This window comes from Sapajus apella, unplaced genomic scaffold, assembly GCF_009761245.1.
Source record: "Sapajus apella isolate SASKATOON/1434 unplaced genomic scaffold, GSC_monkey_1.0 scaffold174, whole genome shotgun sequence".
In the NCBI taxonomy this organism is placed as follows: domain Eukaryota; kingdom Metazoa; phylum Chordata; class Mammalia; order Primates; family Cebidae; genus Sapajus; species Sapajus apella.
In genome coordinates this window covers 759,539-827,834 of record NW_022437114.1, presented here as the reverse complement: position 1 = coordinate 827,834, position 68,296 = coordinate 759,539, and the positions used below count along the sequence as shown (strand labels likewise).

Sequence of the window (68,296 nt, the reverse complement as noted above, 5' to 3'; positions counted from 1 at the left end):
TGCTTGCTTGTTTTTAAGACAGAGTCTCACTCTGTAGCCCAGGCTGAAGTGGCGCAATCTCAGCTCACTGCAACCTCTGCCTTCCAAGCTCAAGCAATTCTGCTTCAGCCTCCTGAGCATCTGGGATTACAGGCGCCCATCACCACGCCCGGCTAATTTTTGTATTTTTCAGTAGAGATGGGGTTTCGCCATATTGCCCAGGCTGGTCTTGAACTCCTAGGCTTAAGCAATCCACCTGCCTCAGCCTCTGAAAGTGCTGGGATTACAGGCGGGAGCCACCGTGCCTGGCCACCAAATCACAGCTTATTTCTTTGCAAGACAGCTTAGCTCTGTTCTCCCGTCTCCTTCCAAATCACAACTCGTCCCCATCCAGCACACTTCAGGAAGATGTTTTCATGAATAACGGGGGTTCCCTCCCTTAGAGGAACCCTGGTTCTGGTCATCTGGACTTTACTCGTGTCTCCAGACTCTTGCTTTCTCTCTTCAGCACAGGGGTTGCTAGATGTGTGGGGATCAAGTGCAAAGGACATGGTTTCTGAAACAGGAAATCTAACCAATTTGATTGTGCAGGAGAAATAGAAGCCTGTAGGTGTCTAATCTGAAAAAACAGATATATTTATATACCAAGGCAGATTGCAGGTCAAAGTGTCATCAATTTGATGTTGCTCAAAGCTCGGGAATTTTCTGACGTGGCTTCCGGTGACACGAAGTGGCAGCAACACAGCCTATGTGCAGGAGGCTTCTCACCTCCCCTAGGAAGATTTGAGATATTCAGAGCAACCCATAAATAGCCTCTTCCACCCAGCAATGGCATGAGTGGTGGAAAGGAGCATGAAGGCACCAAGCCTTGAAGAAAGAGGCTGGGAGCAAGGACCATCTTAAAAAAGGGGCTGACCTTCCTTGCCAGAGGCTAGGAATGCTGTCTGGAGAGCTGTGGGGAACTCTGAGGACATCCAGATGCCTTCTGGGGAAGGGGTGTCTCCCCACCTCCACATCCCACCCACACTCCCCACCTTAGCTGCTCTCCGCCAACCCTCCAGCCCCTGCTGCAGTGCATGGTGGTGTTATTTTCCGACAAGGCAACAACCTCCTAACATGGTTTTCCTGACTCCACTCTCTCCCCAACCCATCCTCACTTCAGATGGCAGGAATTTTTCTAAAGCACAAATCTGATCCTGCTTAAAATTCACAAATGAGGGCCAGGTGAGGTGGCTCACGCCTGTAATCCCAGCCCTTTGGGAGGCAAGGGCGGGCGGATGATGAGTTCAAGAAATCAAGACCATCCTGGCTAACATGGTGAAACCCCGTCTGTACTAAAAATACAAAAATTAGCTGGGCATGGTGGTACATGCCTGTAGTCCTAGCTACTTGGGAGGCTAAGGGAGGAGAATAGCTTAAACCTGGGAGATGGAGGTTACAGTGAGCCAAGATTGCACCATTGCACTGCAGTCTGGGTGACAGAGGGAGACTCTGTCTCAAAAAAAAAAAAATTAACAAGTAAGGCAAAGCCCACAGATGCTGAGACAGGATGCAAGGTCCTTCTTGGCCCACCTGCCAACTGTTCTTGCCTCCCTCTGCCTGGAAATGCCCATCTTGCATGTGGCAGTGGCCTCTGCATCCCTGTGGCTCTTCCACCTGGGCCATCCTGGAGCCAAAGTCACTGTCAAAAAAGAGCGGCCTGAAAGAGGCCCCTCCGGAATGGATGCTTTTTGAATATCATCTGTTATTCAAGTTCTCCACGCTGGTTTCAGCCTCCCCTAATCTGAGACCCTTTTCTCCAACGTTGCCCTGTCATTTTATTACTAGTCTCCATCCACCAGAAACGTACCTTGGCACCTGCCTTCTGGAGCCTTCTGGAGCCTTGTCTCATGCTGGGCAGAGACCTTCCTGATCGCCCACCCTGGCTGCACCTTGCCGTCACCTAGGGAAACTAGAAAGTGGTTCTGATCTCCTCCGTCTGGGGAGGGGCATTTGGAAACTCTCTGGGGTGATTCCAGGGTGTAGACAGGGTGAAAACCCCTGGTGGAAGAGCAGGGTGTTCTCGGGTGTCACTAGCTGGTAGGTTCCTTCAGCCCACAGCATGCAGTTTGCAGTCTACGCTTGCAGAAATAACACCTGCCTGGATGGTTTTGTATTTCTAGAGGACAGAAGGTGGGGGGATTCACATGGTTGGATGGAATGCATGAGACCCTTGCTACGTCTTTTTTCCTGCACTTCCTCCCTCTATCCTTTCAGCCCTGTGGGATCGTGGTACGGAAGGGGTCGGCCTCAGAGGACGGCCTTGGAGAAAGGCCTGGGAGATGCCGTGTGTGACCCAAAAGAGGTGAGAGGGACATTTTACCTAAGACTTGCTTCATTGTTAAGTTTTTTTTAAAGGTGTTGATCTGTGCAGTGTAAACGCTTGCAAGCTCCCATCAGAGGTCACATGCAGTTTGTCTTGTCCTCATTGTTTATGGTTCTAGAAGGCTCTCTCCCCCTGGGGGAAAGGGCCCTGGGACAGAGATCACAGAGATCACAGGGTTCTTAGGGGGCACTCTGCTGGTGGCCTCTTTCCCTGTGCTGATGGGGCCTTCCTCTCAGGGGACCCTTAGGCCTTAATGCCATGCCCCTGAGGTCTGGCCCAGAGCCCCTCAAAGAGCCCGAGAGGAGCACTGACCAAAGTAGCATCAGGCTGAATTTTCCTTTTCAGGGGAGGCACATTCCAGTCACTGTCCCTTCAAAGGCCATCAGGCCGGCTGAGGACATAGCAGACGGCCCCGGCAGTACTCACTGGGGCAGAGCTCCAGCCCAGGCATCTCTTCCCTGAGCTGTGGCTGCCCCCATGAGGGCAAAGACTGCGCAGGCTCTTCCAGTGCAGGAGAGAGCGGTCTGGGAGCTGGGATGCCACGTGGAGGGAGGTGGAGGGAGCCGTAGGGCACAGGGGAAGTTTCTGGGCACAAGGAAGCCTGGGGGTAGGGGACTCAGGAGGGAAGCCGCGACCAGGCTACTGTGCCCAGGGGAAGTCCGTGGGGCCCTTTCCAGGGGCACAAGGAGGGTCAAGAGAGGGGCCAAGTCAGCTGTGTGGGAAGTTTCTTATTTTTCTTGTTTACTGTTCATTTTTTCTTTTTTTTTTACCTTTATTATAAAAAACATCAAACTTTTATAAAAGTAAACAGAATAATACACTGACCCCTAACCCAGGTTCCCCTCAGTTCAACAATTCTGGACATGGGGCCAGGGTCACTTTGTCTATTACCTCTGCACACTTGCCACCCCTGTATCAATCTATAGCAAACTGTATCTATCATAGCACTGCATTTGTACATCTTTGGATGTTTATATAAAAGAAAAAAGAAACTTTTTAAACATAATCATAACACGATTATGACACCTTAGGAAATTAGTGCTATCTCCTTTACATTCTCAGAAATCTAGTGTAATGGGTTACATTGTGCCACCCCCGCCACCCGCAACCAGAAAGCTAAGCTGCAGTCCCACCCCAGGACCTTGGTGAATGTGACCTTATTTGGAGAAAGGGTCAGTACAGAGGTAATCAAGTTTAAATGAGGTCATTAGGGTGGGCCCGATGCAATATGACTAGTGTCCTTATCAAAAAGGGAAATTTAGACAGAGACAGACACGCACAGAGGGAAGACGACCCGAAGTGACACAAGGAGAACGCCACATGAGAAGCGGATGCTGCCACGTGCCAGGGAACATCCGCGGTCACTGGAAGCTGGGGGAGGCAAGGAGGGACATTCCCGAGCGCCTTCTGAGGAAGCGTGGCCCTGCCAACAGCTGGTATCTAACTTCCAGCCCCCAGAACAGGGAAAGAATAAATTTCTGTTATTCTAAGCCACTCAGTTTATGGTACTTTGCCGTAGCTAACTAACCTGGTCAGTATTCAAATTTCCAATTATCTCACAAATGTCCCTTTTTTTGGAATCATGATTCAAACAAGGACCCCCGCTGCAACTGGTTGATGTGTCTTAAGACTGTTTTAATCTCCTTCCTTTCTTTTCTTTTTTTTTTGATATGGGGTCTCACTCTGTCACCCAGACTGGAGTGCAATGATGTGATCTCGGCTCACTGCAACCTCCACCTCCCAGGTTCAAGTGATTCTCGTGCCTCAGCCTCCCCAGTGGCTGAGATAGCAGGCGCTGTTTTGCATGTTGCCCAGGCTGGTCTTGAACTCCTGAGCTCAAGTGATCTTCCCATCTCGGCCTCACAAGTGCTGGGATTACAGGCATGAGCCACCGCACCAGTCTCCTTCATTTCTTTCCACATATTTGTTGAAGAAAACCATATCGTTCATCCCCTAGAGTTTATCCTGGTGTGGTTTTGCCACTTGCACCACAATGACATCATCTAACACTTCACGATTCAGGGTGCGTAGGTCTGTGGGCCCACAGCATGGGCCTCGGGGAGTGTGCTAGCAATGCAGAATGTCTCAAGCCCCACCCCAGACCTGCTAGACTAGACTCTTCACCCAGCAAGCCCGCCAGGGACACGTGCACACACACAAGCCTGAGAGTCACAAGGCCCCACATTCCTTCTCCTTTGCATTTCCTGAAATCAGTAGTTGGACCTATAGGTGCTTGATTGCATTCAGGTCTGATTTTTTTCGGCAAGATTCTGTCTAGGTGACAATCATTCTTTCATCAGGAGGCATATCATGGCTGCCTGTCTCTCTTTTATAATGAGAGTGGCTCATGCCTATAATCCCAGCACTTTGGGAGGACGAAGTGGGTGGATCACCTGAGGTGAGGAGTTCAAGACCAGCCTGGCCAACATGGTGAAACCCCATCTCTACTAAAAATACAAAAAAGTAGCTGGGTGTGGTGGCACATGCCTGTAATCCCAGCTGCTCGGGAGGCTGAGGCAGGAGAATCACTTGAACCTGGGAGGCAGAGGTTGCAGTGAGCTGAGATCGTACCACTGGACTTCAGCCTAGGCAACAGAGGGAGCCTCCATCTCAAAAAAAAAAAAAAAAAAAAATTATCTGAGACTGGGTAATTTATAAAGAAAAGTGTTTTAAACTGGCCCACAATTCTGTACAAGAAGCATGCTGCCAATATCTGCTTGGCTTCTGGGGAGGTCTCAGGATCCTTCCAGTCATGGTGGAAGAAGGGGAGCAGGCACACAGCAAAAGCAGGAGTGAGAGAGAGAGAATGTGGGAGGAGGTTCTGCACACTTCTAAACAACCAGATTGCACCCACCAGGCCCCACCTCCAACATTGGGAGTTACATTGCAATGTGAGATTTGGGCAGGGACAAACATTCAACCTATATTAACTGGATACTGTCCTTGCATTCTGGAGCTACTAAATGTCCTCATCTTGCTCCTCTTCTGCCCCAGACCTGGAATCAGCCATTTCTCTGCCAACCCCTGGTTTCTTTCCATGGGGAATGGTGTTTAAAGAACACAATTTGAAAAGAAGGGTGCTTACCTTTGGCCTTGTTTTCAAGCCTGTCATTGAACAGCCAGGATAAAATACATATGACATCTTAGCACAAAATACACGAGTTCAGTCAGGTGCAGTGGCTCATGCCTGTAATCCCAGCACTTTGGGAGTCCAAGTCAGGTGGATCACCTGAGGTCAGGAGTTCGAGACCAGCCTGGCCAATGTGTGAAACTTCATCTCTACTAAAAATACAAAAATTGGGCTGGGCATGGTGGTTCACACCTGTAATCTCAGCACTTTGGGAGGCCGAGGTGGGTGGATCACGAGGTCAGGAGTTCAAGACCAGCCTGGCCAACATGTGAAACCTCATCTCTACTAAAAATACAGAAATTAGCTGGGTGTGGTGGCAGGTGCATGTAATCCCAGCTACTGGGGAGGCTGAGGCAGGAGAATTGCTTGAACTTGGGAGGTAGAGGTTGTAGTGATCCGAGATCATGCCACTGCACTCCAGCCTGGGCAACACAGCAAGACCCTGTCTCAAACATAGAAAATTAGCCAGGTGTGGTGACACACCTGTAATCCCAGCTGCTCGGCAGACAGGAAAATCTCTTGAACCCGGGAGGTGGAGGCTGCAGTGAGCTGAGATCGCGCCACTGCACTCCAGCCTGGGTGACAGAGTGAGACCCTGTCTCAAAACAAAACAAAACAAAACAAAAATACGTGAGTTCACACTTCCTATCACATTCACTGCCCTGGGATTTCTAATTTAACCTTTTGTGTCTCACATGGTGTATCTCCTTTGTCTCACGCCACAAACCTAGGTTCACAGTGACACTGGGAGTGCTGGAGTGGGAACAGCCCAGATCTGCTCATTTGCCTTCCCCGGCTTGGTGAGCTCAGACCTGTGAGCTGTCATAGCGGGTGACAGGGAAGCTGCGCAACAGAAACTCCAGGGCTTCCTGGAGTGCGTGAGGAGGAAGCTCTGCACACTGGCTGGGGCTCTGCAGGGGGCCTCAGGGCTGACAGAGCCAGCTGACTTGAGGTGAAGCAATGTGAAGTGTCACCAAGGGGAATGACAGGAGGGAGTCCCACCTTGGGACTGAGTAGGAGACCACGTGAGGGGTGAAGAAGGGCTTGACGGGTGAGACATCTCTGGCCTATGAAAGAGATTGAGGTTGGGGCCCTTCACACTGGAGAGGGGCCATAACTACTTCCATTTGTGGGGGCCACCAGAATATTTTTTTTTTAGTTTTTTTCGAGACAAAGTTTTGCTCTTATTGCCCAGGCTGGAGTGCAATAGTACAATCTCGGCTCACTGCAACCTCCACGTCCTGGGTTCAAGCGATTCTCCTGCCTCAGCTTCCCAAGTAGCTGGGACTATAGGTGCCTTCTACCACGTCTGGCTAATTTTTGTATTTTTAGTAGGGACATGGTTTCGCCAGGTTGGCCAGGCTGGTCTCAAACTGCTAACCTCAGGAGATCTGCCTGCCTCAGCCTCCCAAAGTGCCAGGATTACAGGCATGAGCCACCATGCCAGGCAGAATATTTTTAAAAATGTAAATCTCAAATTATAGGATGTTTTAAGTGTTTCTGCTTAACACATTAAAGCTGTTATGAGAAAAAAAAAATACTGCAATGTAGTTACACTCACCCAGATCACTAGATCTATAAACAAGTGTATATATTAATCTGGAGTTTCTGTGAGGAGCGAGAACAGTAGCGAAACACGAATTTTGGCTGAAGGAGAAATGCCCTCTTCCTTTAGCTTTGTCAGTGAATCTTTTTGATTGTATGTTCAAATTTTTTTGTTTCATTTTTGTTTTCAGTTTTTAAAATAAACTTTATTTTTTAGAGCAATTTGAGTTTCACAGCAAAATTGAGCAGAAAGTACAGAGTTCCCATGCACCCCCTGCCCCCATACACACCCAGCCTCCACCCCCCCGACTATTACCATCTCCACCAGCGAGGTGCATTTAGCACAATCAGTGAACCTGCCTGGACCCATCATCACCACCCAGCGTCCCTCATCCCCATGAGGGCTCATTCTTGGTATTGTGCATTCTATGAGCTTGGCAAATGTATAATGACACATAATCGCCATTATAGTATCACATAGAATATTGTCACTGCCCTCAAAATTCCCCCATGATCTATCTATTCATCCATTATCCCCACCATCCACCTCCAGCCTCTGGCAACCACTAATCCTTTTCCTGTCTCCATAGTTTTGCCTTTTCCAGAATGTCATAGAGTTGGAATCATCTAGTACGTGGCCTTTTCAGATTCACTTAGTAACAGGCTTTGACGCTTCCTCCATGACTTTTCATGGTTGAGGAGCTCTTTTCTTTTTAGCACCCCAGTTTATCCATTCACCTACTGAAGGACATCTTAGTTGCTTCCAAGTTTTGGCATTAGAAATAAAGCTGTTGTAAACATGTATGTATAGGTTTTTGTGTGAACATAAATTTTCAATTCATTTGGGTAAATATCAAAGAGTGTGACTGCCAGATTGTATGGTAAGGGTGTGTTTAGTTTTGTAAGAAACTACCAAACTGTCTTCTGAAGTGCCATTCTGCATTCCCACAGCAGTGAATGAGAGTTCCTGTTGCTCCACATCCTCACCAGCATTTGGTGTTGTCAGTGTTCTGGCTTTGGGCCATTCTCATAGGTGTGTGGTAATATCTCATTGTTGTCTTAATTTGCATTTCTTATGCATTTTGCCATCTGTATATCTTCTTTGTTGATGTGTCTTTTCAGATCTTTTGCCCATTTTTAAATGTGGTTATTTGGTTTCTTTTTTCTTTTTCTTTTTTGTTTTGTTTTGTTTTGTCTGAGAAAGGGCCTCATTCTGTCACCCAGGCTGGAGTGCAGTGGTTCACTATGGCTCACTGCAACCTCGACCTCTCAGCCTCAAGCAATCCTCTCACCTCCGCCTTCTGAGTAGCTGGAACTACAGGTGTGCACTACCATGCCCAGCTAATTTTTGTATTTTTTGTAGAGACAAGGTCTTGTCATGTTACTCAGGCTGGTCTTGAACTCATGGCTCAAGCAATCCTCCCACGTCGGCCTCCCAAAGTCCTGGGATTACAGGTGTGAGCTACAGCACCTATCTGTTTTCTTATGTTGCCTCAAGCATTCTTTGTATATTTTTGATAAATGTTCTTTATCAGCTAGGTCTTTTGCAAATATTTCCTCTCATTCTTCGGCCTGTGTTTTTCTTCTCTGGATATCCCCCTCTTTCAAGGAGAATGTTGAAGGCCTGAGCTGAGACCCACCACGTGCAGTATGGATCAGGCCCCCACTGTCCTGTGCCCCATGGTCCCCAAGGAGAGAGTCATGGCCTGAGAAGGAAAGAGGTGGACCTCGTTGGGAGGGAGGCCGGGGCCAGAACCTGTGTGGAGGCTCCTCCCCTGGTAGAGAAGTTGCAGAGGGGAAAGTCGGACCCCCTGAGGGAAAGCTAAGTGTGAGGAAGGGGAGTTTAGGGGTGTAGGAAGCTGAGGCCATTGGCAAAAGCTTGTCTGGGAAAGGGAGGCCTGTTGGGAAGAGGAGGTCATGTGAAGCCGTTGTCCCTGAGGGAGGGGTGACACTGCTGGCAAGTCCTGTGAGGTCCAAGTCCCGAGGACCTTCCTTTGCCAGGACAGGCAGACGCTGGAGCCAGCCCGGCCCAGGGTACAGAGGCAACACAGCTCCGTGTGGTCACTAGGGGTCCCTCTTGAGCTACTCCTACAGCCCAGCCCTCAAAGGAACACCAAGTGGGACACACATGCAGTTCCTGGCACTTTGGACAGTTAGCCCCTAAGAGGGCCGGCGGTCAAATGGAAATGTCAGGTTTCACTATGCTCACCTATTCCACACATCCTGGAAAATCAAGACCTTTCAAACCTACAATCCAACTTTAAGCCCTTCTTAGGGCCCAGCGTGGGGAAGTCACATTCCAAGGAGAAATTTCACTTAAATGTTTCATGACTTGGCCGGGTACAGTGGCTCACACCTGTAATCCTGCACTTAGGGAGGCTGAGGCAGGTGGATCACTAGGTCAGGAGTTCAAGACCAGCCTGACCAAGATGGTGAAACCCCATCTCTACTAAAACTACAAAAATTAGCTGGGCATGGTGACAGGTGCCTGTAATCCCAGCTACTTGGGAGGCTGAGGCAGGAGAATCGCTTGAACCCAGCCAGCAGAAGTTGCAGTGAGCCAAGATCGCACCATTGTACTCCAGCCTGGGTGACGAAGTGAGACTCCATCTCAAAAAAAAAAAAAAAAAAAAAAAAATTCCTGACTAAGGAAAGGAGCCGTTTTAAAGATATGTCCATGAGATTGTTTGCATTTGATTTCCCTTTTCAAAACCCACACCACCAAAAATAATCAAGGAGTTAAACATAAGACCAGGCAGGAGCCCAACCTACAAATGTCTCTTTGGGCCTGAGTTGTTGCCAATTTCACAAAAATTCATCAACTGTCAAAACAGAACTGCAGCTCTATCTGCACCGCCCCAGGAAGAACAGGAGCTGTCACTGTGTCCTGACTATAAGATCTCAAAGTGAAAATTTTAGCCAGACCTCTCAGCTGCACAACTATCTGCAAATAAACCAAATAAGGAACCTAAGCTTTAGCCGTCCTGGCTCGAGACCACCTTTTTGGCTCATTAAAGCCAAGAGGCCAGGCGTAGTGGCTCATGCCTGTAATCCCAGCACTTTGGGAGGCCAAGGCAGGTGGATCATGAGATCAGAAGATTGAGACCATCCTGGCTAACACAGTGAAACCCCGTCTCTACTAAAAATACAAAAAAATTATCTGGCCGTGGTGGCACATGCCCGTAGTCCCAGCTACTCAGGAGGCTGAGGCAGGAGAATCGCTTGAACCAGGAGGCAGAGGTTGCAGTGAGCCAACATTAAGCCAAGATCGCGCCACTGGGCAACGGAGTAAGACTCCGTCTCAAAAAAAAAAAAAAAAAAGCCAAGAGATCCTCACTGGAGGTCACCCTGGGCACCGCTGGTCAGGTGGAGGGGCGTAGGGAGAAGAGAAGACGAAAAAAGTCAGGGCAGAGGTCAACGTTGAACGGCATTCTGAGTCACCAACCTGCATGTCACGAGGAGGCCTGTGGCGCCATGGGAAGGAAGCAGGCTGACACACACAGGCACGGGGTCTGCCCTGTGACAACCGGGCAGGGAACGCCTTCTGCCTTAAGGACTCCTGGCCTCGAGGTGGACACAGGTGCCCCTAACAGCACCCGGAAGCCCCTGATCCCAAATACTTCCTCCATATCTGGAATTCCACAATAAAAGATTCTGTCTCCTGGAGTACACATAATTAAAAAAAAAAAAAAACTGGAATCAGCCTAAATGTGGATAAATGAGGGCCTGTTTAAATATCCTATAGTACTCACTTACAAAGGAACACTACACACCCGTGAAAAAAAAGAAGGAGGAAGCCAGGTGCAGTGGCTTCCCAGCACTTTGGGAGGCTGAGATGGGTGGATCACTTGAGGTCAGGAGACCAGCCTGGCGACCATGGCAAAACCCCATCTCTACTAAAAATACAAAAATTAGCCAGGCACAGTGGCACGAGCCTGTGGTCCCAGCTACTCAGGAGGCTGAGGCAGGAGAATCGCTTCAACCTGAGAGGCAGAGGTTGCAGGGAGCTGAGATTACACCACTGCTCTCCAGGTTGGGTGACAGAGCGAGACTCTGGCTCAAAAACAATAGAATAAAATAAAATAAAAAAGAGGGAGTAAACTCTTACCAATGGGTCTCTGAAAAACACTGTTCCATGAAAAGAAATCAAGGTGCAGAACTCTGGGCATAAGAAGGAGGGGGAGGATGTGTCTACATATCTGCTTGTGTATGCAAAACTTCTCTCTGGAAGAATCCACAAGGAACTTAAATACTTGTCTCTACAGAGCATAACTGGGAGTGTGGTCAGGCCATGGGAGGAGGGGTCTTGCATCACATGCCCTTTTGTGCCTTGTGAATTTTAAATCCCATGAATGCATTATCTTTTAACATAGATTTAAATTTTGAGGCCGGGCGCGGTGGCTCAAGCCTGTAATCCCAGCACTTTGGGAGGCCGAGGCGGGTGGATCACAAGGTCAAGAGATCGAGACCATCCTGGTCAACATGGTGAAACCCCGTCTCTACTAAAAATACAAAAAACATTAGCTGGGCATGGTGGCACGTGCCTGTAATCCCAGCTACTCAGGAGGCTGAGGCAGGAGAATTGCCTGAACCCAGGAGGCGGAGGTTGCGGTGAGCCGAGATCGCGCCATTGCACTCCAGCCTGGGTAACGAGAGTGAAACTCCGTCTCAAAAAAAAAAAAAAAAAAAGATTTAAATTTTGAAAGGAAAGGAATGGAAAAGTTCTCTATGTAGAGACATGGAAAGATGTACAGAATTTGTGATTCAATAAAAAGTGAGTTGAACAACAGTGTGTCTAGTGCACTTTAATGTTCTAAAAAAACAGAGAGAGAGAATAGGATATTCACATGTATACTTGTAAATACATAGAAAAAGACTTGAAGGCTATACTAGGAAACAGAGGACCCTCCTGGGGAAGATGGAAAAACACAGATCTTTCACTTTTTTAACCTCTTCTCTCAGGTTTTTTGTTTTTTTTAAAGAACCGTTTATTTCTGTTCTAATAACAGTAATACAGAAATGGTGAGGGGAAAGGGAAAGGCCTGGTGGCTGTCACATGGAGATGGTACTGGTTCCTGCTGTCCCAGCCATCCCTGAGGGGCAGTGCAATGGTGGGTAAACTAACCCAAGATGGGGCGGCTGTGCCAACCTCCAGGGCTGCTATAAAACTCACATAAAGAGACCAGTGTGAGCAGCTCCAGCATGAAGCCTAGTGCTGAGGTCTCGTGGGCAAGGGCAGCAGCAGGGAGGCTGTGGTGTGGGAAGTGCTCGTAACTTCACTGCCGTGGGATATGCACAGCGGCACAGGTGATAGAATTGCAGAGAACTAAATACACACACGCGCGCACGCGCGCACACACACGCATACCATAGGTGTGCAGAGCTAGGAAAACCTGCAGAAGATAGGTGGATTGCATTAATGTCAATATCCTGGCTGTATGTCACACTGCAGTTTTATGAGATGTCACTGTCAGGGGAAACCGGGTGAAGAGTACCTGGAATTCCTCTGTATTATTTCTTTTTTTTTTTTTTGAGACGGAGTTTCACTCTCGTTACCCAGGCTGGAGTGCAATGGCGCGATCTCGGCTCACCGCAACCTCCGCCTCCTAGGTTCAGGCAATTCTCCTGCCTCAGCCTCCTGAGTAGCTGGGATTACAGGCACGCGCCACCATGCCCAGCTAATGTTTTGCATTTTTAGTAGAGACGGGGTTTCACCATGTTGACCAGGATGGTCTCGATCTCTTGACCTCGTGATCCACCCGCCTCGGCCTCCCAAAGTGCTGGGATTACAGGCTTGAGCCACCGCGCCCGGCCTTGTATTATTTCTTATAACTACATGTGAAGCTACAATCATCTCAATAAAGATTTCAGTTTTTAAAAACACAGAGGCAGCCAGGCATGGTGGCTCATGCGTGTAATCCCAGCATTTTGGGAGGCCGAGGTGGGTGGATCACTTGAGGTCAGGAGTTCGAGACCAGGCTGGCCAACATGGTGAAACCCTGTCTCTACTAAAAATACAAAAATTAGCCAGGCGTGCACCTGTAATCCCAGCTACTTGGGAGGCTGAGGTAGGAGAATTGCTTGAACCTGGGAGGCGGAGGTTGCAGTGGGCCAAGATCACCCAACTGCACTCCAGCCTGGGTGACAGAGCAAAACTCTGGCTTTAAAAAAAAAAAAAAAAAAGGCAACCGTGGTGGCTCACACCTGTAATCCCAGCACTTTGGGAGGCTGAGGAGGCTGGATCATAAGGTCAGAAGTTTGAAAGCAGTCTGGTCAACATAGTAAAACCCTGTCTCTAGAGAAATTACAAAAATTAGCCTGGCGTGGTGGCACATGCCTGTAGTCCCAGCTACTTGAGAGGCTGAGGTAGGGGAATCACTTGAACCTGTGAGGCAGAGGTTGCTTTGAGCCAAGATTGTGCCACTGCACTCCAGCCTGGCAACAGAGCAAAACTCCATCTCAAAAAAAAAAAAAAAAAAAAACAGAAGCAACTTGCAGCCTCATGAACTTCACCACGATCAAATGAGGCGTTTCAAGAGTTGAGGCCACAGCAGAGATGTGTATAAGGAGACAAGCCCCCGAAAGAGGATGAGGGAGACTCAGGCTCCACGTGTGTCCTTGGGTGCTGCTTCCTGGGCCCCCCAAGGGGAACCATCACAGGGCCCTCCCTGCCACACCAGGGGAACTGGGCCTGAGAAGGAGGACTTCATCTGGGGAGGTGAGTCCTGTAGGACAGGAGCACACAGGGGAAGTGCACCAGCCAAGGAGGTCTCTCTTTCCCACCTTGGAGTGTGGCAGAAATATCAGGGTCTCCCATCTGTGAGGCAGGCCTGGCTCAAGGCCCAGTGTGCCTTTGGGCAGGGGGCTTTGGCTCCGAGTCGGCCTCCTGGCCTACGCAGTGGGGCCTGCCGGGAGGGTTAGCAACACAGGCTGGATGTGCTGGTGCTGTCTGATGTGTGGTGGATGCTCAGGAAACATGGTTTCCTTCCCCTCGGCACCAAGGGGAGAATGAAATTGATGAGCACAGTCCTGTAGTCTGCTGAGGATCATCCCTACTATCTCTCCCCAGAGCCCCTTCCCTTTAGGGAGGAAACACCCAGAAAGATAAAACTATGTCTGCTTCGAAACATCTGTCGCACCCAGACCAGAGCTGCTTCACTGGAGCAGCAGTGCTTTCACTTATAAGGAAGATTTCCAGCCCGCTCAGCAACCGGCCAAGCTCGGGGCTGGAAACAGCAGTGACCCGGCCTCTGCCACCTCTAGGCAGGCCTCTGTTCCCTCTTGTAACCTAGAGTTGAGAACTCCCAGAATGAGAGAGGACGTGAAATGAGACAGTATAGATGAAAGGGCCTTGCACACAGCAATTTGCTTGCTATTATAGTATTACTATCAATCCATTTGGTTCCAGGACACAACTCCCCACCACTGTCACCCGTGGGCACAGACTCATGTCCCAGTGGATGGAAGATTAAATGGTCACAGTAACACTTACATAGCAGGGCTCAGCTTCAAGTGCTGGGCTGAACTGATCCTCACAACCATGTGCAGAAGCTACTAGTGTGTTCCCCACTTTCAGGTGGAGAAAATGAGGCACAGAGAGATCAAGCCACTGCGAGAGTTCAAACTTCCCACACAGCCCCAGTCAGCTGGCACCGAGCAGCAGCCACCTTCCTGCGTGGAACATGTGCACCAGTGAGCCAGAGTCCCCACCACTTCCTACTGCCACCTGACATGGAAGCTGAGATACTGTTTTCATTTTTAAAGGCCCTTATGCTATTGCTCCATTGTGTGTGGTGGAGGCGCCATTCTTGGTGCCCATGAATCTATCCAAATTCACACTGTCTGGTTTAAGGAGACTCACATGGACACACAGGCCAGGGGGCATCTTTCATGAAGACTCAAACAGGCCTGGCATTCCTGAGTCGTGCAGTGTGGCAGCTTAGTCTAGTGCCAAGTGTGTACTTCTGGGGCCTCAACAGGACCACTGGGAAGGCAGAGGCCAGTATCAACATGATGTAATGGAGGACAGCCCTCTGACAGTGCACACTCACCTAAATTCCTTTTTTTTTTTTTTTTGAAGAGTCATTTCTCTGTGCTCAGCAGTGCCCTCTCCCCTTTCAAAAATCAGAAAAGCTGGCCGGGTGCTATGGCTCACACCTGTAATTCCAGCACTTTAGGAGGCCAAGGCAGGCAGATCACTTGAGGTCAGGAGTTCAAGACCAGCCTGGCCAACATGGCGAAACCTCATCTTTACTAAAAAATACAAAAATTAGCCGGGCATGGTGAACTGAGCCTGTAATCCCAGCTACTCAGGAGGCTGAGGCAGGAGACTTGCTTGAACCCAGGAGGCAGAGGTTGCAGTGAGCCAAAATTGTGCCATTGCACTCCAGCCTGAGCGACAGAGTAAGACTCCATTAAAAAAAAAAAAAAATCAGAAAAGCTCAAGTCTTTGGTCCCCAAGTCATAGACGAAGAGAAGAAAAACAGAGAAGAGAAGCTGGGCAGGCACAGTGGCTCACACCTGTAATCCCCGCACTTTGGGAGGCAGAGGTGGGCAGATCTTTCGAGCCCAGGAGTTGGAGAACAGCCTGGCCAGCATAGCAAAACCCTGTCTCTACAAAAAAATACAAAAATTGCCAGTGTGGTGGCTCACACCTGTGGTCCCAGCTACTTGGGAGGTTGAGGTAGGAGGATCACTTGAGCCTGGGAGGTGGAGGTAACAGTGAGCTGAGATCATGCCACCGCACTGCAGCCTGGGCAACAGAGTGAGACCCTGTCTCAAAAACAAACAAACAAACAAAAAAGGCCAGGCACAGTGGCTCATGTCTGGAATCCTGAGGTGGGTGGATCATCTGAGATTGGGAGTTCGAGACCAGCCTGGCCAACATGGTGAAACGCCCATCTCTATTAAAAATACAAAAATTAGCCAGGCATGGTGGCACACACCTATAATCCTAGCTACTCAGAAGGCTAAGGCAGGAGAATCACTTGAGTCCAGGAGGTGGAGGTTGTGGTGAGCCAAGATCATGCCACTGAACTGCAGCCTGGGTAACAGGGCAAAACTCCATCTCAAAGAAAAGAAAAGAAAATGAACCCACATCTGAATGGTCTGAGACCACAGATAAAAGGAAGCGCTAAGGAGCAGAGGCAGCGGCCCTGCTTGCAGAGTCTTACGTCTGTTGTCCCATTACTCCTGACAAGGTAGTTGCTATGAGTCTTCCCATTCCACAGATGGAAAAGCTGAGGCACACAGAGGGTAAGTCACCTGCCAAAGGTCATTGAGCCAGGAGATTAGCCAGGGAGAGCTCTGCTCACCGAGTTGGGACTGAGGAGTGGCAAGGGAGAGACTAGTGTTTAAGGAGACCCACTGCGTGCCTGCTGCCAGGCTAAGTGCCCTCTGCACTAGCTACTCTCATCCTCAAGCAATATTAAGAGCCTGGCATCCTGCAGCCAATTAGAGATGATGAAGCAGGGGCTCCAGGACTGGAAGCTTCGGCTCACACAGGAGTGAGTGCAGGTCTAAGGCTGGAGCCCGTCTGCCTGGCTGCCGGACCTAAGCCCTAGAGAGAGAAGACATCACCGTGCTGGTACTATCCTCAGCCCTCTCCGTGCCCTGATGCCCAGCAGGGGTGGTGGCCTTGGCCCTGGGCAGACATTCTAGAAAGCCAGCAGTTTGCTAGGGCCCCCACTCAAAACACAAGGGCTGTGCTTGAGATTCCGGGTGAGAACGAGGCTCTGCTGCTTCTCCCAACCCCCACAACCATGGTGGGCAGAGTGGAACTGGTGTTTCTCAGGCCCCTGTGAGCGCCCAGCTCTTGCCATACCAACAGGCGACAGGTGTTGCTGTCCCAGCTGCTTCTCCCCGCCTGGTCAGCCCTCCAGCAAGCTTTGTCAGGCCTATGTGGTGATTTAAACATCTGAATCAACATGTAAATATCAAACAATTGCACTTTTTTAAATCCAGATTTCAGATTTCTCTAGGAAAGAAGTAGATCTGCCAGCCCTAGGCCCATACTCTCACAGAGCCCCAGTGGGCAGGGCTGAGCAGCAGCCTCCTCTTATGTGAAACATGTGAGCACCAATTTGCTCCAGTCTCCACCACCTGAGGCCGAACTACTGGTTTTTTTTGTTTTTGTCTTTGTTGTTTTTTTGGGTTTTTTTTTTTTGGAGAAAGAGTCTTGCTCTGTCACCCAGGCTGGAGGAGTGCAGTGGAGCGATCTCGGCTCACTGCAATCTCCACGTCCCAGGTTCAAGCAATTCTCTTGCCTCAGCCTCCCAAGTAGCTGGGATTACAGGTACGTGCCACCAGGTCCAGCTAATTTTTTGTATTTTAGAAAAGACAGGGTTTCACAGTGTGGCCCAGGCTGATCTTGAACTTCTGAGCTCAGTCCTCCCAAAGTACTAGGATTACAGGTGTGAGCCACTGCTCCCAGCCCTAATGTTTTCATTTTTAAGGGCCTTTATGCTGCTGGTCTGCTCATGGTGGAGACATAGTTCTTGGTACCCACATCTCCATCAAAAACTGGAAGATAGAAAACAAATGGAAGAGCCACGAGTTTTACTCTGTGGACATGCAGAATGTTCACACATGGTCCACCTGCAGACACCTGTCCTGTTCAACGTGTGCAGCGCCCCTGGGCCAGAGCCACCTCTCAAGGCGGTAATGGCTGTGCACTGCTCCTCCCCAAGGGGCACTGTTCTGCCAGGTCTGCAAAATGGCACCTCCACCATCCACCACCACCACCACCACCCCCGCCCTGGCACAGCAGAGGCCCCAGGAGGCTTGGCATCTTTGATCTCAGCTTTCAGGGCCCTCAGCCCTGCTCCCCATGCCAGGCACACAGGGCTGCCTGGTTTGAGGGTGCCCTTCCGTGGGCTCCACGCTTGTGGTGTGCATCTGCCCCAAGGCAGGCCGAGCCTGGGGCTGGGTCCTCTCTACCAAGCCCCCGAGCACTTCCCGAAAGGGCTGCAGATAATGCAGCGACGATGGCCGTGGGCGATAAGGGTAATGATGATGCCGACAACGGCACTGTCCAGAAAGAAGCTTCCCGAAAGTGGTCTGAGATGCATCTTCTGATCTGTGAACCTCCACAAATAAGAATACCCTAGTTTCAGTTGGGCCTCACATAATCGCTGCCAGAAACCATTAAAAATATAGTTTTTAATCTATCCCCCTTGCCCTGTTCATTTATTTATTTCTGGAAATCTAATCTTAGAAAGTCATTATTTAAAAAAAAAAAAAAAAAAAACATAAAAGGAGGGGAAGAAAAAAGAAAAAGTCATGTTTATGAAAATAAAATGTCCATCGGGTAAGGACACACCCAAATGATCACGGTGGGAATGCGGTTTTGTGGGGAACTGTTTTGTTTGCTCATTTTGGTTTTGTTGTGTTTAAAACTTTCTACAACGTTGTCACTTCTCAGAATAAACAGATACAGGATGACAGCAGTGGCTCACACCTGTTATCCCAACACTTTGAGAAGTCAAGGCAGGAGGATCACTTGAGTCCAGGAGTTCAAGACCAGCCTGGGCAGCCTAGGAGATCCCATCTCTACAAAAAACTTAGCTGGACATGGTGGCACACACCTGTAGTCCCAGCTACTGGGGCAGAGGGGTGGGGGCTGAGATGGGGGGATTGCTTGAGCTTGACGCTACATGAGCTGTGATCGTGCCACTGCACTCCAGCCTGGGCAATAGAGTGAGATTCTAACTCAGAAAATAAAAAAATAAATGCGAGCCGGGCATGGTGGCTCATGCCTGTAATCCCAGCACTTTGGGAGGCCAAGGCGAGTGAATTGCCTGAGGTCAAGAGTTTGAGACCAGCCTGGCCAACATAGTGAAACCCAGTCTCTACTAAAAATACAAAAAAAAAAAAAAAATTAGTTGGGCATGGTGGAGGCACCTGTAGTCCCAGCTACTAGGGTGGCTGAGGCAGGTGACTCACTTGAACTTGGGAGGTGGAGGTTTTGGTGAGCCAAGATCATGCCATTGCACTCCAGCCTGGACAACAAGAGCAAAACTCCGTCTCAATAAATAAAATGCAACTTTAAAACTTGAAATGTCCTGAGGATTCCAGGCCACCCATGTCCCTCCAGGCGAACCTGGTGGTTAATAGTAAAGACAGGCTTCCTAGGCTCCTGTCCCAGCTCCTGCAGTCTCCTGCCACCAGTGTCTGTGGCAAGCTCCCTAATCTCTTTTTGACTCAGTTTCCTTTTTTTTCTTTTTTTTAGACAGCGTCTCACTCTATCACCCAGGCTGGAATGCAGTGGTACAATCTTGGCTCACTATAAACTCTGCCTCCTGGGTTCAGGCAATTCTCTTGCCTTAGCCTCCTGAGTAGCTGGGATTACAGGTGTCCACCACCACATCCAGCTAATTTTTTTTTTTTTTTTTTTTGTATTTTTAGTAGAGATGGGGTTTCACCATGTTGGCCAGGCAGATCTCGAACTCCCAACCTCAGATGATCTGCCCGCTTCAGCCTCCCAAAGTGCTGGGATCACAGATGTGAGCCACCACACCTGGCCAGTTTCCTTATTTTTAAAATGGGCATCTTAACAGTTCCAACCATGTCGGGCCATTGCACGGGTCAAATGAATTAGTTTGTGCAGAAGTGCTTAGAACAGCACCCAGCTCACAAGTCCTTCTGAAGGCCCAGTCGCTCTCCTCCGCCTGCTGGCCCCTGCCAGGCTTAAGCCCCTTCCTCCCCAAGCCCCTCACCTCCGTGTTTCCCCAGGCCTGTCTTAGAGCCACCCAATTTCTCAGCCAGTCCTCAACTTTACGACCTTTATCCTGGGAACACTGATGTGAAGCTCCGATCTGAAGTTAAACTTAATTCATTTTATGCAGAAGAAAACCTCAATTCATTTTATGTTTATGCTAACATATTTCTCAGTAGATCACAGCCATTGTGTCTTCATGTACCTTCCAGTGCATGAGTTAAAAAAATACAAAAGTTTTTCTACATAGTCAAAACACGTTGTCTTCGCAGACAAAATAATTCATCAATTCCATGTAATAGTTGGTTCACAGGCAAATTTAGAGGCAACATTTAACATTTGTAATGTTCTTTTTTTTTTTTTTTTTTGAGACAGTGTCTCATTCTGTCACACAGACTGGACTGCAGTGGCGTGATCTCGGCTCACCACAACCTCCGCCTCCTAGGCTCAAGCGATTCTCCTGCCTCAGCCTCCTCAGTAGCTGGGATTACAGGCACACATCACTACTGCCCAGCTAATTTTTGTATTTATTTATTTATTTATTTTTGAGACAGAGTTTCACTCTTGTTGCCCAGGCTGGAGTGCAATGGCCCAATCTCAGCTCACCGCAACCTCCCTCTCCCAGGTTCAAGTGATTTTCCTGCCTCAGCTTCCCAAGTAGCTGGGACTACAGGCATGCACCAACACGCACAAATAATTTTGTATTTTTAGTAGAGACAAGATTTCTCCATGTTGGTCAGGCAGGTCTTGAACTCCCAACCTCAGATGATCCACCCGTCTCGGCCTTCCAAAGTGCTGGGATTACAGGCGTGAGCCACCACGCCCAGCCTAATTTTTGTATTTTTATATTTTTAGTAGAGACAAGGTTTCACCACGTTGATTAGTCTGGTCACTCCTGATCTCAGAAGATCCACCCACCTCGGCCTCCCAAAGTGCTGAGCCACCATTACAGGTATCAGCCACGGTGCCCAGAATTTTTTTTTTTTTTTTTTTTTTTGAGACAGTTTCACTCTTGTCACCCAGGGTGGAGTGTAGTGGCACGATCTCAGCTCAGTATAACTTCCACCTCCCAGGTTCAAGCAATTCTCCTGCCTCAGCCTCCTGAGTAGGTGGAGGCGCCTGCCACCACTCCCAGCTAATTTTTTTTTTTTTTTGAGGGGCAGTCTCGCTCTTGTTGCCCTGGCTGGTATGCATGAGATCTCTGCTCACTGCAGCCTCTGCTTGCTGAGTTCGAGCGATTCTCCAGCCTTGGCCTCCCAAGTAAGTGGGATTACAGGCACAAACCACTATGCCTGGTTGATTTTTGTATTTTCAGTAGAGACGGGGTTTTGCCATGCTGCCCAGGTTGATCTCAAACTCTTAAGCTGAAGCAATATGCCTGCACCTTGGCCTCCCAAAATGCTGGGATTGTGGATGAGTACGGTGCCGGCCAAAAGTTAAAAATTAAATAAAAGAATGAGACAGGGAAACATAACCAATACGGGCAATCTCCAAAATAACAGATGAAGCCTGGTGCTGCTGGCTGAATGGCTGTGCGCGCTGGTCCTGTGTATGGAAGAATCCACACAGCCGCAGATCTCAGCCCACGGGTGTGCAGAACCCTGGGGACGCCTGCAAAACGGCCTCAGGGGCCAGGGGAACATCTCATTAAAGGGATAAGAAAAAGCCATCATCAGGGTGGAGAACGATTTAGGTGGCCCTGGGGAACTGCCACAAGCTCTGTGTCCCTCACAGCTTCACCACAAGGACGGGAGTCCTGGGTTTCTGAGGCCTCCTAATTTCAAAAATTCCCTTCCCCACTTTTGTTGATACCCTCAGCCAGCTGGGGGTCCCAAAGTGGGCTTGAAAAATGTTTGGGCAAGAGTCTCGTCCTCTCCTACCCTCTGCCCAAGAGGGACAGGGCTGCTATCCGGGACCCAGACCCTGGAACCCAACCCCGCTGGCTGAGCAGTCTGGGCTTGGCTTGGGCCGGCAGAGCTCCTGGGTACTCCAGCGCCACCTTGGCCATGCTGCCTGAGAGCGTCTTGCTGAGCAGACGGCCTGGAGTCCTAGACCCTTGTGGGAAGCCGAGCCTGTGCCAGCCCAGATGCCCCAATCTTCCTCCCAGTGTGGGGCCTAATCACTCGTGGTTAGCAGGAGGTCTGCAGAGGGAGATGAGATTGGCCCTCCAATCCTGCCTCTGGGAAGGCTGGCTGGTACCAAGTTCTGGAGGAAGGGCCTGGAGCTTCCAAAAAAGTTTGGGAAGCAGGAAGGAAGAGGGGCACCCCTTGCCCTGCCAATTCAGACCACTCTCACAAGTTGGGGCCAGAATAACCAAGCGGCTTCCTCTGGCGCCTACTCTGAAGGGTTGGCAGTGCTGCCCAGCGCTGTGATGAAGAGGATTCCGAGGCACTGTCCATGCTTGAAGGAAGGACCTCCTTGGAGATGTCGCCAAGTTCGCCACAGTGGAGGACCAGCAGTGTGCAGACCAGATGTCTGCCTCCCTGGAGGCAGGGACTTCCCTTCCACCAAGTTCTATGCATGACCCCAAGTAGAGAGGGGTGGGAGGTGTTATCAGGAGGATGACTGGTAGTCTTGCTTTCATTACGGTCCTGCTGCCAGTCCTGGTGCACCCACTTTTAGCCAGGCACTTCACAGATGCTGCCCGTAGTAGTCCTAAAGGGTAAGAGAATCAGCAAGGCCTCAAATCTTGCTGACCTCTGAACATATGCTAACTGGGGGCTGGGCATCATGATCCCATTTTACAGCTGGGGCAACTGAGACTCCAAGCACCTGCCAAGGACCCGCACCAGTAGGAGTGGGCCCTAAACCTGGGCACTCTCTCGCAGGCACCCTCACAGCCAGAGCCTGGTCTCCCACTGCCACTCCTGAGCCCCCACCCCGGGCCTGAGCTCCCCTGCTAATGGGGGGCAGGGGGCACACCATCAGTCAGCAGAGCCAGGGGTGCCACTGGGGGAGGACATGCCACCTCCACAAGGCAGTGGACGGGGCCTCCCTGCATCCGTTACTTGCCCCCCACCCAGACTCTGCCCACCGCACAGCAGTGATAGATAGTTTGTGAAATACCCTGAGCTTGCGGTTGACCAGAATTCTGAAATAATTCCATTGAGACCGGAATTCATGCAATGTTCTGTATCCTGATGTGGTAAAGCAGGCCGCCCGCGGGGGCGCAAGGGGATGTGAAGGCCCGGGGATGGTGAGGCAGTCTCCAGGCCCTGCAGCAGGGGCTTCTGCCACCCCCCCTCGCCCACGGGCTCCGGAAGGCCCATCTGACAGGAGCAGGGCCCTGATAAGCACCACCTGACCAGGAGGCCCCCGGCAGAGAGATTAATGCACAAATTGTCAACAACCTCCCCATGCTGCACCCCCCAGAAGAGCAGGGCAGCGTGGAGGGGGAGGGCACTGGGAAAGGAAGGACAGAGGAGACCTCACCCGGAGAGAGGCAAGAGGACAGCTCGGCCTGGCCCTGCCCTACGGCCTCAGGCTGACTGCTCCACCTGCGCCAGCCGGGCTCTGGGCACCTAGGGTGGGAAGAGACCAAGGTGTAAAGCCAGGCCAGCATCGTGGGCCAGTGTGATGCCCGAGCAGGCCCTGGCTGTGCAGGAGAGTGGGTGGGAGCTGCTGCCTGCTGAACCCCCTCAGCCTGGAAGCTCCCCGAAGCTGGGGCTGATGCCAAACCTCCTGGCCCAGGACCCTGCGCTCCAGTCCCTGACTCTGCCAGCTCCCAGGTGGCTGCTCTGGAAGAAGACATTGATTTCTCCTTGGTGGGCACCCCTCTCAGTATTGCAGAGTGTCCCTGTGTTTCTGCAGGCAGGCAGGGACTCCAGGCCTGCTTGAGCCTAGGAGGTTGAGGCTGTAGTGAGCCAAGATCACACCACTGCACTCCAGCCTGGGTGACAGAGTGAGACCCTATCAGTTGGCAGAGCATGGTGGGACTACAGGAGGAGGCTGGGGGTGGCTCTGGGGTCATCGTACTCAGGACCACACATGGTCAACAGGCTCAGGCTGATGAAGTCCCCTCTCCTCGTGGGACAACCAGAAGCTCAGGGGCAGCCTGGTGGGTTTTCTATAAAGCAACATACAGCCATTGGAAGGGCTGCCCGCCTAGGCTCTGCCATTAGGAACCTCCTATTTCTTACGTGGAGGAAACTTTTCTCTAAAGCAGTGAAGGTACCAAAGACACAAACTGAGGGCCACTGGCATACTGAGCTTGCTGCATGGGTTACCAGGTTTTCATTTTCTTTAAGTCCATTCTTTCAGGTTGTATCTCCAGCTTTGCTTTGGAAGCTCTGGCCATTCTGAGTTCACATTCCCTCAAAGCCCCATGCCTGGAGCTGAGCAGCGGCTGCCCTGAAACAGGCCCACCCACTTCCCACCCCTGCTCCTCTCTGCAGTGAACAGAACAGTGAGGATCCAGAGTGTGAACCCCACGGACTGGGAGGAGTATGTGCCACGCAGGACAGCACTGGGGTTCACGCTCCTGCAGGGGCCCCGGCCTGGGGTCCGTCTCCATCATTCTCCCACCTCTGCTGGGGCACTCAGCTGCTGCAGTTGCTCATCATGGACTATTTTCATGCAAGTCCATCTTTCTCATTGGGTTGCCAAAGACAGGGGACACAGGCTTAGGGGCCATGGGACTTAGTGACTAGGAGTGGGGGTGGACGTACATGAGGCTGCACAGACCTGAGTGCTCAGTGCTCAGATGAATCCTCTGAGCCTTTTCAAGAGCAAGAGATCTGGAAAATTCGATTTTTTTTTTTTCTTTTTTAGTGGTTTTGCTCTGTTGCCCAGGCTACAGTGCAGTGGTGCGATCATAGCTCACTGTCACCTCGACCCCCAGGCTCAAGCGATCGCACCTTGGCCTCCCGAATAGCTGGAACTATAGGCACACACCACCATGCCTGGCTAATTTTTAAGATTTTTTTGTAGAGATGAGGTCTCCCTCTGTTGGCCAGGCTGGTCTTGAACTCCTGGGTTCAAGCAATCCTCCCACCTCAGACTCCCAAAGTGCTGGGATTATAGGCATAAGCCACTGTGCAAGATGGAAAATTGTATTTTTTAAGTAATATCTCCCAGGTTTTAAATGTTGAAAATGAATTCACCTTTTAGTAATAATAACAATATTCTATAAGGAAAATAAAATGCATCTGCCAGCTAGGAGGTACAGCCTCCAATTAGGAGCAAGGAGGTTTCACCAGATCCCACTCTATCTGGTCAGCTGGTGTCAAGAGGGAATAAAAGTCTACGGCCATACCACCCTGAACACGCCTGATCTCGTCAGATCTCAGAAGCTAAGCAGGGTGGGGCCTGGTTAGTACTTGGATGGGAGACCACCTGGGAATACTGCGTGCTGTAGGCTTTGTTAAAAAAAAAAAAAAAAAAAAAAAAAAGGGGGGGGTGGGAAATAAAACTATCCACTGTAAAATGTTCTGATCATCTTTTCCAGCCCAGCCCAGGACTGCTTCTGAGCACCTAGCTAAGTAAGATTCTAGCCAGCCCCCGGGTAACTAGGCATGGTGCAGTGGACAGAGACAGATAATTAAAGCAATGAAATAGCATGACATCCTCCTGTACATGAATGGAGAGTTTCCTGAGGAATTCACAAGAAATTGCTAGTACCATTTTCCTCTGGGAGGGAGGCCAGTAGGAAGCTGGAGCTTCTGCTTGCCTCTCTACACCCTTCTCATCTGTCTGGATCCTTACTATGAGCATGTGTTACTCTTACAATTTTTGTTTTTGTTTTTGTTTTTGAGATAGGGTCTCACTCTGTCAACCAGGCTGGAGTGCAGTGGTGTAATCTCGGCTCACTGCAGCCTCAACCTCCTAGGCTCAAGCCATCCTCCCACTTCAGCCTCCTGAGTAGCTGGGACTAATCTTTACATTTTTAGTAGAGATGGAGTGTCATCATATTGGGCAGGCTGGTCTTGAACTCCTGAGCTTGAGCAATCTGCCCACCTCAGCCCCCCAAAGTGCTAGGATTACAGGCATCAGCCATCATGCCTGGCCTCTTACAATTTTTTTAACCTCTTTTAGTTGTTACAAACGGGTCTTGCTATATTACCCAAGCTTGCCTCAGTCTCCTGGGCTAGGCCTATCCTCCCACCTCAGCCTCCCAAGTAGCTGGGACTATAGGCCCACACCATTTTTACAATTTTTAAAACACAGAAATATTTTTTAAATGAATCTGGATATAAACAGATGTGGCAATACCTTCACAACATTGTAACCCCAATGCACAGAGAGCCCAACAAGGCAGTAACCACAACTATGAGAGGGAGAAGGAAAGTAGCACTTAAGTTTTCCCAGGGGTAACGCTGGGGGTGGGTGTTAGAGAATGAATAGTAGTTTTTCCAGGCAGACCAGAAGGAATGTTTCAAAGACGCAGGACACCAGTAGTTGTGGGGATCACCAGGAAAGGTTTTGTGGCGTTTGTGGAGGGGTTAAGCCTTGAAGGAGGGGAGAATAGGACAGAGACGGGGTTAGGGCGGGAAGTGTAGCACAGGCACAGACACGGAGCACAACTCCAGGGACAGTGGCATCTGGCTGCAGCTCCATGAAGGCCATCTCCCCAATGGCAGGGAGGGGTGAGGACCTGGGTTCAAGTCCAGGTTCTGCCACTTACTTGGCGTGAAGCCTTGAATTTGCCCTATCCATGCCCCGTTTGCTCCTCTCTTAAAGGGGGGATGTGTATCAGGGTGTAGTGGTGCACGCCTGTAATCCCAGCTAATCAGGAGGCCCAGGCAGGAGGATGGCTGGAGCCCAGGAGTTTGAGGCCACCCTGAGCAACATAGCCAAACCACATTTCTAAATAAATAAACAGCATGGAACTTGTGTCCTACTGAAAGAGTGTGCCAGAAGCCCCTGAAAGCCACGGCTAAGGAACTGTGCACACGCTGTGAGGAGCTGGCACAGGTCCTCACTGCCCCAAGCAGGGTCAGCCCAGGAGAGGGGCTGCCCCACCCCTTGCTGCCACACAGGCCGGGAAAAGCCATGGCTCTCCAATGGGCATCCATGCTCCGGGCTAAGCAAAGGCTCTGCAAAGCTGGGGCCAGACAGCCCCTCAGTGTCTGCTGTCTCCTCTGGCCCTGAATCACAGGCCGCCTCAGGATGGCTCTGGTGACAGAGGGTAGGCTCTGAGCAGGAACCTCAGCCTGGGAATGTCCCCGGGTCCCCACAGGATCTGACACGGAGCCGCCACTGGAAATAAGCCCAGGGATCCCAGGCCGGCGCTGCGGGGACGGGCCCAGGGCAGAAGTGCTCCAGGTCAGCGGGGGGCTCTGGCCGCTGCGGAGGCCGAGGACACATGGGGTGACAGCCCGTTCCGGAGCCGGTCATCAGGCGCCAAGCCCCTCTGGGCTCCTTGCCGCCGCAGGGCCTTTCTCTGCCCTTCCCGAGGCTCAGTTTCCTGAACTGGAAGCTGACGGCGCGGGGCAGCCGGGAGGAGCCAGGGCGTGAGGTCGTGGGCTCCCGTCACCCCCGGCTCGGAACAGCAGCGCCGCAACAACCGCTGGCGTTCATCGAGCCTCTCGGCAGCACTGCGGGGCGATCTCGGGGAGAATTCCACGCCACAGCCGAGGAAACTGAGGCAAGCAGAGTGACACACAGCGGGGAGTAGTGGGCGGGCGCCCAGGCTGCCACCGCGCTGAGGACCTGCCCCTCTGCCTGCCTGGAGGCGCGCGTGGCCTAGGCGGGGGCGCCCTCTGGCGGCCGCGGGCTCCGATTCCCGCCGGCTTCGCAGGCGTAGGCCAGGACAGCCACGCTCTCGCCAGGGCCCAGCGCCCCACTTTGCCAAGGAGAAAACAAGGCTGTCCCTGGAACGGCAACTTTGTTCAGAGCCATGGAACATGTCCACGGGAGAACTGGAGGAGGAGGCCAGACTTGCTGCTGGGCAGCTGGCACGTGAACATGGGGTGTGACTCCAGCATTTAAATGGCGTGCCTGCTGGTATGGTCCCATGACCCCCAAACGTGAGTCCCCGAGCGTGGGGTTATCCTCTTTCATGGATGAGACCCTGAGGCTCAGAGACCTGTCCGACTCTAAAGCCGCCCATTGGGACTGACCCCAGACAGCACCTTAACAGCCACTGGGTTCCACTGGGGCCAGTGGAGTGCAGCATGAGGCAAAAGGGACTGTTTCTCCTCTGAAATGTGAGCTGAACCAGATCAGCGTTTTGCCAGCGCTCAAGTCCACCTTGCAGCACGTGCAGGATGCACTATCGCCTGTGTTCATATTCACATCCTAAGGCCAGGCCTGCACAGTGCTGATGGTGGGCACTGCCTGATGCTGTCAGCTTATTTGAGGATCACACCAACAATCACAGTCTGGTTAGAAATTAATATGACCCTGTTTTATGAATGGAAAATGGAGGCTAAGAACAGCTGAGCACATTTCCACAGTCACACAGCCAGACGGCGTCAAATCGAGCAACCCAATCTGGGCCACCAGTTTCTGGCATCTGCAAGGCGGAGATGCCAGCTTACCCAGTTGCGCTCTGCCCTCAACCCACTTTTTTTAGAAATGGGGTTCACTATGTTGCCTGGACTGGTCTTGGTCTTGAACTCCTGGGCTCAAGCCGAGTATGGAAATTAAGCACAAGCCACCACCCAGGCCTACATTCTTTTTTAAAATTTATCCTTATATGAAACTTTGTATCTCTGACATAAGTGGAAAATCACTTTCACATGGCTAAATACAGGCAGCTGTAAAAATCAAATACAACATATGGCCGGTGAGGTGGCTCACACCTGTAATCCCAGCATTTTGGGAGGCTGAGGAGACAGGACCACTTGCGCCCAGGAGTTTGAGACCAGCCTGGGCAACACAGTGAGACTTCATCTCTTAAAAAAAGAAAAAAAAATCAATCAAATACAATTTACATGAAATAAAGTGATCCAGTTCTGGCTAGAGAGAGAATGGTCAGCAGAGAGCCTGGCATTCTAGACAAGGGTCCATCTTCATTGAAGAGGTTTCCGTGGTACAAATGAGTGAACTGGTGGGGCACTGCCTGGTTTTCTCCTGAATCCCACCCCACTGCAGCACAGATTTCACTCCCCAGGAGCAGCAGCACCCCCTCCCAACCCCCAACCTCTCCACTGCAACATGAAGCATGCAAGAAAGACGAAGGTGTGTGTGTCACTCACTGGGGAGTGCTCATGAGACTCAGGGAAGACAGAGGCATGGATGTCCGTAATTGGGGTGCAGGTGGTGAGGCACAGGGGGAAGACAGTGGTGTGGGTGTCCATCCCTGCTGTGAGGTAGAGGGCAGACCCCAGGTAGATCTAGGGTCACAGGTTAGCCTGGACATATGAGTGGTGACTTAGATGACAACTGAAACCAGTGCCACGGTCTGAATGTTTCTGTCCCCCCAAAATGTACTTGTTGATGTCCTCATTCCATAGTGATGGTATCAGGAGGTGGGGCCTTTTGTGGGGTTATCTAGGTCATGAAGGAGGAGTGCTCATGATTGGGCTCCAGGACCTGATAGCAGAGCCCTCGCTCAGCGCGCCAACTTCTGCCTGCGAGTACAGTGAGGACACCGGCAGGCAGCATCCCGGAAGAGAGCCCTCCACAGAGCCACCCACTGCTGGCACCCTCATCTTGGAGTTTCCACCCTTCTGAACTGTGAGAAAGGAATGTGTGTTGTTCTGAGTACCCCGATTGTTGTTATTTTGTTATCACAACCTGAACAGACCAAGACAGCCAGCAGAAGTATGTGCTCCTGATCCACATGGATCCAGGTACATGAAAACCCACCACACGTTCCCCAGGGTGAACACGCACCTGTCCCCATGCGTCTCACACAAGATGCACTGGCGGTGGGGAAGGCGAGGGAAGTTGGGGCTGAGAAGCAGGAAGACGCAGCAAGCCCAGACAGTGCCCTGATCTGATGAAAAAGATAAAAATAGAACGAACTGGAATCAAATGCCCCACACAGGGCCTGGCCTGTTCTGACCCCCAGATCCCCACACCCAGCTGTGGAGCCTGAAACAGCTGCTGTGTTATCTGTGCCTCTGTCAGCCGGTGTGTTGCCTCTGTGCCTGATCCATGGACGTCTGACTACGGGTCTCTGTAAACATAGGGGCAGTGTCCGCAGTCCCTCAGGGCAGCCCCAACAGATGAGCCTTCCAGACTGGCTCTGTCAAGACCTGAAATTCCCAAGTCCTAAAAAGGCTCCAAATCCTCCTCCCACCCCACGTAGACAACACACAAATAAATCATAACTGCTGAGTCCTAAGCATTTCATGTGTGCCTGGATGTTTACACACACATTTGTCATCCTCACAACATAAGTAATATTTAGTCCATTCTTTGAATGGGAAAACAGGCAGAAAGAACTTAAGTGACTTGCCTCAAAGTCACCCAGCTGGCACAAGCAGGGTTCAGGTCCAGATAGGTGGGATCCCACCTCCCGCCCTCTTCTGACCGCCCCAGGCTGCCTCCCACCACACACACACACACACACGCGTGCGTGCGTGCGCATGTGTACATGACATGCACAAAGGACAGCCTCGGGTCAGCCTCCATCTCTGACAAATCCCCCCACCCCATCCTCTGGCTCCCAGCATGTGGCCCAGTGGCCCGGCCTCAGGCTGCACCTCTCTGCTGGTGGAGAAGGAAGCCCTGGGCCCTCCGGCAGAGCTGCAGGTGCTGGCAGTGAGGCCGTGTCTTCATCTATGTCCATCCAACACGCACTCCCTGTGTGACTGGACCCACTCCCTCTACTCCAGGCCTTTGTGCCATACACAAGCTCCAGCCCAGGGCCCTAGCCTGATGGAGAGAAGTGGTCGGGAAAGTGAGCAGGCCTCAGGGCTTCATGACAGGCCCCAAGGGCAGAGGGGAGAGTGACAAGACCTAGGGCTGAGACTTAGGAAAGTGACAGGTGGCCAGCGTAGTGGCTCACGCCTGTAATTCCAGCACTTTGAGAGGCTGAGGTGGGCAGATCGCTTGAGCCCAGAAGTTCAAGACCAGCCTGGGCAACATAGCCCACCCCATTTCTACAATTTAAAAAATATGTACATATTTAATTTTTTCTCTTTTTTAGACAGTCTTGCTCTGTCACCCAGGCTAGAATACAGTGGTGTGATCTTGGCTCACTGCAACCTATGCCTCCCTGGTTCAAGTGATTCTCCTGCCTTAGCCTCCTGAGTAGCTGGGACTACAGGCACGTGCCACCACACCTAATTTTTATATTTTTAGTAGAGATGGGATTTCATCATGCTAGCCAGGATGGTCTCGATCTCTTGACCTCGTGATCCACCCACCTCAGCCTCCCAAAGTGCTGAGTTTACAGGCATAAGCCACCACGCCTGGCCTATATTTAAATTTTTTTTTTTTTTTTGAGACGGAGTTTCACTCTTGTTACCCAGGCTGGAGTGCAATGGCGCGATCTCGGCTCACCGCAACCTCCGCCTCCTGGGTTCAGGCAATTCTCCTGCCCCAGCCTCCTGAGTCGCTGGGATTACAGGCACGCACCACCATGCCCAGCTAATTTTTTGTATTTTTAGTAGAGACGGGTTTTCACCATGTTGACCAGGATGGTCTCGATCTCTTGACCTCGTGATCCACCTGTCTCGGCCTCCCACAGTGCTGGGATTACAGGCTTGAGCCACCGCGCCCGGCCTATTTAAATTTTTTTAAAGAAAAGAGACAGGTGTTGGGAGGCCGAGGCGGGTGGATCACGAGGTCAAGAGATCGAGACCATCCTGGTCAACATGGTGAAACCCCGTCTCTACTAAAAAATACAAAAAATCAGCCGGGCATGGTGGCGCTTGCCTGTAATCCCATCTACTCAGGAGGCTGGGGCAGGAGAATTGCCTGAACCCGGGAGGCGGAGGGTGCGGTGAGCCGAGATCGCGCCACTGCACTCCAGCCTGGGTAACAAGAGTGAAACTCCGTCTCAAAAAAGAAAAAAAAGAGACAGGTGCTCTCCAGAGCATCAGTGTGTGGCAGCACACAGCGGCAGGGTGCACTCACCATGTGAGCACACCATGCAAAGTGTTTCTGCACACATGTGTGCCCTGGAGCAGCCTGTGTGCCTCTGCGTGGCTCTGGGTGTCTGTGCATGGGTGCATGAAGGGAAGAGTCCGTGGGAAAGGACGTGTAGCGCAGAGGGTAAGAACACAGGCTCTGAGACCGGCATGCCGAGCTCACAGGCTGTGCAAGTTCCTTCAGTGACAAGAGTGGCAGCCAGAGCAGCACCTGGCAGAGCAGGTGCGAGCAGGCTCCTTATCAATTCCACTCCGCAGGCATCTCCATGGGCTGCACGAGGTCCCTGTGGCGGGGACTCTGCCCACTCCCTACTCTATCCCCAGGGCAAGGGGCATGGCAAGTGCACATATCTGGCATGCATGGATCTGCCTAGCGCCAGGTGTGCATGTGTTCACTCATGTGTGCATGTCTGTGAGCCTCAGTGACAGTCACAGGTGTGAGAGTGGCAGGTACACACCTGAGCATTGGAAGGGCTGCATGTGCGTGACATGCATATGACATGCACAAGGACACACACATATATATACACAGACACACACGTGCACACACAGAGACACATGGACATACACACACACAACAGAGGTCACAGCCCAAAATAACACCTTCCTGGAGCTAACACCTCTCCTTCTCCCTCACCCCAGGTGTGTACGGATTCCCCCAGCCCAAGCCTCCCTTCCCAGACCACCCCTCTCTAGCCTTGTCAGGTTCAGAAGGGTCTCCTCCTTGGATCAGCCTCCATCTCTGACAAATGCACCACCCATTCTTTGACCCTGCTCCCCCAGGGCTCCCAGCACATAGCCCAGTGGCTGTGTGCCTTCTGCGCACCCCCCATAAGAGTAAACATAAGACAGAGACAGAGAAGGCCCCACGCTGCTAGAACAGGGCAGAGCGGTCAGGAAGGATCCACGTTGCATCACACACCCCCAACATTCACTGAGGCAACCAGGAGACCTGCCGTGGGGACCTCGGGCCTGTCTTGTCCCAGCACTGTACAGGAAAGGATCCCTGGGGCCCTCGAGATACTTTCAGAGGGTCCATAATTATGTGATGGTGATATTGACATATGTGACTTTTTAGTTATTATCTAAGAAAATGTACCAACATTTGAAAGATCCTGCATAATTTATTGAATCAATTTTCCACCTTTTTCATATAACTAGTGCTTGATTTAAAAAGATCCATTCAAAGTATCTTCCTCCACTGAGGCTGCTTCTGGAACTCTCCTTGCACTAACTGGCCCCAGAATCCCAACACATCAATGCTAGAAGGCCTTCTGACATCTGTCATTGTGCAGGAAGACTTGAGGCCCAGAGAGGGCAGGGCCTTGCCCAAGCTCACACAGGTGCTAGCTGCAGAGAGGGACTGGTCCCAGGTCTGTCTGTCTCGGTGAGGGCTGGCTCCTCCCTCCCTCCACGTCTACAGCTCCAACCCCATGTGTGCTGAGACTTTGATCTGCAGTCTGAACCAATGAATAAATGGCCATTTATAAAGCACTTTGCAAACAGCTAAGCTCAGTTCAAACGAAAGGGTTATACTGGTCACCTGCTATCTGTCAAAGGAAAAGACTCCTGCTCCTTGAGCCAGTGCTGCGCCAGGGGCTTTCCCAGGTGGCACACCTCTGAGCTCCTTCCAGTCCTCGTAGCGTTATGGTCCCCATTCTCCAGGTGAGCAATGTGAGGCTCAGAGAAGAAAAACAGCAATCCCTGAGCCTTGAGTGGGTCAGACACCATCAGGAGCCTGGCATAGGTATGAGTGCTCCCTGATGCAAAGGCTGGGGTACATGAGTGCCGGGGCCATGCAGGCACCAGGACCCAGGCCTGGGGGAGAGGAAGCTGGAAGCTGAGGAGCTGGAGCACTCTAGAGGGAGGTGTGAAAGAGACCTAACTTGAAGGCAGGAGGTCCTGCAGTCACCAAAGGCCTGGATGGGGGGGCGAAGTAGCCCGGAGAAAAGAAGCTGCAGGATTTGTGGCTGCCCAGCCCAAGCCCTGCTATACCACCCTGCCCAGCTCTCAGCTGTCCTGGGTCTCAGCTCAGGAGTCTCCTCCAAGGGATGCCCTCCTGACCTCCAGACACATCCATTTATCACATCACCCATTTTATTTCCTTCATTGCATTTATCACTATCATACTGCCAGTGCCCAAAACAGTGCCCACTACAAAGTGGATTTTTTTTTTTTTTTTGGTGTGTGTATGTAGTTTGTTTTAAACCATTCAGATTGCATTTATTTGTAAAAATAGGCATGCAGCCACCCCTCTGGTCTTCCAGTCCCTGTCCCTCCCAGGGCAGGGCCTTTCCAGAACACTCCTGTTTACCCTTTGAGTTGTTGACTTTCAGAAATTACAATGAGCACCCATTTTTCTGTTACTAGCTTTCCTAGTCACCTATGAAAAGGGCAAAAACCTCAACAATACATAAACCACACAGAAGACGGCAAATTCACAAGGAAAAATGACCAACTTTGTCCATTACTTAAAAATGGCAAATGGGCCAGGGGTGGTGGCTCATGCCTATAATCTCAGCACTTCAGGAGGCCGAGGCAGGCAGACCATTTGAGCCCAGGAATTCCACACCAGCCTCAGCAACATGGTGAAACCCCATCTCTACGAAATATACAAAAATTGTTTTTGTTTTCAAGATAGGGTCTCACTCTGTCACCCAGGCTGGAGTGCAGTGGTGTGATCATAACACTGCAGCCTTAACCTCCCGGGTTAAATGATCCTCCCCCCTCAGCCTCACAAAGTGTTGGGGGGACATTTATAAAGTACACTACACTCAGTTGAGGATATTTGTTAAATGAATTGATGCACTGCCTCTGTTTAAACTCTACTGAAAGAGAGCACCCAGTCTGGGGAGGCAAACAATCCATTCCACTTCAGAGAGTAAGGCCCAGTGGTGCAAGGCAGGGAACTCTCAGCCCACCTGGAGAATAGGGAAGGCTGCCCAGGAGGCGAAGCTTCAATGGGTCTTTGCTGATCTCCTCCTCAGTGCTAACAAAGGCACAATTTCTCAGGACTCTCCCATGAGATCTCTCCCTTAAGCCCTCAATCCCACCCAATCCTGCTCTACAGGGATCTATTCATGGGCCCCTTCTCTCCTGGATCTTCAACCTTTGTGTCTGTTACTTCCTTCCTTCCCATCAGCATTTGAACAGGCTCCTGTCCTTCCCACAGTTACAGACTGACTGTCTGCATCCCCCTAGAATTCCTACGTTGAAACCTTAACCCCAGTATGAAGCATTAAGGGGTGGCACGTTTGAGAGGTGATTAGGCCATGAGGGTAGAGTCCTCATGAATGGACATTAGTGCCCTTATAAGATGAGAGTTCCCTCATCTCTGCCACCATGTGAGGACACGAGAAGGTCCCATCTTTGAACTAAGCAACAGGGTCTCTCAACACCAAATCTGCCGATGCCTTGATCTTGGACTTCCCAGCCTCCAGAACTGTAAGAAGCAAATTTCTATTTATAGCTACCCAGTCTATGATATTTTGTTATAGCAGCCCTAACAGACTGAGACACTCATCTGAAAACAAATCTTTCTGGATTCTATCTCATGAGTGGAGGTCAAAAAAGAGTCTGGACGCCTCCCTCCCCACCATCCCCCTCAGGCAAATCCTTCAGATGCAGCGATGGCCCCTCCTGATGGCCCTCCCTTCTGGCCTGCCTTTCCTGACGCCCAGTAATTCTGCTGTCTGCTCCCTTCTGTGATCCCTGCATTTGGCCCTGAGCCTGTCATATTACATGTGGAACCAAGGGCCTGACGGAAGCTGAGGCCTTAAAGGGCTCAGCTGGGGACACCATAAAGGGCTTGGCCATGGTAGGTGACAGGCTGCCTCATTCAGCTTTTGCTTCAGCTCTAGCCCAGTCTGAAGGTGCTCTCTTCCCTCCGCCATCTCCCACACCTGTCCAAGCAGGTGACAAAGCAGTCCCCAGATCTCAGGCAACCAGCCCCAAAACCAGGCCAGAGTCCCAGAGGCAGGCCCAGCTTCAAAATGGCGCCAGGTCTCATCCAAAGCATCAGGCCTTTGCAGAGGCCATGAGCCCTGGGGTACACTCGGGGGCATTTCCTGTCTGAGCCTGCGGCCCCCAACCGCTGGCAGCATGGGCTTCCGGCGGGGCTGCGGCCGGGGCCTGCACTATCAGCTCGGCACCAGACGCCCGGTCAGGATACTTGTGGTGAAACTGTGAGGGCGCACTGGGTCCTTGGGGTTTTCTCCCATGACAGCCTCTAAGACAAATGGAAGAGAGAAAGTGACACCCAACCCTTCTTCAGCCGTGTTTTCCCCTCCCTGAGCCAGGGTCCAGGTTGCTGGCTGGGGCCTGCCATGCAACCACCTACGGCTACAGGGACATCCCAAAGCTGCAGCCATGGAGGCTGCCAGGGCCAAACCACTAGTGTCAGGCATCTTGGCCAAGACTGGACAAAAGGGACTGTGGCCTGGGAATCTGAACAGGAGGAGTGTGTGGGTCACTCCTATACAGCCATGTGAGGGCCAGAAAGGATGTGCTGGGTCCAACACCAAATGAGTTATCAGATGTCTGGGGCATGTCCCCTTGAGCCAAGGGATGCCTGGCCTGAACCTGGTTTTACAGCCAGGGCCCCACTTTATCTCCTCCCTGAGATTTACAAAGGGGAAATAGACCGGGCTAGAGCTGAGGCAAAAGCTGAAAAGCAAACCCTGTTTACTACTGGGGAAACAGGGTCAGGGAAGCCCGCTGCCAGTGGTCTAGGGCGCTCCATCCCAGCAAACAAGGGATGTGAAGAGGTCCGGGGTGGGGAGGGCAGCGCTGGATGCCCCACCCGGCCCAGGGATGCACCCAGCACAGGATGCTGGGGGAGCCACTGGCCTTGGCCAGCCCAGCTGGCCCTGCGGCCTTCCAGGGCAGCTGAGAGCCCAAGTCCCCATGGCTAAGCCTCTCAGCAGCCCAGTGGCCCTGAGCCTGCCGACCCCAGACCCAGTCCCAGTCCGGGCAGAAGCGGCCGTTTACGAGCCCACACCCATAGGTGGCGCCACAGCCGGAGAATTGTCGGAGCCGCGCAGCCTCTAAATTAGGAGCAGCCCCACGCATGCGCGACTTTTCCAGCCCGAGCCCGCACTCTGCGCCTGCGTGTTCGGCCTTACTCCCCGGCGCCCCCTGGTGACATGCCGCAATGTTTCAAAGGGACGCCAGGGCGCAGGCGCAGCTCGCTGCTCGGGCCTGCGAGAAGCCCACCAGGCCAGCAGAGAACGCCTACCAACCTGCATGCGGGCCCAGCGAGTTCTCTTGGTTTCGGCTAAGCTGACTGCTCCAAAAAACGGAGAAAAAGTTTCAGGGAGAGTAAGATGAGTAAACAGGACAGCTGGTGAAGCAGCTGGCCAAATGGCCAGAGGTGGTATGCAGCCGCGGCAAAGCAGGGCCCCTCCGTGAGGCACTGCCGCCCGGAGCTTCCCTAAGGGAGCAGGGGCTGCAGCGGACGCTTCCCAGGCATGTCAGGATATACACCCTTCCGCAGGAGCTCCCGAGGCCAGGCGTGCGTGGGGCCAGGTCCACAGGCACACCACTTCACAGTGGTGTGAAGCACGGGTTAAACGCGGCCTCCAGGCCTTCCAACCCTCAGGACAGGACCAATCCTCCGCTCCTGGCTCGGGCCAGAGCTTGGGGTCGCAGGACTGGACCGTAGCTGTTTAACAAGCACTTGCTATATCACATTATGACCGCATGTGACCCACACAGCCATCCTAGGAAGCAGGCAACACAGCCCTGCTCCATTTTGCACGGAAACACTTGCCTAAGGTCACAGAGAGCAGCAAGCCTGGGACTTCCTTCCAGGGATCAGACTGCAGAGCCCCACTCTGGAAGGTCCTCCTTCTGTCCATCCCATCCTTCCACTGTCCTTGGACCCCCATTTCCCCTCTGCACAATCTCTAAAACCCTATGTTCAACTTCTCATTTTCAACCGGAACTTTCCCAATGGTATTTAACACATTTGGTATCTTCCACCTTAGAGTAGAGCAGCCAAGCTGCACATCCTCCTGGAGGCCCTCAATCATCCCTTTCACAGCCTGTTTTCACAGCGAAATGCACTGTCAGTATCCAGAGAAAGCCTCACTTCCGTCCAATTCCCATCCCCACACCAACACAGTTCTCAAGTGACCAAAGGGGTAAAAGGCTTCAGTGATCCACTCCTACAGCCAAAAGGCACTGCCTGGTCTCCTCTTCAGCCACAGCGTTTGCTGATGGTTCACTCCTAGAAACATTTTCCCACTTGGCTTCATGACACCACACAGTCCTGGTCTTTCTTGTCCCAGGTTAGGAGAGACCTGGTCTTTGTCAACCCAGATGGCAACTATTACTTTGTCATAATAATATTCAGTTCTGGATCTCTTCTTATTCTACACCCTTCCTAGGCACCCTCACCTGCCACAGCCTCCTTCTCACCTTTTCCATAACCATCTGCAGGCCCAGCAGCCCAAGATTTACCATTTCCACACCAGACCTTAGAATTCAAAGGCCTGACTATCTACCTGCCCAGGGACATTCCCATTTGGATGTCCCAAGTACCTCAATTTTGCCATAACTGAAACAAAATTCAACATCAGTTCCTCACAACTGGTTTTCTACAGACGTCCCCAGTAATCCCTCAACCCACCTGCCAATATTAATGCTGTTTGTAAGCCAGTCATGCAAACATTCAATAACCCAACTAAGTGTCATAGATTGAGCTGAACACCTAGCTGTTAACATAAAGATGAGCACATCAGATAAAACTCCTGCCCTATTGAAGCTAGTTCAGTAATCACACACATTCCAACTGTGGTAGATGAGGTGGAGGAGAAGTATGAAGGAAAACGAGGGTACCACAGGTCTTGACTGGGTGGGGCAGGCAGTGGACGGCTTCCTGACCCAGTAACCTTAAGCTGTTGCCTGAGGCTGAGCAGGAATTCATTAGGTGGAGACAGGGAGTGAACCCCCCAGAGAGGGAAGAGGGCAGAAAGCCTGGCACTCACTGGCACTATCAATTACCCACCTGATCTTTCAATCCTTTGCCCCTTGAGAGCAACCACCTCTGCTTTGCTCATCACTGTTTCCTTGATGCTGAGTAAAATGTGACTCACAGGAAGGATGAAAAAACTACAAAAATGGAGGCCTCACTCCACTACTCCATTCTGTGACCTAAGCCACTTTACCTCGTTCAACATTCTGGTATTAGAATACCTCAGTGTTCTAATATGTAAAATGTAAATGCTTGCCTTGCAAACTTGCGAGAAGCAAATCCATTATTTAATGAATAAAAAACACTTGATAAAAGCGCTATTCCCAAAATTAAGAATTAAATTATGAGATCTTCAGCAGAACAAAAACCAATGTTCACAGTCCCTGCTTTATTTCCATTTGTTCACACACGCTTTTAAAAAAAAGTTAACACATGCACTCACAAAATACCTAAACATCAGGAATTAGAAGGGCATAAAATAAGGGACTTTATAGGCTGAAAAAATATCCTAGGCTTCAGAACAGAATACCGATCAAATATTGAAAATTCCTTTGTTCAAAACACAAAGATGTTTTGTTTTTAATGGGAGTATTTTTAAGGTTTTGTTTGTTTTTTTTAAAAAAAGGAAAGATTTAAGGACCAACAGCAAGCTTCTCACATTGCCTGAGGCAAGGCCTGATTTCTCCTCCTTAAAGGCCTTTTACAGATGTCAGCCTTGACTGGCCTCCATGCTCAACCTCCCACTACCACCCACTCTGCATGCCACTGTGAAGTACAGGCACCCCTGGGCCCCCCTGAGGACATGGGCAGGGGCTACAGGGCATCCAGGATGTGGTCGATCTTGGTGACCAGCTCCTGGCGCTTTCCTGAGATGAGCTTCTCATTCTCGATGTACGTGTCTTTCTTGAGCTTGCCAGCCACCAGGCGCTCAGCCTCCACCGCCGACTTCAGCACCAGCTCCTTGACCTGTGCATCCAGCTTCTGCATTTCGCTTACCTGGCCGAGGCAAGAGCAGGGCAGGACTTATGAGCGGTCCTCCCACCGAACTCAGCAGGCCCCACCATCTCCCAGGCCTATAGACCCCAGAGCTCCACAGGGACCAGCCACAAATACAGCGAAGAGCACAGTGTCCCAGGGCAGCAGGGCTGGCTATGGAGAAGACAGGCCTGGCTTCAAATGCCAACTTCACCACCCACAAGCCCTGTCCTTAGGCCCTTGTGAACAAGCCCTGCACCATCCCTGGGCCTCATCTCCATTCCAGGATTGTTGAGGACTGAGTGTGAAAGTACTTGGCAGCACCTGGTACACGCCCTGGCACATAGCGGCTGCTCTATTACCGTCCCTTCTCTTCCTACAGCTTGCCAAATTAGGTCCAGGGATTCAATTAGGCAAATCACCAATGGCAAGGGAAAGGGGGGTGACAGCCATTGTCACCTACTATATGTCACACTGAGAACTGGTATAGTCACATTCATTCAACATTCAACAAATGTTTAGTGAGCCACGGCGTGAGGCACGATTCTAGGTTACAGAAAACAGCAATAAGGACAGATGAGGGATCTTGCCCTCAGATGCTGACATATAATTAACAATTAGACACAAGATTAAATCATTTCAGAAAGTGGTAGGTGCAGGCCAGGCGCAGTGGCTCATGCCTGTAATCCCAGCACTGTGGAAGCCAAGGCAGGCAGATCACTTGAGCTCAGGAGATCAAGACTAGCCTGGGCAACATGGCGAAACCCCCATCTGCACAAAAAATACAAAAACTTAGCCAGGCATGGTGGTGTGCACCTGTGGTCCCAGCTACTTGGGAGGCTGAGGTAGGAGGACTGCTTAAGCCTAAAGGTGGGGCTTCCAATGAGCTGAGATTGCACCACTACACTGCAGCATGGGCAACAGAGTGAGAACCTATCTCCAAAAAAAAAAAAAGAAATGGTAGGTGTTATGAGGAAATTCACACAGGGTGACAGGAGGGAATGCCAGGGATGGGACAGGGGAGTCAGGGACTCTGAGGGGCACCTTTGCAAAGAGGTTACTGTCCTCATTTACAGATAACATAACTCCTTTACATAGTTTGTATGAGGCAGAGTTCTGAACATTTTGCATGCATTAACTCATTTCACACACACAACCCCCGTGAGGGGGCTAACAGCATTCCCATTTTACAGATAAGGAAACTGAGGCACGAAAGTTAGGTGACTTGGCCAGGTTTACGAACTCTGAATCAGAGCCTAGATTCAAACCCATTGATTCTAAAACTAGGTTCAACAACATGAGCAGCCTGAGGCCTAGACAGTCTGGCCTCCAGGAGAAGCAGCAGTTACTCTCAATACTGGCCACAAGAGCACACAGTGCTGAGGAGGCTGGCAGAGCTTCCTCCAAACCCAGCTCACAACCAGGACCCCAAAATCCCTTGTTCCTCCACAAAGACTGGTACCACATGAAAAGCTATGGCCAGATGCAGTCTGATCCCACAAGCATGCAGGTAAGCAAGAGAGCTGCCTGGTGTATGCCCCGGACACAGCAGTAAGGCATGGAGCACCCCAAGCCAAGAGACTCTGTGATGCCCGACACTTACTCTGTCGCACAGATCAGAGCCCTCTGTCTTCAGCCTGGACTGCAGCAGCGCAATCTCACTGGTCAAGGCCTTGTGTTCAGTTTCCAGGCTCTTCTTGCCACTGTTGAGGGTGGAGATGTCCCGGGATTGCTTATACCTATTGACAGTCTCATCAAAGTGACGGTAAAGGCCTATTCTCCTGTTGACCAGGGTCAAGACCTGCTCTGTGATGCAGGCTACCTTCATCCTGGCTTCTGCGGCTGGATCCTGAAGGAAGGAGAGGGACCATGTGTGACCAACATCCAGGCTTGGGCCCACTCTGACCTTATCTCCCAAAGAACATCTGCCACCACCAGCCATCCGAAAAAGAAATGCCACCTTCTTAGAACGTCAGAGTCAAACCCCTACTGACACCTAATCTGGACCAGGTTGAGCAACAGGCAAGACTAGGGCCATAAAGATGAAGCAAACATTCACTTCACAGTCCAGTAAAGCAGGCAAACAGATGTGAACAAGGATAATGTCAGTGTGCCCTGCACACACAACATTACTTTACAGCAGTCTTGCCCATTTAATCAGCAGGAAACATTATATAAACCAAAATTAAGGGACGCTGTATAAATCTAGTCTCTACAGTACAAATGTCAAAGTCATTAAACGCAAAGAAAGGACCAGGAATAGAGGCTCACACCTGTAATCCCCACACTTTGGGCAGCTGAGGCAGAAGGATCACTTGAGGTCAGGGGTTAAAGACAAGCCTGGGCAACATAATGAGACTCCATCTCTACAAAAAAATTTTTAGCCAGATGCAGTGGCTCAAACCTGTAATCTCAACATTTTGGGAGGACAAGGCAGGCAGACTGCTTCAGTCCAGGAGTTCGAGACCAGCCTAGCCAACATGGCAAAACCCCATCTCTAATAAAAACACAAAAACTTAGTCGCCCATGGTGGCATGCTCCTGTAGTCCCAACTATTTGAGGTGGAAGCATGGCTTGAGCCCAGGAGTTCGAGGCTGCAGTGAGCTGTGATTAATGAGGGGAACAGTCAGCAAAATTTAATTATGGACTCCATTTTGGTCAATAGTAATAATTAACTGGCCAATTAATATTATTAATTAATTAGCAGGCAATTATATTACCCATTCTTTGAGGAGGAAGGCACAGAAGGCAGAACAGTGGAGCCACTCAACACAAAGTTTTGAACATGCTGTTCTACCAGATTTTTAGCAACATTACATTTCCTGAATTTGGTCACTGTATTGTGATTATGTAAGAGAATACCCTTGCTCTCAGGCTACACACATGCTCAACTATTTAAGGGTAAAGAGGCACAATGTCTACAACTTAACCTCAAATGATTCAGCAAAAATAATTACACTTACACACACACACACACACACAGAGTTATACTTCGAAGCCACTGACTATCTGCACATACTCAAGTCCTGTAGTCAGACCTATGGAACCCAAGTATACAAAAAGTCAACCCTCCACATACTTGGTTTCAGATCCCTCAAACACTGTATTGAGTACTGTATTTCCTATCTGCATTTAATTGAAAAAAACCTGCGTATAAGCGGACCCACACAAGGTGGATCAACATCTTACACACGTGCCCTGCCACTATCCACAGGCGTCACCAAAACCCCTCCCTGCTGTCTCACAAACATCAGCCCCTCCAGCTGATTGTCCTTCCCCACCTTCTTTGCCTGTCACCTCCTCAGGGTAGCCCTTGGGGCCTCCCAGACCGCACCACTAAAAGCACACCCTTGGTGTGCACCTGTAGTCCCAACTACTTGGGAGGCTGAGATAGGAGAATTGCTTGAACCTGGGAGGCGGAGGTTGCAGTGAGCTGATATTGCACCACTGCTTCCAGCCTGGCAACAGAGTGAGACTGTCTCAAAAAAAAAAAAAAGCACGCCCTGTACCTGTCATCACGTTCCCACAGTCAAGCACCAGCTTCGCTCGCGTCCTCCCCAAAGCCTCACCCCCCAGGCTCCAATAAGTGCCTGCTACTAGTGCCTACCTTGAGGCATGGTGCCAAGAGTCCTCAGTAACAATGAGAGAACGAGAAATAGAGGGACGAAGGAAGAAAAGACCAAGAGGATGACCTGAGGATAACGGCAGTGTAGCCTGGAGAGGACCAAGGAGCCACAAAGCCTGTCCTGTCAGGGAGCAGAGAGTGCAGGGGGGAGAAGGGTGTTGATAGGGCCACGAATCACAAGGGAAGGGAGAGGGGACACTGGCAAGGGGACTAAGAGGGAGTTCCAACTCCAAGTTCCACTGAATAACAAAGAAGCAAAACAGCTAAATAACAAGCACCAATCTTTTCAGGTTTTTTTCTACCTCAACTGAGCATCCAAGTTACTTTGTCTCCAGAGCCAAAATAAGACAGAAGCAGGGACTTAACCTCCTGTGCTGGTCATCACAAGAAACAAAAACAAAGTACCCTTCCAACAAGGATGAACACAGGCAGGGGTCTTCTGGCCATGGTGTCCTCCCCTGGGCTCACTGTAAGGATCAGTGCTCAAGCTGGTGCTATTACGAGGACACAAATGACAAGCAGGAAGAAGGCTGAGAGGGTACCTTGGTGATGGAGAAGTCCAGCCGGACATAGATGATGACGGTGAAGAACAGGATGTAGAAGGCTGCCACCACCAGCAGGGGCTCCTGCAGCATAAGCACCTTGTTGAACGTGTAGTGGACCTGGGAGAAGCAGGAGACAGGCTTCATCGTGGCTGCAGGGACACGGGAGCCTAGACTCACCCAAGCTGGCCCACTCAACCTGCTGCCCCACCCCAAGCCCAGAAGAGGCTGTGGGCTCAAACAACTCCAGCCCAAGGAGGGACAGGGGGTGAGTCCTCGGCCCCAGTGCCCACTGGGAAAGGCAGCACGCAAGGCAAACAGCCGAGCCACTCACCACAATATCCTGAATGTGCTGTTCTACCAGATTTTTCTTGTAGGCAACAATCACAGGGCGGCCAAACGTGTCCAGATAGGTGTAGTGCAGCTCATCTGGGGAACGGCTGATTTCATAGGGACTATCAATTTCAATGTTCCTGGAAGCAGATGGGAATAAAATATAGCCTCCAACCAACTACACCAATGAACCCCATTTAGAATCAAAGAATTCCAAGGCTATGGGGCCTTTTGAGGTCACCAAGTTCATACTCTCCACTGAGCTCCCTCCCTAGCTATGGAGAACCCAACTCTCTTAGACAGGGGAGCCGCTGCCAGAAAGCCCTTTCTTTTAAAGCCCTCTTCTGCTGGGCAACAACTGTCCCACTGAATCCTCCACTCCCAAGTTCTCACAGGTACTGGCCCCACTCCTTGGAGTCACAAAATTGGCACAGCTCTCCTGTACATTCTAACCAGTGAGTCCCTTAGGGCTTCAACAAGAGGCCTCACAAGCTGTCGTGAATATTCTTTCTCTTCACATCAGAGAGCTTCTTATGGGGGACATGTCCTGCTTTTGTCTGCCCAGGACCTTCTGCTGGTAAACAGCACACCCTGGATTTGCTTGAGGAACGACCTTTTCCCCATGGAACATACTACACAGGATAAAAATCAAGGGATCTCTCATACTGGCAGTCAGGGTGGACATGTGACTCAAGAAAGGCTAAGCAGATATTCCCTGATAAAGTAAATCTAGAACAAAGTGACACAAAGACTGTGCCCCTAGAACATAGGCTCCCCTTAGAGTACCACAAGGGTACAACCAGAGAAAATGGGTGCGGAGGAGAGGAACAGTCACACTCACTTCGCCCCTTCAGGCAGGATGATCTTCACAGTCAGAGAATCTATCACTTGTTCATCAAACACATGGTCCACAAACCTCATCTTCAGTGCATACTGGTCACCTGAAGGATCAAGCAAACATGCACAATGATGTGGAAGACAGAGTAAATGGGCAGGAGAGAAAGAAGTACAGGGGCCCACATAAAGACAAAGCAACTAGACAGCAAACCCAAAACCCACGGACCATGTTTACAACAAAACCAAGCAAGCAAGTATCTCTACTGAACGCCACAATACAAAGACAGGGGCAGGGGTCAAAACACGGACAGCCATAAGACCTTCACTTATCAGTGTCTGTGAAGAAGAAGGCAGAGAGAAGCAACAGGGCAACTAACGGGCTTGAGAACAGCAGAACCCCAAAACATACAACTGGGATTCCCTAGACAGCATGGCAGGCCAATGTGAGGAGTGGCTGAAACTCGGAGCGGCAGTGCCCTGCCTAAAGGAAAGTGAAACAGGCCTGCAGAAGGTCTACAAGTCTGCAGAGTCTAGTCCCTGAGAGCAGAACTCCCCTTCTGACACAGTGCCCTACTCTGAGGAGAAACTGCTCAATAGAATCAAAATTGAGCATGGGCTGGGTGTGGTGGCTCATGCCTGTAACCCAAGCACTTTGGAGGCCAAGGCGGGTGGATCACCTGAGGTCTGGAGTTCAAGACCAACATGGTGAAACCTCGTCTCTATAAATAAATGAATGAATGAATGAATGAATGAATGAATGAAAATTCAGCATGATAGGGACAATGGAGCTCAAAAACTGAGCGGGGGAAGCTCAGCAAGCAAGCCACGTGTTTTTGCAGTATACTACACTAAAACAGAAGAGGTCTGGGAAGGTACAAAGGCCACCCTAAAGCATCCCTCCTTCCAAATGGCCACATTAAAAATGACCAACAGACAGTGGCTTACACCTGTAATCCCTGCATTTTGGGAGGCTAAGGCGGGCAGATCACCTAAGGTCAGGAGTTTGAGACCAGCCTGACCAACATGATGACACCCCGTCTCTACTGAAAATACAAAAATTAGCCAGATATGGTGGCAGGTACCTAAAATCCCAGCTATTTGGGAGGCTGAGGCAGGAGAATTGCTTGAACTCAGGAGGCGGAAGTTGCAATGAGCTGAGATCGCGCCATTGTACTCCAGCTTGGGCAAAAAGAAGGAAAATCCATCTCAAAAATCAAACAAACAAACAAAAGACTTCAATCCTTTCCTTTTCCACATCTAGATTTCTTTTTTAAAGCTTGTAAGTCTATAGGGAGAAAGATCAGACTTCAAAAGGAATACTTTATGCAACCCCACAAAAAAATGAAGTAACATTTAAGATACTGGGCAACTTCTGTTTTCTGTAGAAACTTGGTATCGAAAGAAAAGAAAAGAGAAAAAAAGAGAAAAGGAAAGAAAGAAAATATAAGAAAACAGAAAAGAAAGAAAGACAGACAGACACTGGGCAACAAGAGTGAAACTCCACCTCAAAAAAAAAAAAAAAAAAAAGGACTCATTCAAAGTAAAAAGAAAAAAATGAAAAAAAAAAAGAACTCATTCTATAAGCCCTTCCTGCAGAATCTAAATGAAAATTACCTTCAGGTAACCGGAAGGACTAGCTATCAATCAATGAGGGTGAACATTCAATAGCCACTGAGCTGGGGAACTACAACTAAACTTAAAGGGGAAAAAGTACACTACGTAATGGCTATTTGTTCCGACAATAAAACACGTAACAAAAAAATGGGGGCAAGGCTGGGTACGATGGCTCACGCCTATAATCCCAGCAATTTGGGAGGCCAACGGTAGGGAAACACTTGAGCACAAAAGTGCAAGACCATCCTGGGCAACAGGACAAAACCCCATCTCTACAAAAAAACAGGACAAAACCCCATCTCTACAAAAAAAAAATACAAAAATTAGCTGGGTATGGTGGCACACGCCTGTAGTCCCAGCTACTTGGGAGGTAGAGGAAGGGGGATCGCTTGACTCCAGGAGGCAAAGGTCGCAGTGAGCCAAGATCATGCCATTGCACTCCAGCCCGGACAATAAGAGTGAAACACTGTCTCAAAAAGAAAAAAAAAAAGAAAGGCTTGAAGAAAATATGACAAAATGTTTACAATCATTAGTTCTGGATGCTCATATAAAACTGTTAGTATTCTCTGAATTTTTATTTTTCAAATAACCCAAAAACTATTTAAAGGAATTTAAGCAGTTCCATCTAATGACAGAACTGCAAGTAAGAAGAGGACTTTTACGTAGTGTTTGAATTGACTATCAAATCCATGTCCTTTTACAATAGTAATTTGTATCCACTCATACAAAGTTGTTCCTGATACCCTAGCCTTCCTAAGAATGACAAATGAACACCCTCCATCTAGAAAGACTGCTAATTGAAAGGAAAAAAAAAATGCACAAAATTAAAGGTTAGTTTTTCTCTTACTATTGAAGACTGACCCAAATTATAGAGGTACTCATAGCTTGGGAGGTTGTAGCCAACGATGTAATGGGTCTTCCACCCGCCAAAGAGAGGGAAGCGAGGCCGGATTTCCATCTCTACAGAGTCATCCAAAATAAGGAGGTGACTGGTAGAAACATTGCCAATCTCATCCCGGTAATAAACATCCTGGGCAGCAGCAGGAAGGATGGTCTGCAACAGAGTAGATATGCCCTTCTAAAACTTCAGGAACCTGCTCAGAGGAAATGATCCTAAACACAGAAGACTTTCTGCCACAAGATCTTCATATGTAGTACTTAATTAAAGTAGTCCCCAAACATAAACAACCTAAATAAGCCTAACTTTCACATAAAGATTTCAAAATTTCTAGAAATTGTGTCAACTTCTCAATCAAGGGTGCTAAGCACCCAAATTCTTCTAAACAGTAAATAATTTAGGGAATTGCAAATAACTTTGTGAACACTGAAGACATGATACAAAGGTAAACATAATCTTGGAAGTTATTTTGCAGAGAAAAAAACTAAAGATGGAAGATGGAAGAAATTTCATCGAATTACTAGGTGGTAGGGTTACGGAAAGGGTTTGTCTACCTGATATTCTTTATTGTATCTTCCAAATCTGTCAGTGTATTCTGATCATGGGGGGACCGGATAATACTTGGTTCACATAGTGAACCCTTCTATCATACATAAGTACAAAAAAAGTTTACAAGATTTCATTTATAAAACAAAAAAGATTTTAAAACTGTATATGCAATACGATAAAACGTTTTTTAAAAATACTACAAAAGAACAAAGAAATAGATCAAAATGTTAGTTGTGTTTGGGTGATGGTACTGTGAGTGTGAGTATGCTTTTCCTTTTTCTATTCAAATTTTCATTTTAAAAATATGGTTTAAATAAAAATATTAAAAAATTAAAAATTAGGCCGGGCGCGGTGGCTCAAGCCTGTAATCCCAGCACTTTGGGAGGCCGAGGCGGGTGGATCACGAGGTCAAGAGATCGAGACCATCCTGGTCAACATGGTGAAACCCCGTCTCTACTAAAAATACAAAAAATTAGCTGGGCATGGTGGTGCATGCCTGTAATCCCAGCTACTCAGGAGGCTGAGGCAGGAGAATTGCCTGAACCCAGGAGACGGAGGTTGCGGTGAGCCGAGATCGCGCCATTGCACTCCAGCCTGGGTAACAAGAGCGAAACTCCGTCTCAAAAAAAAAAAAAAAAAAAAAAAATTAAAAATACATGGTTTAGGCCAGGCACGGTGGCTCATGCCTGTAATCCCAGCACTATGGGAGGCAAAGGCAGGCGGATCACTTGAGGCCAGGAGTTCGAGACCAGCCTGGCCAACATGGTGAAACCTCATCTCTACTAAAAATGCAAAAATTGCCAGATGCAGTGGTGCATGAGTGTAATCCCAGCTACTCAGGAGTCTGAGGCAGGAAAATCACTTGAACCGAGGAGGCGGAGGTTGCAGTGAGCAGAGACCATGCCATTATATTCCAGACTGGGTAACAATTAGACTCTGTCTCAAAGAAAAAAAGAAAATAGCTTATTTATATATATGGGTGATTTGTTTAAGGTTCTGTTAATTTCTAACACTGCCACTCAACATGAACATCAGTCAATCCTAAGCTATCTATATATTTAGCTACTTTCAAAAAGCAAAGAATAGGTAGGTATGCTAAAAAGTCCTAGCTTCTCACAATGTCGAAGTTAAACATTCTATACCTTAAAAGAACGGATGGAGGATATTCCACTATCTGGCTGTCTCTGGTAATCATAGCGTGAGAAAGGCCCCTTAAGCACAGCCCCTGTGTGCTTCAAGTCCACATTTTCTTCCACAGCAATATTACCCCAGTGAGAGACTTCGATGACTCGAGTCATGCTGGTGATGGTCAGGAAAGGACTGTTGTTCTCATAATGTACTTTAAAAGTATCCTGGAAGGAAGGAAAAAAGTAGTTCAAAGTTTGGGCAACAGAGAAATCACCATCAGTTTAAATCAAATTGACTGGAAACAACCTAAATATCAGCAACAGAATGGGTAAATTATGATGTATCTAATGTATGCAACATTTTAAGATGATGTTTACTAAGGCTTCTTCAAACATATGGGAATAAATGTCCATGATATTATTAACTGGAAAAATAGGACACAAAAAATAAATAATGTGTTTGGAGCTGACGTGTATGTGGTAGGCACTCTTTTATGAGTTCTAAATAAGTGCATTATCTCATTTCATTCTTCAAACAATATGTTGAAGAACTCTTATCCCCATTTGACAAATAAAAATCTCAAGTTTAATGGCGGTTACCATTGCCTGTTCAAGGTCATAAACCTAAGTGGCAATATGAGATCTGCTAAGTTGACTTCACTTCCTTTTTTTTTTTTTTTCTTTTTGAGACGGAATCTTGCTATGTCACCCAGGCTGGAGTACAGTGGTGCAACTTGCAGGAGCCGGGAGATCAAGACCAGCCTGGCTAACACAGTGAAATCCCATCTCTACTAAAAATACAAAAAAATTAGCCGGGAGTAGTGGTGGGTGCCTATAGTCCCAGCTACTCGGAAGGCTAAGGCAGCAGAATTGCTTGAACCCAGGAGGCAGAGTTGGCAGTGAGCCGAGATAGTGCCACTGCACTGCAGCCTGGGCAACAGAGTGAGACTCCGTCTCAAAAAAAAAAAAAATTAACTGGGTATGGTGACGCACATCTGTTGTTTCAGCTACATGGGAGGCTGAGCTGGGAGGATAAACTGAGCCCAGGAGTTTTAGGTTACAGTGAGCTACGATTGTGCCACTGCACTCTGGGCTGGGCAACACAGCAAGATCCAAATTTTAAAAAAAAATTTTTTAATACTCCACCAAAGAAAAAGAGAGGGGTGGCTGAATTATGGTAACCTGATAACCACTGAATCTAAGTGATGTGTGTGGGAGTTTACACTACTCTCTGTACTCTGGCATGTTTAAAATTTGCCATAGTAACAAAATCTTTGTAAGCTTTAATTGCTCCCTCTCCCTTCAAGTTCCAACCTAAGGCCCAACATTTAAAGAAGGCCCTCAGCCACTCCGACAGCTTTGCTACCCCAGTATCTGCCCAGCCACACCATCTCAAGGCCTTTGTCCTTCTTACGGCCTCTGCCTGGAATGCCTTGCTTCCAACTCCCCCAACTCCCATTCTACCTCTTGAAACGCTACCCCCAGCCTCTACCTGTGATCCCCAAAGGAGAAACGAGACTCCCATGGAGTCAATTCACTGCAGGTTAAACACTTTTGGGATGACCTTATAAATGACTTCAGATTTCAAACACCCCATACCAGCCAAGCCTATCAACCCGTCACTCTGCAAGATATTCTCTGAAGCAGATAGGGATGGGCTGGACTCCACCTGAGCCTACCTGACTATAGGCAGGGACATCTTTGAAAGGCCCATAATCCAGCAGGTCCTCAGAGCGCGTGGGGTTCCCCAGCTTGGTGTAGCTCTCCACATTTCGGGAGGCAAGCTTCACACGCATGGTTTGTGTCTTCGTTGGATAGGGAGAGTAGAAATAATGGTTCCCCTCAAACACCACAAACTGTTTCTCTGACTGGGTGATCTGGGTTGGATACGGCTGAAGCACATGGGTGTAGACTGTCTCCACAATGACTGAAATCTTGGCCCCAGGATCAAGGGCAACTGGGAGCTTGACTGTGAAGAATTTCCCACTGAAGAACAAGGCAAGAGAATTAAGAGAGACTGAGGATACTGAAAACAGAACCAGCAGTTCAAAGTCACACAAAATTTTGAACTCAAGACAAAAGCAATTATCGTTAAGAAATCACCTTTTTTTTTCCCCCGACAGTGTCACTCTATCACCCAGGCTGGAGTGTGATGGTGAGATCTTAGCTCACTACAACCTCCACCTCCCAGGTTGAAGCAATTCTCCTGCCTCAGCCTCCCAAGTAGCTGGGATTATCTATTAGAATATTTTTAACTTTTGTCCCATTGTTGAACATTTAGGTTGTTTTATACTCTTGCTATTATAAACAACTCTGAGAGAAACATCTAGACATTTGTCTTAAAAGTCTTAAATTATTATTATTTTCTTTCTTTGAGATGGAGTCTTGCTCTGTTGCCCAGGCTGGAGTGCAATGGCGCGTTCTCAGCTCACTGCAACCTCCGCCTCCGGGGTTCAAGTGATTCTCTTACCTCAGCCTCTCGAGTAACTAGGACTACAGGCGCTCGCCACTGCACCTGCCTAATAAAGGACTTAAATTATTATATTAAAGGTGATCTCTTGGCTGGGCGCAGTGGCTTGCTCACGCCTGTAATCCCAGCACTTTGAGAGGTCGAGGTGAGCAGATACCTGAGGCCAGGAGTTTAAGCCCATCCTGGCCAACATGGCAAAACCCCGTCTCTATTAAAAGTACAAAAATTAGCTAGGCGTGGTGGTGCATGACTGTAATCTCAGCTACTAGGGTGGCAGAGGCAGGAGAATCGCTTGAACCTGGGAGGCGAAGGCTGTGGTAAGCTGAGATCATGCCATTGCATTCCAGCCTGTGCAACAAGAGTGAAACCCTATCTCAAAAAAAAAAAAAAATAGTATTTCAAGGAATGTTCAACAAAATGTTAATGGTAACTCTCTCAAGGCAGGATAATAACCTTCAGTTTGTCTTTTCCAATTTGTTTTACTTTTTTTTTTTTTTTTTTTTTTAGACGGAGTTTTACTCTTGTTACCCAGGCTGGAGTGCAATGGCGCGATCTCGGCTCACCGCAACCTCCGCCTCCCGGGTTCAGGCAATTCTCCTGCCTCAGCCTCCTGAGTAGCTGGGACTACAGGCACGTGCCACCATGCCCAGCTAATGTTTTGTATTTTTAGTAGAGATGGAGTTTCACCATGTTGGCCAGGATGGTCTCGATCTCTTGACCTCGTGATCCACCCACCTCAGGCTCCCAAAGTGCTGGGATTACAGGCATGAGCCACCATGCCCCGATTTAAGTCTCATAATGAGCTTGTATCATCCTCATATGGAGAAAAAAATAAAGCTACCCATACTTGAAAGAAAAACAGATGGCCTGGAAACTGAAAATGCACAGGGTGCTAATTCTAAATTGAATCAGTTTTCTCTGTCACCCTGGCTAGAGTGCAGTGTTGTGATCTCAGCTCCATGCAACCTCCTCTGCCTCCCGGGTTCTTGCAATTCTCCTGCCTCAGCCTCCTGAGTAGCTGGGGACACAGGCGCATGCCGCCACGCCCAGATAATTTTTTGCATTTTAGTAGAGACGGGGTTGCCCAGGCTGGTCTTGAACTCCTGAGCTCAGGCAATCCACCACCTCGGCCTTCCAAAGTACTAGGATTATAGGCATAAGCCACTGCACCCGGCCAAGACCAACTTTTAGAAGATGTAGAAACCATTAGTGGAAAAACTGAATTAATATGCTCCAATGAGTTTGTCCTCAAAGGTTAGAACATGGGTCATTTTTCTTGATATGACACTATAGAACACTGAACTTGCATGTCTTTATCAGTCACACCATTATATTTCATATTACTACTGTGAAGTTCACTACTCAAAACATAAGCAGCAGTATCTTCTCCCAGCACAGTCTTATCCAGTTCTTAGTTTCAAGTTTCAAATGTGCTTCTCATCTCATTCTCTGTCCTGAATTCTAAAATCAAACTTTCAAATGTTTACCAGACAGCTCCACTGACCACCCCACAGACAATTCAACATAACCATATCATTCATGATCCCAATTCCCGATCTCTCTTAATACCACTGCCATCTAATCAACTCTAAGCTGGAAACTCAGGCATTTTCTGATGCCTCACTCTACCCCATCCCCAATATCTGGGCAATCCTGCCTTAGAAATGCCTCAGACTCATCCCTTCCTTTGCCTCCCCCTCCATTCAAACCAATACCATGTGCCTTGATTAATGTCCTAATCTTCCTCCCCACTCAATCTACACAATCTCAAGTCAACACTCCCACATTCATTTTACAAGCTGTTAAATAATGCCACATAATTTTGCTTTGATGATTCAGAAGACAAATCAGAACCTTTCAGTGCTCCAGGATCATCATTAGGAACATCAGTTCTTATCAAAATGTGGAAGCACCAGCTAATGAAGGTTTTCAATCAATAAAATGCTAGTTAGACAACACAGAACTGACCAAACTGATGTACATGGAGCAGGCCTTTTTTTTCCTGTAGCTCTTCTCCAGCTGGATCTAACGGGAGAACACTGTGTGAATGACTTGGTTTTTCTTTTTTTTTTTTTTTTGAGGCAGAGTTTCACTCATGTTACCCAGGCTGGAGTGCAATGGCACGATCTTGGCTCACCGCAACCTCCGCCTCCTGGGTTCAGCAATTCTCCTGCCTCAGCCTCCTGAGTAGCTGGGATTACAGGCACGCACCACCGTGCCCAGCTAATTTTTTGTATTTTTAGTAGAGACGGGGTTTCACCATGTTGACCAGGATGGTCTCAATCTCTTGACCTCGTGATCCACCCACCTCGGCCTCCCAAAGTGCTGGGATTACAGGCTTGAGCCACTGCGCCCGGCCTATGACTTGGTTTTTCTAAAGCAATTACTCATGTACTCAAACAGATTTACTGAGAACACCGTATATGTCAGTTTCTGTGGCAGGAAGAGGTGATAAAGACAAATTCGTATAAATAGAAATGAATGAAATGGTATGCTGTGAAAAAATATTTTTTAATGTTCCCAACTGCTTAAAGTCCACACCTCTAATAATGGTACTCAACCCACCCTACACAGCTTCACCTTCTTCTGAGCAAGAGCCACTCTGAAAGCCCAGTTAACAAAATGCACCATGAAATGTCAAACCTCTGTATCTTTACAGATGTCTCTGCCTGAAACGTTCCTTTCATTCTATTAGTTAGCCTTCTTTGTGATTAATTCAAAATTTATTACTTACTAAGGTTCCAAGTATATGTATGAATTTAGTGAATCTTAACCATGATCATATAAAGTAAACACTATTCTTTTACTATGAGGAAAATGCTAGTAAACATAACCGAGCTAGGATTTGATCCCAGGCAGTAAAGATGTAAAAACCACACTCCTAACAACTATGTTACCTTGCCTCTTCAAGAGATACGCTACAGGACAATAAATAGCAGCTGGAGCCAATAAACACAGACAGAGTACTCAGACAGTCTCAGTGAAGGAGAGCAGTCTCTTAAATGTTTACAAGAGAAAGCAGTTTTAATAGCGACTTGTTTAAAGCTAACTCTCAGATCTGACAGCCTCAGGGCTGGTGAGATGCCTATTTCATACACTCAGAGGCTGTAACGGAAAAAGCAAGATAATCACCATGCACTAAAATGTGGCTCCTAAGAGGATGTTGTACATGAACGCTAATTCAAGGAGGATTAAAAGTAACAACAAAAGAAAGATGACTATGAAGATTACACGGAAAACAAAAAAGGTGGCCAAGCACAGTGGCTCACGCCTGTAATCCTAGAACCCTGGGAGGCCAAGATGGGCAGATCACCTGAGGTCAGGAGTTCGAAACCAGCCTGGCCAACATGGTGAAACCCTGTCTCTACTAAAAATACATAAAAATTTGCCAGGCATGGTAGTGGATGCCTGTAATCCTAGCTACTCTGGAAGCTGAAGCAGGAGAATCACTTAAGCCTGGGAGGCAGAGGTTGCAGTCAGTCAAGATTGCATCTGGTCCTCCATCCTGGGGGACAGACCGAGACTTCATCTCCCAAAAAAAAAAAAAGGAAATGTTATGATGTACTCATACGTAAGAAAAAAGGGCTGGGCACAGTGGTTTAGGCCTGTAATCCTGGCACTGTGCAAGGCTGAGGTAGGCGGATCACCTGAGGTCAGGAGTTCAAGACCAGCCTGGCCAACATGGTGAAACCCCGTCTCTAATAAAAATACAAAAATTAGCCAGGCGTGGTGGCAGATGTCTATAATCCCAGTTACTCAGGAGGCTGAGGCAGGAGAATCGCTTGAACCTGGAAGGCAGATGTTGCAGTGAGCTGAGACAGGGCCACTGCATTCCAGCCTGAGCAACAGAGTGAGACTCTGTCTCCAAAAAAAATAAATAAGAAGTTCTGGGCCAGGTGCGGTGGCTCACACCTGTAATCCTAGCACTTTGGGAGGCCAAGGTGGGCGGATCACCTGAGGTCAGGAGTTCAAGACCAGCCTGGCCATCAAGGTGAAACCCCATCTTTTAAAAAATAATAATAATGAAATAAAATAAAATAAAAGAAGAAGCTCCAGGCTCCTTGATAGGTGCTGAGGTCAGGGAAGACAACTATGCGAATTTAAACTCACTCAGCCTTCACAGACTTCACAGAAGACCTTCAAATAAGTTACCACTTTGCCCTGAAGGCTTAGGGGTGAGAGATGCAGTGAGAAGGTTGTCTACCCCTTGCAAACAGAACAGCAACCAACCATAGATAGGAAGATACTTGCTACAGCAAACAGCTTAGAGTTCTCACATGCTCTGTGGAACCAGGAGGGAGAACTGATCTGACATGGAAAGTAACTACTTTCTTCCTATGAAACAAACTGCCACTGCTTAGCAGAATCCAATTTCAGCATTAGTAAAGACAAGACATAAATGAGTCCAGAATATATTACAGCATGTTGCTTATAATCACATACATTAATTACAACATCCTTGGTAGGGCGTGATGGGCTCACGCCTATAATCCCAGCACTTTGGGAGGCAAATAACTGCTTGAGGCCAGGAGTTCAAGACCAGCCTGGGCAACATGGTAAAACCCTGTCTCTACTAAATATACACACACACACTCACACTAGCCAGGCATGGTGGCACACACCTCTAGTCCTAGCTACTGTGGAGGCTGAGGTGGAAGGAAGATTTGAGTCTGGAAGCAGAGGTTGCAGTGAGTCAACACGGTGCCATAGTACTGCAGTCTGGGCAACAGAGCCAGACCCTGTCTCAAGAAAGAAAAAAAAAAAATCCTCTAGGACAGGTACAGTGGTTCACAACTGTAGTCCCAGCACTTTGAGAGGCCGAGGCAGGAGGATCGCTTGAGCTCAGGAATTCAAGACCAGCCTGGGCAACATGGCTACACCTCCTCTCTACAAAACAAACAAAACCCTCCAATACAGCAGGCACTTCCTAAGCAACTCTCCTAGTTTATGATCCCACATGATCCCAATCCTGACATGATAACCTTTAACAAGAAGAGACAAGATATATTCTTTGTTGGCTTACCTTTTACCCTTAATTTTGGTTTCACGTACTTCCAAATTGTTCTCTTCCTCATCTTCTCCCTTCACCTACAACAGAAAAAGCCAGTTTATTCTTCTTGTCTTTTGGCACCTAAATTTTGAGTCAACAATTAACCAACTGCTTTAGAACATCCACATTAAAGTACTCAAACTATCAGAACTTTGTAAAGATTGAATTTTCATTTCTCAGTTAACAATTTTTTTCATCTGAAACACAGGAATATTGTCAAAGACTTACTTTTACAAAGTGGCATTAAACCTCTATAAATGCATAACACTTTCCTGAATGATCAAATACACACATACACATAAAGATTACACTTCCAAATATACTTCTCAAAGATCTCTTTCTTGATGCTTTTCCTCATTTACATTCAAATAAGCATACTCATAGAAATGTATTTAATGATGTAATAGAAAAGTTTCAATTTTTTTTTTTGGTAGACACCTCAATACAGTTGGGAGAAAAATTAAAATAAAAACAAGATAGGGCCCAGCATGGTGGCTCACACCTGTTATCCCAGCACTTCGGAGGGCCGCAGTGGGCGGATCATGAGATCAGGAGTTCAAGACCAGCCTGGCCAATACAGTGAAACCCCCGTCTCTACTAAAAATACAAAAATTAGCTGGGCGTGAGTCCCAGCTACTCAGAAGGCTGAGGCAGAGAACTGCTTGAACCAGGGAGGCGGAGGTTGCAGTGAGCTGAGATCCCACCACTGCCCTCCAGCCTGGGTGATGGAGCAAGGCGCTGTCTCAAAAAAAAAAAAAAAAAAAAAAAAAAGATAAAATAAGTACATTAACCTAGCTCACGAGCATGAGGGCAGAACAGCTGAGTTCCTGCTGTGGTCCAGTTATACTGTAACAAGCTCATTAAATCACAACTGGCTTCAATAAAGAATGGGATTTAATATTTAAGATATTCAAAGGTGGCAGGGCAAATTTACATGAAGTTTTGATCTATCTTTCCATAAGCCTTTCAGTAAAACTTTATTTCATCATGGACAGGCATGAAAAGAGGAGTCATTTCAGAAAAGTAATCTCTATAAATCCAGTTTTATAGCTCTATATTCAGTCAAAGAATGAAGTGTGCTTAGAAGAAATGTGACACTATAATGACTATTCTCTCAACAAATAATTAAGTAATCATTTAACAAAATTGTTTAATAACAATAGTAATAAAAAGCAAATCTCGGCCAGACGTGGTGGCTCACGCCTGTAATCCAAGCACTTTGGAGGCCAAGGCAGGCGGATCACCTGAGGTCGGGAGTTCAAGACCAGCCTGACCAACATGAAGAAACCCCGTCTTATTAAAATAAAAAAAGAAAAAAGAAAATCTCTGTATGTGTGTATTCCCTCTACCCCCAAATCCAACAGTTTCTTTAGTGATCACTAAAATACCTGGAAGCATTTAAGGCAAACACAGCCATTTCTTGCCGAAGTTTAAGAATGAGAGGCAGTAGGGGGAAGGGAGTGAATTGGACTTTCCTTTTATGTACAGCATAAGATAACTTACATTACATGCAGGAGTTCTAAAACTAACTTTAAAAAGAGTTTTGCCGGGCGCGGTGGCTCACGCCTGTAATCCCAGCACTTTGGGAGGCCGAGGCGGGTGGATCACGAGGTCAAGAAATCGAGACCATCCTGGTCAACATGGTGAAACCCCGTCTGTACTAAAAATACAAAAAATTAGCTGGGCATGGTGGCACGTGCCTGTAATCCCAGCTACTCAGGAGGCTGAGGCAGGAGAATTGCCTGAACCCAGGAGACGGAGGTTGCGGTGAGCCGAGATCGCGCCATTGCACTCCAGCCTGGGTAACAAGAGCAAAACTCCGTCTCAAAAAAAAAAGAATTTTAACATTTAGAAAGCATTCATTAGCAACCTTAAGAAATGCATCACGTGGGGAGTTGGGGAGGGATAACATGGGGAGAAATGCCAGATACAGGTGATGGGGAGAAAGGCTGCAAACAACCTTGCCATGTATGTACCTATGCAACGATCTTACATGTTCTTCACGTGTACCCCAAAACCTAAAATGCAATAAAATATATGTTAAAAAAAAAGAAATGCATCACATTCATAGTGATTTCAAGTGATTACCAACTTAAAAATGCGAAACCTGTTAACATTTCTGGTGATTCTCTATGTCTAGAAAGAAGCGCCTACAACGGACCAGATAGTGAATTAAGAGAATGAAATTCATTTTAACTCATTTATTTGTCCTCCACTTGGGCCACTGCGTCGGGCCGTGAGAAATGAAGTCTGGCGCCCGATAGCACCGGGCCGATGGCCGCCGCGCTCCCCTTACGGAAGGGAGATCCTTTCCATAGGCTGGAGGGCGCCCGAGCGATGCAGAGAACAGCCCATGTGCGGGCAAGCTCCGAGGCGAGTCGGCCGCAGATCCAACTGGCTGCCCTTGTGAGCAGTGGCCCGACTGGGGCAAGCCAGCGCTGACGTGGCCTAGGCGGGAGGGCAGGCACGCACTGGCCGCTGAAGCGCTGGGGCCCCTGGCCACCCCGGCTCCTCCCGGGCCCCGAGCCAATCCCACGGACCCCGGGCGCCCCACCCGACGCCCTGGTCTCGGCATTTCCTGAAGCGTAGAGGGGCGCGGGCCAAGTCACGGGACTGGCGGGAAGAGCTCCGGGAGCGGCGTTGAAGGTCGCCCGCACTCACCTGCACGCCCAGATGCGCCAGCCGAGCCTCGAGATCGGGCTCCAAAGCCAGAAGGAAAGAGGTAGCTCGGGACGTGGAGCCGCTGCCCAGGTGCGCCAGGACCACCTCGGCCGTCACCTTTGCCAGGTGGCTGCTTAGGTCCACTGTGCGCTTCACCTCCTCGTTGATCAGCGAGGGTGCCTCGGAGGAGGCGCTGCCCGGCGCGGGCGCACAGGCCCCAAGCCACAGGAGCAAAAACAAGCGGGCGGCGAGCGCCTCCATGACCGGAAAGAGCAGAGCGCCAGGGCGAGCAGAGCGCCGCCAGGCTACCCCGCCCTCCCGCCACTAAGCAGCCGCTCATTGGGCAAGGACTGGTGACACAAATGGCGACGCCCAACGAGAAAGGACCCCGTCTCCAGGGCAACCAGGAAGCCGGTCCCGCGCCTAATTGCAAACCTCTCAGAGCTGCCTGAGCCATCCTTCTATTTGTAGTGCGAGTGTACTGATTATTATTAGGCTTCACTTAACTGATTTTTACAGGAACGACCCTTGCCTAGGTCTCTGCTCTCTCCTACCATTCTTCCTGTCCAATAATTCTGTTTGTTTTGCTCCTTGAGACAGAGAAATTTTGCTCAGACTGAGAAAATCGGCCTTCTGCACATCCACCGATGGATGCTAAAATTAGGAGGCAGCATTTGAAGCCAAAACAGGACATATGCAGAGTTTCAAAACATCTCTACTAAAATGGTTAGTAATTAGGCCGGGCGCGGTGGTTCACGCCTGGAATCCCAGCACTTTGAGAGGCGAGGGCGGGCAGATCACTTGAGATCAGGAGTTCGAGCCAGCCTGGCCAACATGGTGAAACCCCGTCTCTACTACAAATACAAAAATTAGCCGGGCATGAGGCCGGGGCGGTGCCTCACGCCTGTAATCCCAGCACTTTAGGAAGTCGAGGCAGGCAGATCACGAGGTCAGGAGTTCCAAACCAGCCTGGCTAACATGGTGAAATCCTGTGTCTCCTAAAGACACAAAAAATTAGCCGGACCTGGTGGCGCGCACCTGTAATCCCAGCTACTGGGGAGGCTAAGGCAGGAGGATCGCTTGAACCCAGCAGGCGGAGGTTGCAGTGAGCCGAGATTACGCCATTGCACTCCAGCCTGGGTGACAGGGCAACTCCGTATCAAAAAAAAAAAAAAAAAAAATTAACCAGGCGTGATGGTGCATACCTGTAGTCCCAGCTACTTGGGAGGCTGAGGCAGGAGAATCACCTGAACCGGGGAGGCAGGGTTTGCAGTGAGCCAAGATCGTGCCACTGCACTCCAGCTGTGGCTACAGAGCAAGACTCCCTCTCAAAAAAATAAATCAATAAAAATGAAATGTTTATGACATCCAATTTCGAGGAAAAAGGAAAAAATAATAAAATAAAATGTTTAGTAATTACAAAGGAAAAAATAGTTTACTGTGGAGAATCCTGGCAGGCACCACTTTAAACAAGTGATCAAAGTTAAGTTTTAGTTAACTAAAACATAGTGACATTGTGTATCTACTGTTAGGATCCATTGAGAAAGGCACATCACTTCTGTGATATTGCCACAACATTCTAAAAAATGCATTACCTCAGTCTAGTCATAAATATCAAACAAGGCTGGGCACAGTGGCTCATGCCAGCAATCCCAGCACTTTGGGAGGCTGAGTTGGGAGGATTCCTTAAGCCAAGGAGTTTGAAACCAGCCTGGGCAACAGAGTGAAACCCCATCTCTACAAAAAATCAAAAATTAGCCAGGCGTGATGACAAGTGCCTGTGTACAGGAAAGGAGTCTGGATCCAGATCCTGAGAGACAGTTCTCGGATCTTGTGCAACAAAGAATTCAGGGTGCATCCACAGTGCAAAGTGAAAGCAAGTTTTTGGGGATTTTTGGTTTTTATTTTTGAGACAGAGTCTCACTCTGTCACCCAGACTGGAGTACAGTGGCGTGATCTCAGCTCACTGCAACCTCCACCTCCCGAGTTCAAGCAATTCTCTGCCTCAACCTTCTGAATAGCTAGGATTACAAGTGCTTGCCACAACACCTGGCTAATTTTTGTATTTTTAGTAGAGATGGGGTTTCACCATCTTGGCCAGGCTGGTCTTGAACTCCTGACCTTCTGATCCACCAGCCTCAGCCTCCCAAAGTGCTGGGATTATAGGTGTAAGCCACTGCTCCCAGCCCACAAGTTTATTAAGAAAGTAAAAGAATAAAAGAATGGCTACTCCATAGACAGCGCAGACCCGAGGGCTCCTGGTTGCCCATCTTTATGGTTATTTCTTGATATGCTGAACAAGGGGTAGATTATTCATGCCTCCCCTTTTTAGACCTTATGGGGTAACTTCCTGACATTGCCATGGAATTTGTAAACTGTCGTGGCACTGGTGGGAGTATAGTAGTGAAAATTCATGCCGTTTTGATTTTGGTGGGTTTTGGCCAGCTCCTTTACTGCAACCTGTTTTATCAGCAAGTGTTATACTAGACCGAGCATAGAAAATTAACACCAAGACAAAAGTATGCCAAATTGCAGGGTCTTTATTATGCCAATGACCACAGAGGACTCACGTCTCTCCAACCTGTGGCGTTGAACTCAGGGAGAGCAGGGTTTTTAAGCTGAAAAACCACATCCTGGTTTTAGGACCCAGAGGGTGAGGAGCGGGGATGGGGATGAAGGGCTTCAGACATTCTGAGGGCTAGTGGATTCTGCAAATCACCCCCTGGGCAGAGACGAGCGTGAGGGGGGCTCTGGACATTCCAAGGGCCAGGGGACTTTTGTCACTCCGATTGTTACTTAAGTGGTTTACAGAAGTCAAGATAAACGTTAGTTTACACGTTATCTGGGTAAGGTGAAAATTACAGACCTTAGTTACTTATTACAAGTCACAGGGGCCAAGATGGCATTAGCTTGGGCTGCTTATTCTGGTACTGATAAGAAAAGGTAAGCAGCTTTACATAGTGGGCATTTTTCAGAGCAAGCTAGCAGCTTTATTTACAGAAGCCAAACACAGCTTTATCTTATAAAATAGCGTTGCTCAGGTTCTGGCTCTAGGCCAGCTACAGCACAATATCACACAAGGTCTTTATGACCTAGATTTTGTGCCAACCTCCTACCTCATCCTGTGACTTAGAATTTCTTACTGTATAGGAATGCAGCTCATAGGTTTCAGCCTCATTTTACCCAGCTCCCATTCAAGATGGAGTTGTTCTGGTTCACATGCTTCTGACACCTGCAGTCTCAGCTACTTGGGAGGCTGAAGCAAGAGGATCACTCAAGCCCAAGAGATCAAGGCTGCCGTAAGCCATGTTCATGTCACTCCAGCGTGGGTTACAGAGCAAGACAAAAAACAAAACCAACAAGCCTGGGCATGGTGGCTCATGCTTGCAATCACAGCACTTTGGGAGGCTGAGGCAGAAGGATTGCTTGACCCCAGGAGTTTGAGACTAGCCTGGACAACATAGCGACACCCCATCTATATAAAAAATTTTAAAAATTAGCCTAATGTGGTGGCATGCACCTGTATAGCCCGAGCTACTCAAGAGGCTGAAATGGGAAGATCAGCCTGGGAGGTTGTGGCTGCAGTGAGCTGTGATCACAACACTGCACCCCAGCCTGGATGACAGAGTGAGACCCTGTCTCAAAAAAAATAAAATAAAATAACAAAGAAGGCTGAACACAGTGGCTTATGTCTATAATCCAAGCACTTTGGGAGGCCGAGGTGGGTGGATCACCTGAGGTCAGGAGCTCAAGACCAGCCTGGCCAACATGGTTAAAACCCTGTGTCTGCTGAAAATGCAAAAATTAGCCAGGTGTGGTGGCACACACCTGTAATCCCAGCTACTTGGGAGGCTGAGCCAGGAGAATCGCTTGAACCCAGGAGATGGAGATCACACCACTGCACTCCAACTTGGGTGACAGACCAAGACTCTGCCTCAAAAAATAATAATTATAAATAAAAAACATAGATAAAATCAGACAAACTAAAATTGAAGAAAATTCTACAAAATAACTAACTCTTCAAGTATTAATCCCTCTTACCTCCATGTCTCCTCAAAATCCGTAATTTTCTTTGTGAGGAAGGAAAACGCCAAGGTTCCATTCATTTCTTCCCCATTGATGACTTCCAGAGTGACTGGGGTGTTGCAGGTTTCAGTAAAAAGGTGTATGAAAGTGTTTCCACATAGTCAAGTAAACCTGAGAAATACCACACTGAACATCAGCAGATTTTATTATTCCCTAATTTTGGAAAGACAGAACTAACCAGATATCATAGGAAACAAAAACGCTGAGCCCACCAAATGCACAAGGAAGAATGTTCAGAACAGTTCCTTCACATTGCAAATTTCTGCTCTCTGCTTTTAAGAGGGTGCCTTGGCCAGATGTGGTGGATCACTCCTGTAATCCCAATTCTTTGGGAGACCAAGGCGGGCAGATCACCTGAGGTTGGGAGTTCGAGACCAGCCTGACCAACATGGAGAAACCCATCTCTGCTAAAAATACAAAATTAGCCAGGTGTGGTGGCACATGCCCATAATCCCAGCTACTCAGGAGTCTGAGGCAGGAGAATTGCTTGAACCCGGGAGGTGGAGGTTGTGGTAAGCTGAGATCACACCATTGCTCTCCAGCCTGAGCAATAAGAGTGAAACTCTGTTTCAGAAAAAAAAAAAAAAAAAAAAAAAAAAAGAGGGTGGCTTGTTACTGCATTTTCCAGGGAAAGGAACGCTGGGTGTTCATGGTGGCTGAAGGGCAAAAAAGGAGTGAACTCCCCCATCAGGCCATTCTATAAGGGAACTTAATCCAATTCATGAAGGCAAAGCCCTCATTACTCAATCTTATCTCCTAAAGGCCACACCTTCCAATACTGTTGCATTGGGGAATAAATTCCAATATGAATTTTTGGAGGGTACAAAAACATGTAAATCATAGCACCAGCTAATAGAAAGAGAAGTAGGGAAAGAGGAGGGCATGTTCCTTCCTGTCAGACCAGGAGTCTGCAAATTACTAACTGGAGGCCAGCCACAAATTTCTGTAAATAAAATGTGTGTGTGTGTGTGTGTGTGTGTGTGTGTGTGTGTGTGTGTGTGTGTGTGTGTTAGTTTTTAGGGGTTTTTTTGATATGGCATCTTGCTCTGTTGCCCAGGCTGGAGTGCAGTGGCACAATCTCAGTTCACTGCCACCTCTGCCTCTTGGGTTCAAACGATTCGCCTGCCTCAGCCTCCTGAGTCGTTGATATTATGTGCTTGCACCACCACACCTGGCTAATTTTTGTTTTTTTGGTAGAGATGGGGTTTTGCCATGTTGGCCAGGCTGGTTTTGAACTCCTGATCTCAGGTGATCTGCCTGCCTCAGCCTCCCAAAGTGCTGGGATTACAGACATGAGCCATCGTACCGGCCTAAAGTCTTAATATTTTATTAGAACATATCTTAGCAGTGATAGTTCTGGGGCTGCATTATGTTCTTTCAGCTTATAGTTTCAAACCTTTTCGAAAGTCTTTTTTGGGGATTCCTCTTATTTTACTATTGGATTTTGACCATCTTCAATATTTTGTGCTTTGTCTTAAATCACTTTTCTTTTTTTTCTTTTCTTTCTTTCTTTTTTTTTTTTCTTTTGAGACAGAGTCTTGCTGTATCACCCAGGCTGGAGTGCAGTGGCATGATCTCAGCTCACTGCAATCTGTGACTCCTGGGTTCAAGTGATTCTCCTGCCTCAGTCTCCCAAGTAGCTGGGATTATAGGTGCCTACCACCATACCCAGCTATTTTTGTATTTTTAGTGGAGACAGGGTTTCACCATGTTGGCCAGACATGTCTCAAACTCCTGACCCCAGGTGATCCGCCTGCCTTGGCCTCCCAAAATGCTGAAATTATAGGCATTAGCCACCATGCCCCGCCTTTTGAGTCTCGCTGTATTGCCCAGGCTAGACTACGGTGGCATGATCTCAGCTCACTACAACCTCCACCTCCCTGCTTCAAGCAATTCTCCTGCCTCAGTCTCCCGAGTAGCTGAGACTACAGGCGCCCACCACGGTGCCTGGCTAATTTTTGCATTTTTGGGTAGAGGTAGGGTTTCCCTATGTTGGTCAAGCTGATCTCAAGTGATCTGCTCTCCTTGGCCTCCCTAAGTGTTGGGATTATAGGTGTAAGCCACTGTGCCAGGCCTGTTTTTTCATTTAAAACTTCATTGGGAGGCTGAGGCAGGAGAATTGCTTGAGCTCAGGAGTTTGACACCAGCCTGGGCAATGTGGTGAAAACACATCTCTACAAAAAAAATTTTTTTAATGAAATATTATCTGGCTCATACCTGTAGTCTCAGCTACTCAGGAGGCTGAGGAAGGAGTAACACTTGAGCCCAGGAGGTTGAGGCCGCAGAGACCTATGATTGTGCTACAGTCCTCTAGCCTCGGTGACAAAGCAAGACCCTGTCTCTAAAAAAAAAAATTAAAAGTTTTTTTCTTCATTTTACCTTCTATTTATCTTAAAGCATTATTGTTTGTTGTTATTCACTCTAATCTGTCTAGCTTAGCCTTAATTCCTAAATGCTTCTTTTATTTCTATTTTTTTCCTGATTTCTATCATTTTTCTGAATTTTTCTAATTCTTGTTTACATTGTTCTTGAGTGAGTCATTTTCTTAATACCTTTAGCTTGTTTTGGAATAGCAGAAGCACAGAAGCAGTCCTGGTTCATTTTTATAGGCAACTTCCTGGCATGCTTTCATTTTCTTACGGGATGTTCTCAGCCGGGAAAGGTGGCTCACGCCTGTAATCCAAACACTTTGGAGGACAAGGTGGGCTGATCACCTGAGGTCAGGAGTTCAAGACCAGCCTGACCAACATGGTGAAACCCCGTCTTTACAAAAAAAAAATAATAATAAATAAATAAATAAGGTAAAAATTAATTAATTAATTAATTTTAAAAAAATTTAATAAAATTAAATTTTTTAAAAAAAGGGCTGTTCTCGTTTTCATCCCATCTTTCTTGTATAACTTATTCTAACAGTGAGGGACACCCTTACCCTTTTCTGTTGTTGTTTGGGGTTTTTTTTTGTTTTTTTTGTTTGTTTGTTTGTTTGTTTTGAGATGGAGTTTCACTCTTGTTGCCCAGGCTGGAGTGCAATGGCACCACCTTGCTTCACTGCAACCTCCACCTCCCGGGTTCAAGTGATTCTCTTACCTCAGCCTCCCAAGTAGCTGGGACTACAGGTATATGCCACCATGCTCAGCTAATTTTTGTATTTTAAGTCGAGATTGGGTTTCACCATGTTGGCCAGGACGGTCTCAAATCGCCGACCTCTGGTGAATCACCACCTTGGGCTCCCAAAGCGCAGGGATTACAGGCGTAAGCCACTGTCTGTTGGTCATTTTTAATGTGGCCCTTTGGAAGGAGGGATGCTTTAGGGTGGCCTTTGTACCTTCCCAGACCTCTGCTGCTTTAGTGTAGTATACTGCAAAAACACGTGGCTTGCTTGCTGAGCTTCCCCCGCTCGGTTTTTGAGCTCCATTGTCCCTATCATGCTCAATTTTGATTCTATTGAGCAGTTTCTCCTCAGAGTAGGGCACTGTCCCAAAAGGGGAGTTCTCTCAGGGACTAGACTCTGCAGACTTGTAGACCTTCTGCAGGCCCGTTTCACTCACGTTTAGGCAGGGCACTACTGCTCCAAGTTTCAGCCACTCCTCACATTGGCCTGCCATGCTGTCTAGGGAATCCCAATTGTATGTTTTGGGGTTCTGCTGTTCTCAAGCCCATCGTTGTCCTGTTGCTTGTCTCTGCTTTCTCCTTCACAGACACTGACAACGTGAGGCGTTGGTTGCAGTGAGCCAAGATCATGGCATTGCACTCCAGCCTGGGCGACAAGAGCAAGACTCCATCTCAAAAAACAAAAAGGGCCAGGTGTGGTGGCTCACAACTGTAATTCCAACACTTTGGGAGGCCGAGGCAGGCGGATCACCTGAGGTCAGGAGTTCGAGACCAGCCTGACCAACATGGAGAAACCCCGTCTCTACTAAAAATACAAAATTAGCTGGGCATGGTGGTGCATGCCTTTAATTCCTGCTACTCAGGAGGCTGAGGCAGGAGAATTGCTTGAACTGGGAGGCAGAGCTTGCAGTGAGCCAAGATTGTGCCATTGCACTTCAGCCTGAGCAACAAGAACGAAACTCCATCTCAAAAAAAAAAAAGATAGCCACCCCATTCTTCATTTTTTGTAAGATGTTCACATAAGGGAAAGCTGGGTGAAAGATGCCAGAAACAAATTGGCAGTTGTGCAGACACTCCTAGATCAGACAAGAATTCTCTCTATTGTTTTCTCAACTCTTCTATATATCAGAAATTCAAAATTAGAGAAAAAGATATCATTAACAAAGTAGAAAGAAAGCTTCAGAGTGGGAGGAGAAATTGGAACACATCTAATAGAAGATTCATACCCAAAATATACACAAAATGACAACTTATTAAGAAAAAGATAACATCATAGAAAAATGTGCAGAATTGACGACATACTTCCAAAAGAATATACAGCCAGGCCCGGTGGCTCACATCTGTAATCCCAGCACTTTGGATGGCCAAGGTGGGTGGATCATAAGGTCAGGAGTTCAAGACCAACCTGGCCAAGATGGTGAAACCCCGTCTCTACTAAAAATACAAAAAAAAATTAGCTGGGCCTGGTGGCAGGAACCTATAATCCCAGCTACTCGGGACGCTGAGGCAGAGAATTGCTTGAACCTGGGAGGCAGAGGTTGCAGTGAGCCGAGATCGAGCCACTGCACTCCAGCCTGGGTGACAGAGCAAGACTCTGTCTCAAAAACAAACAAAAAAAAGCATATACAGGCCGGGCGCGGTGGCTCAAGCCTGTAATCCCAGCACTTTGGGAGGCCGAGGCCGGTGGATCACGAGGTCAAGAGATCGAGACCATCCTGGTC

The 68,296-nt window shown here is 48.7% G+C and overlaps 1 protein-coding gene, 1 long non-coding RNA gene and 1 other non-coding gene across 3 annotated transcripts; 1 reads left to right on the top strand and 2 right to left on the bottom strand.

The window, feature by feature from the left end:
* The first annotated feature begins 24,974 nt into the window (after positions 1-24,974).
* LOC116542844 lies at positions 24,975-25,093 on the top strand. The gene has a single exon (XR_004265371.1). It is a non-coding gene; the product is annotated as a 5S ribosomal RNA (ribosomal RNA).
* A 13,972-nt stretch (positions 25,094-39,065) lies between these two features.
* RPN1 (ribophorin I) lies at positions 39,066-59,735 on the bottom strand. The gene is made up of 10 exons (XM_032267978.1): positions 59,379-59,735; positions 56,691-56,755; positions 50,877-51,183; positions 49,213-49,422; positions 47,485-47,677; positions 45,014-45,113; positions 44,174-44,312; positions 43,840-43,959; positions 41,276-41,521; positions 39,066-39,693 (listed from the first exon to the last, which is right to left on the bottom strand). Exons 1-10 carry the CDS (start codon positions 59,637-59,639, stop codon positions 39,511-39,513), a joined length of 1,824 nt encoding a protein of 607 aa, XP_032123869.1. The 5' UTR covers positions 59,640-59,735; the 3' UTR covers positions 39,066-39,510.
* LOC116542826 lies at positions 53,360-55,024 on the bottom strand. The gene is made up of 2 exons (XR_004265364.1): positions 54,033-55,024; positions 53,360-53,718 (listed from the first exon to the last, which is right to left on the bottom strand). It is a non-coding gene; the product is annotated as an uncharacterized LOC116542826 (long non-coding RNA).
* Positions 59,736-68,296: the final 8,561 nt, after the last annotated feature.

Bases quoted from the DNA above. Each gene is read 5' to 3' on its own strand.
- RPN1 (XM_032267978.1), bottom strand. From the start codon at position 59,639: ATGGAGGCGCTCGCCGCCCGCTTGTTTTTGCTCCTGTGGCTTGGGGCC. The intron at 43,960-44,173 runs GTGAGTGGCTCG...TGCTTCTCCCAG, and splicing joins AGCACATTCAGGATATTGTG to GTCCACTACACGTTCAACAA. The intron at 39,694-41,275 runs GTAAGTGTCGGG...TGCCTCGGCCAG, and splicing joins GCTCTGATCTGTGCGACAGA to GTAAGCGAAATGCAGAAGCT.